This window comes from Camellia sinensis, chromosome 3 (assembly GCF_055761805.1).
Source record: "Camellia sinensis isolate YWXY chromosome 3, ASM5576180v1, whole genome shotgun sequence".
In the NCBI taxonomy this organism is placed as follows: domain Eukaryota; kingdom Viridiplantae; phylum Streptophyta; class Magnoliopsida; order Ericales; family Theaceae; genus Camellia; species Camellia sinensis.
The window spans coordinates 8255844-8327932 of NC_138963.1; the positions used below are offsets into that span (position 1 = coordinate 8255844).

Below are 72089 nucleotides of genomic sequence, written 5' to 3' on the forward strand. Positions count from 1 at the left end.
GAGGCATACATCGACGACATGGTGGTCAAAAGCAAGGATGAGAATGACCATCTGAAAGACTTAGGCGAGATGTTCCAGATCCTGAAGAAACACAAGCTACGCCTCAATGCGTCCAAATGCGCATTCGGAGTTGGATCTGGCAAATTCTTGGGCTTCCTGGTGACCAACCGAGGTATAGAAGCCGACCCCTCTCAGATCAAAGCGATCCAGGAGTTGGAGAGACCAAACTCAGTCAAAGAAGTGCAGCATCTTACTGGTATGGCGGCTGCACTCAACCGGTTCATAAGCAGATCGTCGGACAGACTACGACCGTTCTTCCAAGCTTTAAAGGCCAAGTTTGAGTGGGATGAAGAATGCGACCGAGCTCTGGAAAGCTTAAAGGAATACATGTCTTCCCCACCACTTCTTGTTACTCCAGTACCTGGTGAAGAACTCTTTTTGTACCTAGCAGTCTCTCAACACGCAGTCAGCGCAGTGTTGGTTCGTGCAGAAGGAATACAACACTTGCCCATCTTTTATGTCAGCAAGACATTATTGGGAGCCGAAACAAGGTACTTACCATTGGAGAAACTAGCATTAGCATTAATGATGGCATCCAGGAAATTGGCGCACTACTTTCATGCCCACACCATAGTCGTCCTCACGGCCTTTCCATTAAAAGCTCTGTTTGAAAGGGCGAACTTCAGTGGGCGAATTTTGAAATGGGCAGTAGAGTTGGGACAATTCGATATCAAGTTCCAACCGAAGACCGCAATAAAAGCTCAATCTTTGGCAGACTTCGTCGCAGAGTTTACTCCTGGAAGTCATCATATCTGCCCAGTCGACCTGACTGACTCAACCGAACTAGGGACGGAAGTTGACGCCGGAATAGCACAACCCCTAGTGAAAGATAGCCCATCAACCGAACTAAGGACGGAAGTTGACGCCGGAATAGCGCAACCCCTAGTGGAAAGTAGTCCATCAAGCACAAAGGCAGACCACATTAAGGACGACAAGGAGGAGCCAAACGAAGGCTCACCAGCAGTCCAAACAGAGGACGAAGGGCAGACAGCCAATATGGACTTTGAAGAAAACACCATCCTTGACCCCACGGCATCGTCTGACCCTTCCACATGCTGGAAACTATTTGTTGGAGAGATGTGGAAGCTCTTTGTGGATGGAGCATCCAACCGACATGGTGCAGGGCTTGGCATAGTCCTCATCTCTCCAGACGGCCTGGTTATAGAGCAAGCAATCAACCTTGGCTTCCCAGCATCCAACAATGAAGCAGAGTATGAGGCGCTTATCGCAGGACTCAAGTCAGCACACTTCATGAAAGCAGCCGAACTAATGGTATACAGTGACTCTCTGCTGGTGGTAAACCAAATTTCGGGCGAATACGAAGCAAAGGACGACAGAATGGCCAAGTACCAAGAGTTAGTCAGAACAGAGATCAAGAAGTTTGATGTGGTAAGGATAGAACAAATTGGCAGGGAGGAAAACAGCCGAGCGGACGAGCTAGCAGGCCTGGCCTCAATGGCAGATACATCGATCCCTCATCCATTACTCATCGACTTCTTACCAAGACCAAGTATAGAAGACCCCGAAGCAGAAGAAGTATATTGCACTGAATTAGGCCCTTCATGGATGGATCCCATCATCCTGTTCCTAAAAGACGGCATCCTACCAGCAGAGAAAAAAGAAGCCAACAAAATAAGGGCAAAGTCGCAGCGATTTTGGCTATCTCCATCTTTGGCATTATACAAGAAGTCATTCTCTGGGCCTTACCTCAAGTGCGTTCATCCCAGCAAAGTAGAAGCCTTCCTATTCGAAATACATGAAGGGGTATGTGGAAGTCATCAAGGGGGAAGGTCGCTCGCCTATAGGGCTATTTCGCAAGGATATTGGTGGCCATATATGCAAGCAGACTCAGAAAAATATGTGAAGAAGTGTGAAAAATGCCAGAAATTCGTGCACCAAATACATCAACCAGCAAGAGAACTCCTACCTTTAACTAGCCCATGGCCTTTCGCAATGTGGGGCTTAGACATAGTAGGACCACTTCCAACAGCACCCGGAGGCAGAAAATTCTTTCTCGCAGCAACAGACTACTTCACAAAGTGGGTGGAAGCAGAAGCATTGGCGTCAATCAAAGAGAAGGATGTGAAGAAGTTTGTTTGGCAGAATATTATCACTCGGTTTGGCATACCAAAAGCACTGATCTCAGACAATGGAACTCAGTTCGACGGCAGGATCTTTAGAAGCTTTTGTGAAGAGTACAAGATAGAGTTCTACAATTCCACACCGGCATATCCCCAAGCAAATGGGCAAGCAGAAGCATCAAATAAAGTCGTCTTGGATGGACTAAAGAAAAGGCTAGAGAAGGCAAAAGGCAAATGGGCAGATGAACTTCCTCATGTTTTATGGGCCTACCGCACCACACCTCGGCGATCAACAGGAGAAACACCATTCTCCTTAGCATATGGAATGGAAGCAGTGATCCCACTAGAAGTTGGCCTCCCCACAATTCGAAGCGAAAATTTTGATCCAGACTTAAATGGAGAAGCCATAGCCTTAGAACTCAACCTTGCAGAAGAAAGAAGAGAAAAAGCTTTGGTCCACATCGCCTCATACCAACGAGAGTTAATCAAAAAATACAGCAAAAAGGTTCATCCAAGACAATTCAAAATTGGCGATTGGGTACTGCGCAAAGTAATGGGAAACACCTTGGTCCCAGGAGACGGCAAGTTAGGCCCAAATTGGGAAGGTCCTTATAAGGTGATTGGGTTAGCAGGCAAAGGGGCATACCACCTAGAAGACAAGGATGGCAAGGCAATCCCTAGGCCATGGAATACGGCCAATCTCAAGATATTTTACTTTTAGCTTTTATCCTTCAAACATTATGTAATTTTCTCTTCCTTCAATAAAATGAGATTCGTTTTAGCACAGATTACTCTTTGTAAAAGTTAGCTAGACTTGAGTATATTGCAAGCATTCCATTCTAAGTTAGCCAGAAAAACAAACTTAGAGGTTGGCTGGATTAAACCAACACCCTTCCTAAGCCCAGGATAAGGATCCAGGCTGCAGGACATTCGGTCGGAATAACCAAACACTCGAAGTTAGCTGGAAAAACTAACTTCAATTGTTGGCTGGAATAAACCAACACTTGTTACTCTTCAGCCGAAGTAAGTGTAAGGCTGAAGAGTGGTTGGCTGGAATAAACCAACACCTGTTACTCTTCAGCCGAAGTAAGTGTAAGGCGGAAGAGTGGTTGGCTGGAATAAACCAACACTTTTACTCTTCAGCCGAAGTAAGTGTGAGGCTGAAGAGTGGTTGGCTGGAATAAACCAACACTTGTTACTCTTCAGCCGAAGTAAGTGCAAGGCTGAAGAGTGGTTGGCTGAAATAAACCAACTCTTATTACTCTTCAGCCGAAGTAAGTGTATGGCTGAAGAGTGGTTGGCTGAAATAAACCAACTCTTATTACTCTTCAGCCGAAGTAAGTGTATGGCTGAAGAGTGGTTGGCTGGAATAAACCAACACTTGTTACTCTTCAGCCGACGTGTAAGACTGAAGGGTGGTTGGCTGGAATAAACCAACTCTTGTTTCTCTTCAGCCGAAGTAAGTATAAGGCTGAAGAGTGATTGGCTGGATTAAACCAACACTTAATACTCCTTAGCCGAAGTAATTATGTCGGCTAAAAGAGTGGTTGGCTGGTAAGTATAGTTTAACCAACCAAAAACCGAAATAACACTTGGCGTAATAGAAGACATTACAAACACAAGCATACACACAATAACCGGAATAAGAGACGTAAAATTTTTCATTCAAAAAGAAGTCATTACAAGGGAGCTTAATTCGGTTACAAAGGAGAAAAAGTAAAAAATCAAGAGAAAAGTTCATCAATTTCAGCGTCGAGAACCGCATCAGTGTCAGCTGGAAGACCGGTCTCTGGCGGCAGGACTCCTTCAGTCACAACAGTAGTATCGACCGGAGCCGCAGTTTCACTTGGCTGTGCAATAGTCAGATCTTCCACTCTGGACTCGGGCCGATCTATCTGATCCACATTCACAACCGAAGTATCTCCATGGGCAGAGTCTTCATCAGAATCTTCATCATCTGAGCCCTCAAGGAACTGCTGTTGCATGGCCGTGGCATATTCCATCAAGGAGTTCGGTATGAAGTAGGCTGGAGGGTTGAAAACCTCGGTCTGAGGATCATGACCGAGCTTCTCAACAGCTCCCCTCCAGCCGCACTTAAAGAAGAGATCCTTGGCAGCATTGCATTGTAGGGCGTAAGCATCCTCTGCCCTCTTGAAACCCTGCTTGTCAGCCTCTTTTACCTTCTCCTTTATTTCGGCATCCTTCTTTCGTTCAAGTTTTAGCAACTCGCGCAAGTACTTGTCCTTCAGAATTATGGCAGTCTTTTGTTTTTCAGCTTCGGCCGAACTAACCATTCCGGTCAGTCGGCCGACCTCACCCCGGAGTTCGGCCAGTTCCTTGCGAGCTTCTTCTAGTTCGGCCGATTTCGCCTCTGCCTCGGCCGCTGCTTGCCTAGTCACTTTCCTCAGCTCCAATACTTTCCTGTGGGTGATTTGGTTTTTCTGGATGGCCTGACAAAGCAACAACCTCAATTTAGCCGAAGAAAAAGTTGAGTAGAAAAACAGAAATGCGACCGAAGTTACTTACCAGAATCATTGATTTAGTGGCTGACCGGATGGACTTCAGCTCGGTGGTTAACTGTTTCTGGTGGTGTTCCATGTCTTTGGGCAGACACACGCTCTTGGCCAGGTTGATGGCCAACAGGTGGTCTTTCTCAGCAACGACCGAGTCTGTGTCTAGAATGACTCGGTCGTTGAAAGTTAGTTTCGGTGCCCAACAGCCGATAGTTCGGTCGGAAGACTCCGGTTGGGGACTCGGTGGCAAGCTCGGCTGAGTAGGAGTTTCTTCATCAATCAGAACTCGTTCGGGTTCGGAAGTTCGGGCGCGTTTGGTTCGGCGGGAAGAGGATGGCTGTTGGGAAGGAAGGGCGACAACAGCAGGTTGCGGTTGGCTGGGAGGCGCCACTTCGGGCCTAGCTGTTTCGGTTAGAAGGGCCCTGACCCTGCTCCTTTTCGCCATCTCTTCTTCTGCGGTTAGAGGGACAAGTCTTATCTCGGGCAAAGTTGGGTCCGGTTCCGGTGCCTCTTCAAGAAGGAAGTCAGTCACCTTTGCTTTCCGTCGACCGCTGTAACGGTAGGTCGGTTCGAAATTTAGAAGCTTGGCCCAATCCCTTTCTTTAACCCGAAAAGCGGCTCGCAAGACTCCGAGGTTAGGATAGCTGTACAGGGAATGGAGATGGGCAAAATCTGCAAAAAAGAGAGAAGTGTTAGTTCGGCTAACAGACTAAACAACCGAGATAACTTACAAAGTAGAAGACCGAAGTAAAATTACCAGGCTCTCCCATTTTCCAATTTATGGGTCGGCCAGGAATTTGAGCTCGAAAATCCTCAAAGTTCCCAGAGACCCAAAAGAAATCGTCATCGTTAAGATCTTTGTCCGGAGTGTGCTTGATTATCTTCTCTCGGCGGCGGCGAATTCTAAGGTAGTAGACCCACCCAGCATTCTTTGAGCCGATAGAGTATTGATGAAAGATCTCGGCTAGACCAAGATTCAGTCCGGTTTGGTGGTTTAATGCGGCTATCCCCATTATAATACGGTATGTATTGGTGGATAGTTGGGTGGGACATAACCTAGTCTGTCTAAGAAATTCGCAGATTAGCGGTTGGACAGGAAACCGTAGTCCGGTCTCTATTATGGATTGAAGGGTAAAAGGCACAAAGCCTTCATTGTTCCAGGGGGTAGCATATTTTTTGGCCAATACCAGTTGGACATCATCAGGAATCTGGTAGTCCTGCCTAAATTCGGCCATACCACCAGGGGTTTCGACTAAATATCTATACTTACCCATTTGTTGTATAAATTACGAATAAATTATTTCGGTACAAAAATTTGGCTCAGTAGCTCGGTTGAGCACACGCAGGAGTGTCTGGGCAACCTAAGTCTGCAAGGTAGAAAACAAAGGGGTTAAGCACAGATCGATTGGACCGCGCTACAAATTATAAGCAAGATATACAAATCCTACTTCGGCTTAGTGGGCTGGTTCTACCTCGGCTCTTCAGAATGTTTGTTAGCACGGTTTTGAGCACATTAGACCGGTTTAACGTCTAGGGGCAGCTTTCTAAGTTCGGTCTAAAAAACTAAGAAAGCTGGACTAGTCCCAAGGCCTAAAACGGTTACAGTATGAGGAAAATTACTTCGGTTGAGCTCTTAGGGGCGGCTTTCTGAGTTCGGTTTAAGAACTGAGAAAGCCGGCTTGGCCCCAAAATCCAAGCTCGGTTATAGACCGAAGTACCTAGTTCGGTATGAGCAAGCTTGTTCGGTGATCCTATCTTGGCTAGAGTGGGTCAAAAGAAACTACTGATATTCCTACAAGTTCTAGTCCGGTTATGTTCTGAATCTATTCACATACATGACACAAACAGTATCCAAGTTCGGTCGGGACGTGATTCTGGATCAAAATCGAAATTTTTTCTCTAGGGTATATGACATACACATACAAGTTCTACTGGTTTCTTCATAGAAAGTACTAAAGCAAATCAGAGATAGAAGAAAAATGTTTTGCAAAAGCAAGCAGAGCATGGAAAACGAAATATGAAAGCAAAACAAAGGAAAGGAAAAAGGATTGCTTACCAGGAAAAGATGAAGCAGAGGACAGGAGCAACGGAACCAACGAAAGAACACAGATTCAGGAGGCTCAGAGGCTGGAGAAGTAGAGGCACAGAGAGAGAAGAAGATGAAAACAACAGAGTAAATGATTCCAGAATCGAAAGGGCTGTTTTGTGTAAAGGGGAGAGAGAAAAAGGCGGCAAAAAGGAGCGGGAACAGTACAAAAATTCTGAAGGACGGCGTGACAGTTGGCCACAGCTTATCAGAGCTAGCCACGTGTCACTGGAATTGGAAGCGTTACAGTCGCTGTGATTGAAGAGACGTTTTGACCGGACATAGTAATACCCGAGGTAAACTTAGCTCGGCTGGAAAGGCTGAAGGGTTTTTAGCTCGGCTGGAAAGGCTAAAGGGTTTTTTTTTAGCTCGACTGAAAAAGCATGACAAACTCTAGTTCGGCCAGAAGGCTGGTAATCCCAATCATGTTGCACAGATGGAATTAAGGGGCAATTGAGAGGGTAATTTTTGGGAAAATTGGGCCGAACTTCGAGTTTGGTTTTGAGGCCCAAAACGCAGTGGACTAGGTAAAAAGGCCATACAGAATACTCCGGCCCAGAAGGGCAAAATTACTCCGGCCTTGGGAAGACAAAGCTACTTCGGCCCAAGGAGACGAAATTACTCCGGTTCAAGAAGAGATCGTTACTTCAGCCCGAGGAAGAGTAAAATTACTCCGGTCTGGAGGCAATTCACAGTTAGGCCGGTCTCAGAGTTAGTCCGGTCGCAGTATGTTCTAAGAAGGCCGGTGTCGGAATTAGTCCGGTCGTGACTTATATTGGTTAGGTCGGTCCGAACTTGTTACTTGGAAGTTTGATCTAAGCGCATCAAGGTCGAACAGGGCAGCCGAAGCAAAGAGTTGGAGGAGAAGACCGAGCTAAGGATAGTTCGGCCTTCTGTGGCTCGGTATAGCCAAGTTTACTTCGGTCAAAAGGAAGTTCGGCCGTAAAGAAAACCATCCCACTTGGTTTGAGCAGTGGGGGAGGGTGTAAAAGGATAAGCATTATCCTTAGGAGAATGAATCCTAGGAGGACTCTGCATGGAGAAGTGCAAGTCCTACTAGGATTGTGCCACGGGAAACTTATAAAAGCTCACAAGCATCACCTTGGAGGAGGTAATTGAACACAATCTTTTTGAGAACTTAGAGCTTTGTCTATTTGTCAAGTTTTCTGACTTAGGCATCGGAGAGGTTTCTGGCACACACCCGCCGGCTAGCTCACGTTTGTGTTTTCAGGTGACAAAGCGACGTCGTACGGAGGAGCGTGGACTTGGTCAACAGGATTATACGAGGAGAATTATTTCCTCCCCGTACAATTGGCGCCGTCTGTGGGAAGAACAGACAAGAACAAAAACCTCTTGACTAAGCTTCTCCTTTTCTCATTCAATGGCGCACATTGAAGAACCACCACAGTCCGCCGTCGACGGGTTAACACCAGACGGGGGCGCAAGGCGAGAAGGATTACCCCCTGTTAGTTTGGAAGAGAATCACGTGTAAAAAAATTTGCACTCTTGCAAATTTGAATATCTTTAGGTTTTAGCCAAAAGTGTACAAAAAAGAAAAAGAAAAATTAATTTGAATTATATCTTGTATGACTTTCCACATGCTAATAATTAATGTTTTCATATGCTAATATTCAATGTTTCTACACACTAATATATATGATACAATCAATGTTGTGTAAAAAAATATAATTGCTCCGTGATGTATACTATTTGTATTATATGCATTATATATATAAAGTTATATATATAATGTTCTAATCAAATATTTGCATACATAGAAAAATTTCTTTAAATAATATTTATGATGGATCTGAAAATATATGTCATCTTTAAAATATTGTATATGTTGTAGAGATTTTAAACTAAATATATCCTACTATTCCATATTAATTTTGTCAAAACAAGACAACCCATCAATATCAAATTTGCCAAAATAGTACAACCAATTAATCATTTTTATCAAAATAATATAATTAATCAATTTTTAATTTGGTCAAAAAGTGAATAGTGATCAGCCTAAATTTTCAAAAAGTGAATTGTAAAGTTTTCAAAAATATTTTTATTTAACTAATATTTAACAAATATATATATTTTAAAAAGATAATATTTTGTGTCAAATAAATATGTACATAAAAAAAATCCAAATTGTTATAAATAATATTTTAGACATCATCAAAATTAAATAATATGATTAACAATCTCCCCCTTTTTTATGATGGCAATATTTGTATGGATTTGACACAAAATAAAATTGACAAAATATTTGATAACCCTGCAACATATAATTTTCAAAAGCAAAAATCATATTTTTTCTCCCCCTTTGGCATCATCAAAATAAAGATGAAGATAAAAAATAAACACATTTGATAAAATAATCTGAGCTGCCAAAAATAAAATAATAAGCCTTCTGTCTTGTCGGAATCATTGTGGAGATTTTAGAGCATCTCTAGCGCAGAAAATATTGACAAACAAAAGATTTGAGCAGATATGCATCGAGTAATGGATCGATGGAGTGTATAAAAAGTGACACAGATCATAGGCAAAGATACAAAATCATCAAGTGTTGGAGAGAAAAATTTGTTTTAGCTTCGTTTGTCATCATGTCATTCATTACCTTATCTATCATTGAGTCGGACCTGCATGAGGTGCCTGTAATGCAGGCAAATGAGAGAGTACCAGTGGTGCAGGCACATGCTATGCCTGTAAATGAGGGTTCTAGTGTTATTGGTAATCGAAATGATATCGATGCTATTAATAATACTATGGCTCTTAGTACATAGACCATGACTGCAGTTTCTAATATGGCGTGACGATTACAAGCAAGAGTACAAGAAAATCAGCAATGGAGAGATGAAGTGTTCTTGTTAAAACAACTGGTTAACATGTGTAAGGAGAATAAAGAGTTAAAAAGGAAAAATACACAGTTGGAGAATGCAGTGCATATTATGCAACGGTGACAATGCCAAGACTCACAGAATCGAAAACAGAGAGAAGCATGTAAAAGAGGCTCATGAAAAATTGTTGAGAGAAGTGAAAAAGAAAAAAAATCTGTGAAGCCTTCTGAAAATTTACATGTAATCGAGTAATATTTTCTTTTTCTGAAATAAAATTTCGAGCAGTTCTTCCTTTATTTATTTATTTTATTTTTATTATTATTATTAATTTTTTTATTTTTTTATTTTTATTTTTATTTTTTTTAAATTATGTTTTTGCACCAAAAAAAATTGTTTGTTGGCGCAGATAAGGAAAAAAAAAATGTATTTATACTCCCCCTAAAATTATACACAGAATATACACATGCCTTTATATATATATATATATATATTTATAATGATTGTTAATCTCAAAAATATGAGTCTCCCCCTGAATTAATGCACTAAAAATTACATAAATTTGAAGAAACAAATTACCAATCTATAATACCACGGGCCATTAAGATTCGGCCATAATCAACTACACCAAGTGCACTAGCATAAAAGGAGAAAATAAAAATAAAAACAATTTCTTCAAACAAAGTAGAAGCAACCATTATTAAATCCAAGAGAATTTGGAGCATATACAACAAGTAAAAAAATATAACACAGTGCAACAAGAATTTTAACATGTTGATCGATGATGACCTTGATGATCGGAAGAAATGGAGAAGATTGGGTAGATCGGTGACGAATTTGGGTAGATCAGCAATGGATCTTGATGGATCAGTCACGGATCTTGATGGATCGATTATGGAACTTGATGAATTGGTAAAGATGATGATGTAGATTTTGGGTAGAGAAGTGATGGAGTTTGGAAGATTGGTGAGGGATTTGGGTGGATGGTGATAGTGATGAAAGTGATGGATGATTTTGTGGATGATGGATGGTGGAGTTGGTTGTAGGCTACGGTGAGGGTGAAGATGGAGTCAGCTGAGGGTATAAAGAAGAATGGGAGAGCGAGATAGCAAGAGAAAGAGAAAAAGAGAGAGTAAAGGAAAGAGCGGGTGAGAGATAGAGACGGATCGGTGAGAGAGAGAAAATATATGTATATAATTTTATTATTTTTATTTTTATTTATAATTATTATTAAAAATATTTTATTTAATTATTTATTATTATTAAATTATTATTATTATTATTATTAATTTTTTTAATATAAACACTATATTGGAGTATTCATCATACAAAGTTCAGTTCTAATATAACAAAATTGTTCTTCATTTAAAGACTTGGTAAAAATGTCAGCTAATTGACGATTTGTAGGCACAAACTCGAATTCAATGTCACCTTTGAGTACATGATCTGTCAGAAAATGATGCCTTATTTCAATGTGTTTAGTGCGTAAGTGCTTAATAGGATTTTTTGAAAGGTTAATGGCACTTATGTTGTCACATTTTATAGGAATATGATCATAGTGAAGTCCAAAATCTTAAAGTTGTTGTTTCATCCAAAGCAATTGTGCACAACACCCAGCGGTGGCAATGTATTCTGCTTCAGCAGTTGACAGAACCACTGAGTTTTGTTTTTTGCAAAACCAAGAAGTGAGTGAGTGTCCAAGAAAATGACAAGTACCACTAGTGCTTTTTTGATCAAATCTACATCCCGCAAAGTCGGCATCTGAGTAACCAAAAAGTTCAAAGGTGATTCCCTTAGGATACCATAATCCCAAATTTGGAGTGCCGACAAGATATCTGAAAATGCGTTTGACTGCGGTGATGTGTGACTCTTTCGGTGCGGATTGAAAATGTGCACACATACAAACACTAAACATTATGTCGGGCCTATTTGCAGTAAGATAGAGTAAATAACCAATCATATCTCGATATTTCTTTTCATCTACAGGTTTACCTTGCTCATCTTTGTCGATTTTTATTGATGTGGTCATTGGAGTTGCTGCAGGCTTTGATGATTCCATTTCAAACATTTTGAGTAGATCTTTGATATATTTCGTTTGATTTAAATGGATTCCATCATTAGTTTGTTTAATTTGTAGACCAAGGAAGTAATTTAATTCCCCCATTATACTCATTTCAAACTCACTCTGCATGTCTTTAGCAGACTCTTTGCACAAATTTTTATTAGTAGCACCAAAAATGATATCATCAACATAAATTTGAACAATTAGCATATCTTCTTTTTTGATTTTTATAAAAAGTGTTGTATCAATTTTTCCTCTACAAAAGACTTTGTCAAGTAGAACATTACTCAATCTTTCATACCATGCTCTAGGAGCTTGTTTTAAGCCATATAAAGCTTTTGAAAGTTGAAAACATGATCTGGATATTTATGATTTTCAAAACCGAGAGGTTGTTCAACATAGACTTCCTCCGAAATATACCCATTTAAAAAAGCGCTTTTAACATCCATTTGATATAATTTAAAATCTTTAAAACACGCAAAAGCAAGTAACATTCTAATAGCTTTAAGTGTAGCAACTGGTGCAAAAGTTTCATCAAAATCAATTCCCTCTTATTGATTATAGCCTTGAGCTACTAATCTAACTTTATTTCTAGTACCAACTCCAAATTCGTCCATTTTATTTCGAAAAACCCATTTTGTACCAATAACTGGATGATCCTTAGGTCGAGGGGTCAAAAACTAAACTTTATTTCTTTCAAATTGATTTAATTCTTCTTGCATTGCTAAAATCCAGTTTTCATCATTTTCAGCTTCTAAAAATGATTTTGGTTCAATTTGTGAAACAAACGCTAAGTTACCACAAATATTTCTAACAAAGGAACGAGTTTTTATACCTTCCGCCGCATCACCTATGATGAGGTCTTTGGGGTGGCCATAAGCATACTTCCATTCTTTTGGTAGATTTGAGTCACTTTTTGGAAGAGCATATATTTCTTAAAGTTTCTCCATTGTCATTTCTTCTTCATGTTCGCGTAATGGATTTTCTTCATTTTTCTTTTTGTAAATGCTCTCCATGCTTGGTTGATTTTCTACAATATCATTACTTACAAGATTCTTGGAAATAATATCGTTAGATTCATCAAAAACAACATGCACAGATTCTTCAACAAGTAGATTTCTTTTATTGAATACTCTATAAGCTTTACTGGACATAGAATAACCAAGAAATATAGCTTTATCCAATTTAGTATCAAATTTTCCTAAGTTATCTTTATTGTTATTTAATACAAAGCATTTACAACCAAAAGTATGCAAGTGACTAATATTAGGTTTTCTACTTTTTCAAAGTTCATAAGGGGTTTTCTTAAGAATAGGTCTAATCATGGCACGGTTTATAACATTGCATGCAGTGTTAACAGCTTCCGCCCAAAAATATTTAGGCAAACTATTTTCACAAAGCATAGTACGAGCCATTTCTTCAAGAGTTCTATTTTTTCTTTCAACCACATCGTTTTGTTGAGGAGTCCTAGGGGCTGAGAAATTATGATCTATTCTTAAGTCATCATAAAACATAATAACATCATCATTTTCAAATTCTCTACCATGGTCACTTCTAATACTACAAATATTAAGATTTTTCTCATTTTGAATTATTTTACAAAGTTTTGAGAAATTATAAAAAGCTTCATTTTTGTGTGCTAAAAATAATACCCATGTATATCTAGTATAATCATCAACACAAACAAGGGCATAAGATTTTCCTCCTAAACTTAATGTTCTAGATGGTCCAAATAGATCAATATGCAAGAGTTGAAGCGGTCTAGTAGTTGAAATGATATTTTTGGATTTAAAAGAAATTCTAGTTTGTTTTCCAAATTGACATGCATCATAGAGTTTATCTTTTTCAAAAACAATTTTTGGTAAACCTATGACTAACTCATTTTTTGAAAGTTTAGAAATTAAATCAAAATGAGCATGTCCTAATCTTCTATGCCAAAGCCAACCATTATCATTTATAGCAGATAAACATTTAATGTTAAAATGAGAAGATAAATCATGTAAATCAAACACATATACATTCTCATGTCTATAACCTACAAATAAAGTTTTGTTTTCTATGGTGTTTTCAATAGTGCAATGAGTTTTCTCAAAAATAACTCTATAACTTTTATCACATAATTGACTAATGCTAGGCAAGTTATGTTTTAAACCTTCAACAAATAAAATATTTTCAATTACAGGAGAGGGATTTTTACCAATACTTCCTACACCAATGATTTTACTCTTGCTATTGTCGTCAAAAGTCACATATCCACCATCCTTTGGTTGAAGTGTGGCGAACGTAGCTTTATTTCTAGTCATGTGCCTCGAACATGCACTATCGAGATACCATCTATCGTTACTGGATTTTGTTTTGAAACATACCTACAAAAATTTGATTTTTCTATTGGTACCCTGTAGACATTCCCGAACGCCCCGGGAGGAACGAGTTCCCGTTCCGTTCATTTGGGGTCACTACAGTTCAGGACTCTCAATTTGTCACGGTTGTAAGTCTGAACCAAAGAGTCCAAATCCAGCAAATCGTTTTGAGAAAAACAGATTTTTGAAAGAAGTGCCAAACATGGACTGCTTTGCCAGATACAGAGTCGCCACCTAAATATTTTATTTTTGAGAAATTTAGGAAACCCTGACTCGTTTGCCTAAGGCCACGTGTCCGTCATCACCAAAGTTGCCTCGGCTCAGGAACTTAGGTACGATTGGGGAAGGTCACTTCATGAGCACCCCCGCTCGCCCGATCAAAGATCGGCCTCTACTAACCATAACATCTAGTTTTGAAAACTTTGTGTGTTCTTATTCCGGCTATTAGCCTAGTTTTACTATGTGATGCGCACAGCATACAAGTATAGGCCGGGTCGCCTGAATTGGAACAAAACATTTCATATTTATTTTTTTGAAAGATGGTTTGCTACTCGCAAGTAGGCTTAAGATGCAGATTTTGCCACCCTCAGGTGGGCTTAGAAAACATGATTTTGCCACTATCCAGTGGGCTCAAAACTCACAGTCAATGATTTGTTCCAGTCCAGATAACCCAACCTTCACCCACAAGCATTCAGGCAGTTATATCACATAAGCAATTAGCCTCATGGTAAGCATGCTATTCATGGCAGTCACTCACACGTATGCAAGGATGCTAAAGCATAAAGCTCACCGAGTACTCCAAGCCAAAACAGAAACTCATTAGAAATCCATGCATGATCCTAATTATGCAGAAGTGCCTAATGCAACACATGCAAAATGCAACTATAGCAGGCTCGGCTATTCTAAACATGGCATATGAAATGCTACAACTAACATGTATTCAATTTGGAATTGAAAATACAATGCAGTTAGTATGATGCGCCGAGCCCGGTGCATGCAAAACAGATGAATGATGCAAACATGCTGTCATACTGTATGCTAATTGAAATATACCCTAATCTAACCATCATAAGCAGGTAAATAAAAGGGAAGAAAGACGTGGGGTTGGAAGACATACATCACACTTACACACACTTATTACAACATTGCCCTCGCGCAGAGGGTCCGAATAAATAATACAGTCCCAAATGAAAGAATAGTACAGTCCAAATATTACAGTCCAAATAATGTACAAATTCCTAATTAATTAACAAATTAACTAAGAAAATAAATTAAAATGGCATGCAAGCCAGGGACTGCCTTGATTCCATTCCGGATGATGAATGATGCATGCTCGGGTTGCCTTAGCGCGGAAATCCATGACGATGCCCCAATTAGCCTCTGTTCTTGAAATGCGTGCCAAGCCTCGGAAGACCGCTGATTCTTGATTTGCTGCAACAGAGAGCAGGAAAGGGGCATAGCAATGTATTTTCACAAATGTATGCATGCCTCGATCCTCGTGTCACCAATCACGCATCTCGATGCATGATGGCCGAGGGGTCGAATTGCACATTTCAATATAGGATGAATGCACGTGAAAACACAACTAAAACCTAACTCCATCATGGACAATCCGGAGTGTCGGTGACTAGGGAATTGAGACACGTTCCGTCACTCGGAGTACGGAATGCACCTCGTTTCCCGTGCCCAGGCTAACCCCTATCCCGAACACGATGCAATATGCATGACATGCATGAAATGCAACTAAGATACAATCCTAACATACACAATGTTATGGAATGGCATTCACGCTGCACGAGGTAATACACAACCGAGCATGCACAATGCTATAGATGAAATGGCATACGCAATGCAATAATGGGTTTACACCAACATGAGAGAGCCTCAGCCACACTCACATAGGAGGCCATCAGATGAAAACAAGACAACTCGAAATGCGTGCACGCGTGCACGCAAACCGAGGACCGACCCTCGGGAACCGAAATGCCACTCTAATGAGGCATGGCAAAGACATGGAATATGGCACACTATAATGCAAAAATCAGAGGTAAAATGAGATGAAAAATATCCCCGAAACCCGGTAAAATGAAACCCGATGCATGGAACGAGCCCCGAAACATGGATTTTGGTGCATGAAATGGCTTATAACTATACAATACAAACATAATTTGAACATGAGATGAAAAGAAAGAAGCAAGGCAGCCCCTAGACAAGCATTTTTACAGTTTAAAGCATGGCCAAACAGTGAGCACAAGTTGGGCTAAATTAGCATACAAAAGTGGCTCCGCAAGGGAGGCAATGAAGCAAGTGGTAGATGCAAAGCCCAAACAGAAAAAGACCCTTCTACAATACTGAAGAGGGACCAAAAATGTGACTACTTGAAGTTTATGGAAACCCCCAAAACAATATACAAGTATGCTCAAAATGCCATGCAAGGTAGGGCCCAAAAGAGGTCAAGACACAAAGTATGCAAAACATTCATCAAACAGCCAAAGACCCTTAATGAAACATGACAAGGGGGTCAAAATATGGCCACTTTCAGTTTGGACCAAGGTCCAAAAACAGAGACACAACAGGCTAATAAATCATGCAAAAATGGGGACCAAAGAGGGGTATAATGACAAGTGGCACATGGAGGTCCCAAACAGTAATGAGCCCTTCTTCAATGTTGAAGAAGGGCTCAAAATAAGCTCACTTACAGTTTATAACATGCCCCAAAACAGATTACATATAGGCCAAAAATAGCATGCAAGATTAGGGCCTAAAGAAGAGATAAAGAAGGGAGTGCAAGATGGGGACCTCAAATGCCAAAATTCCCTTAATGAAACATGAAATAGAGCTCAAATAAAGGGTACTTTCAGTTTTGGTCGGAGCTCAAAACAGTAAGCAAAATAACTAAAAAAAAGATACAAAAAAAAGGCCAAAAGAGGGGAAATGATGCTTACCCTTGTAGACTATTCTTTAACAACTTCTTGGACCAAATTTGCTGCCTCCTAGCCTCTGAGAAGACCTCCAAGCTGCTGTAAATGGAAGTGGTGGAGTGGTGCTAGGTGATGGTGTGAAAATGGGGTAGGATTTGGGTGTTTTTTGAAGGAAATGAGAGAGATTGAGGGATATAATGCAAGAGGCTCTTAGGGAAATTTTTGTAACCTCCAAACCAGCAGCTGGAGCTGCTGTTATAAAGGCAAAAAGGGGGGGAAAAGGGGGGAAAAATGGAGGGAAAACCAACCAAGTTTCCCTCCAAAAAGGCAACCCCCTCTCGGATACCAAATCCGGGGAAAATGAATACATATTTGTAATGTACCAACGCTGAGGATCATGGCCGCCCAATTATCCAAGCAGTAGGTGGCCGGCCGGCCACCTCTTATGGCCGGCCGGCCAAGGGTCAAAAAGGTCAATGAGAATTAGTAGCCGACCATATGATATTGGTGGCCTCCCATGTGTGTACAACACAACCATGTGGTCAAACACGGGAAAAAGTGACCCAGGAGAGAGAATAACCCACTTTTAGGAGGGGTTCAAAAGGTTCAAGCAACATTAGTGGCCGGCCATATGATATTGGTGGCCTCCCAGGTGTGTACATCACAAATATGTGGTTTTGGGTGCAAGAAAGTGGCCCTAGGGTGGTCAACATTGGCTTGGAAGTGAGAAAAACGGGCGTCGGAGGGCGCCGGAGGAATATAACTGGTTGCTGAAACAATTGCTGGCCTCCCACCCTTCTACGGCCTTTCTGGTAATGAAACAGAGGTACCTGCCAAAAATGAATGAAAACCGATGCAAAACGAATGTTCGGGGGCCAGAACATGCAATTCGGGGCCCTAAAAACTGCCTGTTAAGCACCGAAAGTGGCATTCGACCACGAAGTGGGTCTCTCAGACCTCAGTGTCCCTCAAAAGGGAGCAAATAAGAAGTATGCCAAAAACCGAAGCAAATGGAGGTGGTTAAGCGGTCCCGAACCGAGGCACACGGCCAACGGCTCCGAAAAACCGGAAACCGGACTCCAAACGGGCAAAATGGCCTACGACCACAAAACGTAGCCTACGGCCACTGAGAGATGATCTACAAGACCTCTCCCTCCCTTCGCGAAGAGAAAACAGAGAAAACCGAGCCTGGTTCGCAAATCGAGGCAAAGCACAGAAGAGGGTTTGGAAATCCGGAGGCAGGGCTCACGGCCGCGACTCTGAGACTTCTGAACGAGCACAATATGCAGTATCACCGAGTGCTCAACTGGTGACGTCTGAGTCTCAAGGTCGGTCAAAAATGGGGTGTCTACATACCCATTTTTTCTTGGGTCCATAAAAGTTAGAATTTGATACTCTTAAACTGTCCTTAGGGACCCACATCTTTTTTATTTTAGTAAAAGGATTTCTTTTAACAGGACATGAAGGTGAAATATGACCTTTTGTACCACAAAAATGACATGTGAGATGAGAGTGATTAGAAGATGCATACACAAAGCCATTTTTTACAGTTTTTACTTTTGAAAAAGATTTATATCCAATTCCAGCCTTACCAAAAGTGCGATTTTGATTTTTAAGAATTTTATCTAAAGTTTCTCTGCCTTGAGTGAATTTTGAAAGAGTATTTTTCAAGTCTTCAATATTTTCTTTCAAAATAATTTGCTTCTCTTTTAAAGACTCATTTTCTTTTTGCAATACAACTAAATATTTTTCAGAAATTGAAGACACTTTTCGAGTTAAAATCTCATTTTCCTTTTTCATTTTCATGACTTCATTTTCTAGAACATTTATCTTGGAAGTCAATGATTCATTTTCTTTTGATAAACTTGAAATTACTTTCTTTTGACAATTACTTTTCAAACTAAGTTTCTTAAATTCAGCATGTAATTCATCAAAAGCTAATTGTAATTTATCAAATGTAAAGGATTCGTCATTTACCTCATTTTCATTTTCAAGTGCCATTAAGCATAGGTTAGCAACCTTATTTTTGCAAACTTCGGTTTCTGTGTCGCTTTCATCACCATCTTCTCCCCATGCTGCAATCATAGCTTTCTTCTTATCCTTCTTGAATTTTTTCTTAAGTTCTGGACATTCTGATTTGTAATGTCCAGGTTTGTTGCATTCGTAGCAGGTTACTTCAGATTTTTTGTGATTTTCTCATCTTTGAAAATCCCTGTTGTTGAAGTCTTTTTTGAAAAAATTTCGTACGCTTTGTTTCTTTCTCACAAACCTTTGGAACTTTCTAGTGATGAATGTTATTTTCTCATCCTCATCTGAATCATCTTCCTTATTCTCTTGATATTTCAACGTGGATTTGAAGGCTATTCCTTTCTTCTTGTTGTTGTCCTCCTCTTCCTTTCCTTCTTGCATTATGAGCTCATGAGTTAAGAAAGATCCCATTAACTCATCTAGACTTAGCTTTGATAAATCCTTGGCCTCGGTAATGGCAATGACTTTTGCCTCCTAACTTTTTGGCAATGACCACTTTTCTTACAATTTCAGCATTAGTATATATTTTTCCAAGAGAAGTTAAACCATTAATAATATTAGTAAAGCGAGTAAACATTTGAGGAATATTCTCAACAGGCTTCATTTTAAAGAGTTTATAATTATGGACTAGCAAACTAACTCTATATTCTTTGACTTGTTCGGTTCCCTCATAAGTCACTATAAGCTTGTCCCAAATTTCTTTTGCAGTTTTACATGTGAAAATTCTGTTGAACTCGTTGACATCTAAGGCGCAGTACAATATGTTTGTGGCTTTGACATTAATTTGGGCCATTCTAGTATCTGATTTATCCTACTCATCTTCAAGTTTTGGTACCCTAAGTCCATCTACGGTTTTGATAGGAATTTTTGGACCATTGCAAATAATTTTTCAGCATTCATAATCATTAGATTGAACATGTATGTATGGTCATCCTAGTTTTCTAATAACTAAAATTTGTACCGCTAAATAGTGGTGGCCTATTGGATGCTTATCCCTCGGGTAAAGAATAACTAGGGGTTACCATGATCTACTCTAAGACGGTTAGGTCACACAAACTAGAGTTTAGGCTCTGATACCAATTGTTATCCCAGATAGGCAACCCAAGAGGGGGGTGAATTGGATTATTAAATATTTACAATATTAAAATTAACACAATATTCAGAATTCTAATAAATAAAAAAAATAAAATAATAATTATCAATATGAAAGTAAGAGAGATAGGGAGAGAAAATCAAATACTGCGTCCACTCCCCAAGGAACCTCCTTGAGAATTTCTTTACTATTAATTGAATAAATACATCACCAAGCTTGTGGATTTGGCACAAGACTTACTCTTATCTATTGAGCCTCACTCAACAATAAATGCCTACCCTTACAAAATCTCTCACAAAAATAAGGAATAAGAATAAGTGGTACTTAAACCCTCTTTTTCAATAATTCTCTCACAAAGAATAGATATGAAAGTGTAAGAATAAATGCTAGACGTAGATTTGAAAGTGAAAGAGCATAATACAATATACTCAGAATTTTGGAGCTCACAGAAAATTTTCTCTTCAAGTTCTTAATTTTTCTCCACACACAACACTTCTATTTATACACAAAAATATACCCGTTAGACGCTCCTTGCTGATGTCATGGCTTACCTAAGCACGCTCCTTGCTGACATCGTGGATGACATTAGTTTGGAAGAGAATCACGTGTAAGAAAATTTGCACTCTTGCAAATTTGAACATCTTTAGGTTTTAGTCAAAAGTATACAAAAAAGAAAAAGAAAAATTAATTTGAATTATATCTTGTATGACTTCCCACATGCTAATAATTAATGTTTTCATATGCTAATATTCAATGTTTCTACACACTAATATATATGATACAATCAATGTTGTGTAAAAAAATATAATTGCACCGTGATGTATACTATTTGTATTATATGCATTATATATATAAAGTTATATATATAATGTTCTAATCAAATATTTGCATATATAGAAAAATTTCTTTAAATAATATTTATGATGGATTTGAAAATATATGTTCTGTTTAAAATATTGTACATGTTGTAGAGATTTTAAACTAAATATATCCTACTACTCCATATTAATTTTGTCAAAACAAGACAACCCATCAATATCAAATTTGTCAAATAGTACAACCAACCAATCAATCATTTTTGTCAAAATAATATAATTAATCAATTTTTAATTTGGTCAAAAAGTGAATAGTGATCAGCCTAAATTTTCAAAAAGTGAATAGTAAAATTTTCAAAAATATTTTTATTTAACTAATATTTAACAAATATATATATTTTAAAAAGATAATATTTTGTGTCAAATAAATATGTACATAAAAAAAAATTCAAATTGTTACAAATAATATTTTAGACATCATCAAAATTAAATAATATGATTAACAAAGCTTGAAGAGTGGATGTAGACCGAGTTGAAGCTGAACCACTATAAATTTGTTTGTCTCTCTCTCCCTTATCTCTTTATTTTATTTTAAATTGCTATAGCTATATTTCACATTTTTACTGTGCTAAAATCATTAACTGACATAGTTGTTAAGACACTTGTTTTAAATATTTTTATTTCATTAATTATATTTGTTTATTGTGCTAGTCATAATTTTTATTAGGGTTTTATTAGTTTGAATTGTAAAAACCTAATTCACCCCCCCTCTTAGGTTGTCTTTGGGTAACAATTGGTATCAGAGTCTAGACTCTTATTTTAGATTTAACCATTTAGGAGTTTCGATCCATGACAACCTTAACTGACGGACAAGCCACAAATAGGCCACTATTATTTGACGGTAACAAATATAGTTATTGGAATGATAAGATGATCATATACCTACAAGCCACTGATTATGCCATGTGGATTTTTTCACCAAAGGTTCAAAAATTCCTACCAAATTAATAGTCAATATTAGTGTACCTAAAACTGAAGATGAATGTAATGAGCATGATTATAAACTCCTTCAAGCTAATGCTAAAGCCAAGTTTATTCTTGTGTGTGGACTAGATGCAAATGAGTACAATAGAATTTCTGGATGTATTACTGCTAAAGAGATTTGGGATAAACTTGAAATCACTTATGAAGGAACTAGCCAAATAAAAGAGTCTCGGATTGACATTCTTATTCATGATTATGAATTCTTTACTATGAAATCATTTGAATCTATTTCTGAGATGTTTTATCAATTTACTAATATTATTAATGCTCTAAAATCTCTTGGTAAATCTTATACTAATGGTGAGCTTGTAAAAAAAATACTTAGGTCTTTGCCAAATGAATAGGAAGCTAAGGTTACAGTTATCCAATAAGCAAAAGACCTAACAAAATTAGGCATTGAAGAGCTCATAGGCTCACTCATGGCTCATGAACTTTCAATGATGGATGACAGTAAAAAGAAAGCCATTTTGAGAGAAAATGATGGAGTAGCCAACCTGTGTCTCATGAATCTTGAAGATGAAGACTCTACTCAAGATGAGGTAACTACTATTTATGAAGAACTTGAAAGTGCATTCCATGAACTATCAAATGAATTTAGAAAAGTTTGTGCCAAAAATAATGTGTTGAAGAAATCTATTGCATCTTTATCTATTAATGTAGAAGAATTAAAGAAAGAAAAAATTATTTTAAAAAATGATTTTGATACTATCTCTAATGAGAAAACTACTTTAAAAAATAATGTTGATAATTTAACAAAAATACTTGAAAATTTTGTAAAAGGTATAGATAATCTTAACATGCTTCTTGGAAATCAAACATGTGTTTTTGATAAAGCGAGTGTTGGATATGACCCTATTAAGAAACAAAAGAATCTCAATACAATTTTTGAAAAAGCACCTCTCATGACACACCCTCATATTACTTGTCATTATTGTAGAAAGAAAGGCCATTATATATCTTATTGTCCGTTCAAAAAGAATATGAACATAGGAATTAAAAAGATTTGGATTATTAAGGGATCTAACAAAACTAACCAAGAAGGATTCAAGAAACTATGGATACCAAAAACCAACACTTGATTATCATTTTGTGGGTTTGCCTTAAGTCCAAAGCTAAAGAAGGGAAGTGGTACCTTGATAGTAGATGTTCCAAACATATGGCCGGAGATAAATCCTTCTTTACTACACTGTCATCCAAAGATGGAGGCCTTATTATTTTTGGAGACAACAAGAAAGGAAAAATCATCGGTATTGGTAGCATCGGTATTTCTCCTAACCCTTCTATTGAAAATGTTTTATTTGCTGATGGACTTAAGTATAACCTACTTAGTACTAGTCAATTATGTGATAAAGGTAATCGAGTTATGTCACGCCCCACTTTTTATTACACGGAGTCATTACCAAATTCTTTAACTTAATTCAATTTCAGAGATAACATGCGGAAATAAACTCATACATTCAATCTGTAGAAGTGATTAACAATACTCTCATTCGTATGCAAAGTAAATATTACATGAACTAACTTAATAAATTGCCCTTGGGCTTACATCATTAAAAGTACGAGAAGAAGGGTGTAACCCTTTACAACAATGGCATTCCGCCAACATAACTGAGGCCCCGTGGCCAACAAATAAGAAGATCCAAATCTTGTAGCACACCCTGCTAAATACCTGAAAAAGATTCAACAACGTGGGATGAACATATAGTCCAGTAGGGAACTCAACATGCTCCTTAACAATAACAACATTACAGATAGCTATGATCATGAACTCCCACTCTCATACTAGAATAATAATGTGACAGTTTATACAAAATATATATACGAATATATATATATGAACTTTTCTTGAAAACAATCATTTAATTTACCGCTATAAGCGATTTATTCTTCCTTTTTCCTTTCATTAACCCCCGTTCCCAATCTTTTATAACATTAACCACTACTTAGAAAAAAAAAGATTCACTAAGCCCATTACTCTTCCATTTGCCACACATACAACAGATGTGCCTTTTCAAAACATATTTGGCATTTCAATGCAATTCCAATTATATCATAATTATCCATGCACACCTTTATAAAAAGATAATAACTCAACTACATACATAAAATCAATCAATGAGTCAACTCGTCTCTCCAACACTGTAACAAATACAATCCACAATGTTTCCAGATACACTGAAACAATAACAAAACAACACTGTACTACTCACCACAATAACAAAGATACACTTCTCACCACAATCTACCAGTTTACCAGGCGCTAGCTGGAAGGGTATGGTACCTTAGATTATCAGCGCGTCAGTTCTCCAGGCGCTAGCTGGAAGGGTATGATACCTCTGATTATAAGCGCTGAACACATAAGTGTGTGGAGTTCATCACCTATCTTCTCACACACACTGGAGTATAACCCCTCTCTTCTCCTCAACCAGTATACAAATATAATGTAGTTCAGCATTTCATTACATATGATGTTCAATCAACAATGGTGTAATACATACACAACAATTCAACACAACCTTATCATCCTCCACCGATGACCAAAATATCCAGATGCATGCATATTATACATCTATTAACAGACCCAACTAACATGAGAGTACAAAACTCAGCAACAACATGAACATGGTAGTTAAAGCTATACCCCACACAAGTGTGTTCAACACTCAAGATACAACATTCCGATTTTCTTATACTTGTTTCAAAATACCTTTCCCATTTCACAAAATGAATTCCACTTCCTTTGTTTTCACAAAAATCATTCCTATGGACAAAAGCCATACTTCATTTAAATTCACTACATTCTTTTCAAAGCCATTTCAAACTAATTATGCACATTAAGTCATAAACAATAAATTAGGGTCTTTCCTTCATCTTTCTCAATATTGACCAAAAAGGCCTAATTAACATCAACAAACAACAATAACCACAATTAAGACTCAAAATACCTAAGTATTTGCCCAAAGATCTAAACCCCTCAATTAATCTATTAAATCGAATAAGAAAATTTAGGGTTTCCTCTCCTTTCAACAACCACATGCTAATTAACACCCCAATTAGCCCAAATCATAACTAATGATAATAAACCCAAATTCAATAACCAACCCAAGGTTCAGTCCCATGATTTTCACAAATCCAACATGATACAATTTTTATGCAATACAAAAACTACCACATGTCTATCTATAGACGAAGTATTGAAAAGAAACAAGGAGAATCCCTACCTCGAACAAAGAACACAAATGGAGAAGATGACCCAAAATCCAAGTGCTCCAAATCCACTACTTTTCAGATTAGAATGAAGCACAAGCTGCCCTCTATCTTATTAACAAAGGACCTAGGATGGATTCACACTAGAAGTAGATGAAAACCTAGAAAGAAGATGAGTTTAGAGAGAGAGAAGTCGTACCTAGGGTTTGGAAACTAGAAGAGGATGAAAAGACTGATCAAAACCCGCTGCTGCCTATTTAAACTGGACAGGCTCGCTCGAGCGAAGACTTGGTCGCTCGAGCGACCAGACACAGGAAAGACTCGCTCGATCGAAGAACATCTCGCTCGAGCGAAGAAACACTACTCTTAGGTCTAAACGAAACGCAAACGCTTGCTCGAGCGAAGGAACCCTGGCTCGAGCCACCAGACACAAAACTCAACCCTCGCTCGAGCGACCAAACTCTCGCTCGAGCGACCAATCCAAATTCTGGACAGTAACCCCTGGTTTCAAAACCCAACCAAAACAAAACAAACCTGCCCAACACATCCGATAACTCAAAAGAGAAAATAAAGGATGAAAACCACAATTATACATTGAGAGAACCCAAGGAACCTAAGCCCGGATACAACAACCAAAAGGAAAAAAAAAAAAAAAACCGGGGTCGCTATAAGTTATTTTTGATAAATTACATTGCACAATTGAAAGCACAAATGATCATAACGCTTTATTCGTTGGTAATCGCCATGATAATGTTTATGTTTTTCATCTTAATGATTTCTATGCTAGTGATGTTTATTTATATGTTAATAATGAAAATAGTTGGTTATGGCATAGAAGACTTGGTTATGCTCATATAAATTTAATTGCTAAACTTTTGAGAAAGTATTTGGTCATTGGACTTCCAAAAATTAAATTTGAAAAAGATCATCTTTGTAGTGCTTGTCAACAAGGAAAACAAACTAAAACATTATTTAGATCAAAATCTCATATTTCCACAACTAGACCTTTACAACTACTACATATGGATTTATTTGGTCCCATAAGGACATCTAGTCTACGTGGTAAACGTTATTGTCTTATTATTGTTGATGATTATTCAAGATTTACATGGGTTATGTTTTTAGTACACAAAGATGAAACTTTTTCTTCTTTTACAAAACTCTGTCGTAGAATTCCAAATGAAAAAGGCTTTCTTATTACTAATATGTTAATTCCTTTTTGAGTCATATCTTTGTAGAATTAATTTTGATGTCATAGCATGTTTTTGAGATGTATACTATCTTTATTTTGAATTGTGCATTTATGATTTCAAGAATATGCTCAATATGAAAATTTCATACTTATATGCTTTACATTGGAATATTTGAATGAGTTATGAAATTCGTTGATTATGATCCATCAATAATGTCTAAATGAAAAGAAGTATCATACGTTTGTAGAGACATTGCATCTATCCTATTGAATATCTTTTGAATATGGATTATATTGGCATACATCTTATGAAATGCTTTTGATTGATAACTTGTTGAATTAATTGTTTATAACATTCATGTTGTGTTCCATATTAAGTAAAATGATTTATCACAGTTGAGTATGTGGATTGAATTGATGAAAATGCCTCTTGATAATGTTATGTGATTAAATGAGATTGTTGTATTATTTTTTTAATAAAACAAAGAGCATAACACTATTTTCTTATGCATATTACTTGAAAATTTTGAAAAATAGCATTCCAAACTCTTGCTTGATCGTTGAATTATTTTTCACCTTTTGAGTTTGTGATAAGAAGTGATTTGTGCTGCATTTTTATTGAGTAACAGTAATTGTTCTATGAATGCTATATTTACACAAATCACATTAGAAAAAGGGTAAACCAACTTAGGGAGAGAAATCATTTTGCTAACATACTTGTTAAACCCTTTTGAGATGAAATCCTCATGAAAGAAAATTGAAGATTGAAAAGCTTCCATCTCTTGAACCTAACGTATGCCTCATATACTCTCTTAAGCTTTTGAGGTAAAAATTTTATCTTATATCGCTTGAGCTAAGACTGTTATTACTTTGATATGAAAAAGATTGATTATGCTTCATATGATTTGCAATGTATACTCTTTGATGATACTCTTACCTAAAAATCATGTCTATGCTTAAATGTGTGGTACATATTGAAATTCATGATTTTTCTTAGCATATGGATTGCTATACCTTGAACATGCTTCATTTTTTTTTTTGAATTACATTAGCTCCGTGAGATTATATTGAGTTTAACCTATTATGAACAATGTTTGGTATTCTACATAATGCTTGAGCTATGATTGTTAAATCTTCTAGATTGCATATTGGTATCCTTGGTAGATTACATGTTGGTTTCATTTTGGCATCCTATTTGATATTATTGACGAAAACGTTTCAGTTATGAGCTTTCATTTATCACATCTCCTATTGATTTTATCAAATAAAACAAGGGAAATAATTTAAACTTGATTATTTTTTAAAATTCCCTCAGTTTCTATTATGTTTTTTATATCAAATTTATGAGCTTGCACCTTCACATGTTACTATTTTTTTTGCCCATTATTGTCAAATGGTATGAGCTTCAATTGTATGATCATTATGTGTTATCATTTTTTTGGTATCATAGAGCTACGTTGATATGGATGATTATTTGTGCTATGATGAGACTTACATTCTTCCATCCTATATGTTGTACCATACTCCTTCTTTATGCTTGATTTTGTTGAAAATGTCATCGGGGGAGAAAAAGAGACTTGATTGTTTTAGTATCTCTATGCTTTTGGTATCTTAATTTTTACAACATGACCTTTGAGCTGATTAGTTGTTGATAATGGAAGAGGAAGATCATTTTTCTCAAGGAAGAGTGACTTGAACTTTAGCTCCATATTTATACTCTTGCTTGGCAACCTTGTTTGAGCTATGCACTGTTATGTCTATTATAGTCTTGAGATTGGTATGCTCTTGCTAAGAAATTGAGAATTAGATCATGCTCAAATGTTTCTCATATACTCACTAACAATTTGGTCTCTCATTATTATTATTTTTGTTTGGACTTAATTTTCTTATTTTTTTCTCTGCTTTTTAATTTCATTTTGCAATACTTAAACATAAACACAACAACAAATCAAAATACAAATATTTACATAAAAAAAAAACCAAAAAAAAAAAAACACCATTCATTTTTTTTTACGGGCCACATGCCGATCAAAATAAACATAAAAAAAAAAACATGCATTTTTTTTCCAGCCATACGCCGATCTTACTTACTCGCATCTTCCATCATTTTCTTCTTCTTTTTATCATCTTGGGCAACCCTTGACGCCCCTGCTTCCGTGCTTTCGTCGAGAGTGACGACTCCCCGCTGATTATCAAAAGCCAAGAACGACGTTGCTCCAAATCGGGCCATAGAGGTGGTCTTCCGTTTAAGCTCTTTATTTTCAGCCTTCAGTACGCCTATTTCTACTCGCGCATCCTTATACATGCGCTGGAGCAGTGAGAGTTGGGCGTTGACCTGATGGAGCTCACTTGTCCTGTTTTGCAATCGGTGAGCCAATTTTGTGACTGTCGTCACCGTCTCCATATAGGACGTCAGTGTGAAATGATTGGCTTCAATGTCTGATTGAGCTGTCATTATTTGCTCAATCGACATCATAGGAAGGTTGGGAAGAGTGGGAGCTGGGGCACTCGGCCTAGCAGTGCTTCCAGGATCATTCAGGTCCAGAAAGAGAGTAAGGGGACAAGACGAGGCCATGTAGTAGGAGAGAGAGTGTAATCGAAAGGAGAGTAGTTTTTGGCAACTTTTCTGCTCTGCTCAGTCTCTCTGTTCTATCTCTCTCACGAAGCGAATGAGGAAGAAGAAGGCGAAGAGAGTGATTAAGAAGAAGACGGAGGATAAGACGACAAAAGGGAGAGAGAGCCGAGGCAGTTGATCGATTGATTGACCCGTCTCGCTTTTGTCGGTCGGGTGACGCAAAAGCGAGGACACGTGTCCGACGCGATTTTCGACAAATAAAAAAGAGACGCGGGCGAATCCTATATATATATATATGTATATATATGTTTTTATTATCTAATTTTTGATGCCATTTATCACTATCATTTTCTTCCTCCTCCTCTAGATTCTGAGCCATAATTTCCTTTTGATAATGTCACAGAGGGAGAAATTATATGATGTTATGCATTATGGTATTATTTTCAAATTATGGTATTATTTGAAAACTAATCTAATGATTATGTATTTATAATTTGATATCTTAGTCTTATATCATGTCTCTAATTAAAGCTTATTTATTACACATGTGCTAACCTATGCATTTAGAAATGAATTCAGGGAGCATGACTTGAGGGGGAGCTTTTCTTACTCCCAAATCAAATCAAAGCATCATTGTGTGCCATCATAAAAAATGGAGAGATTGTTAGACTCATTTATTTTGATGATTTATTTAATTATGTTTTAATTTATTTGGAAGAGAAAAATAGAATCAAAATTTATTTTGATGATTTATTTGAAAGAGACAAAATAGAATCAAAATTTATTTTGATGATTTTATGTTTTAATAAAATCAAAATTTATTTTGTCCCATTATTTCTCACCTAAACCTTTATCCTAAATGCTGTTAGAATATTTGATTTGATTATATATATATATATATGTATATCTGTTTTGATTATCTAATTTTTGATGCCATTTATCACTATTATTTTCATCTTCCTCCTCTAGATTCTGAGCCATAATTTCCTTTTGATAATGTCACAGGGGGAGAAATTATATGATGTTATGTATCATGGTATTATTTTCAAATTATGATATTATTTAAAAACTAATATGATGATTATGTATTTATAGTTCGATATCTTAGTCTCATATCATGTCTCTAATTAAAGCTTATTTATTACACATGTGCTAACCTATGTATTTAGAAATGAACTCAGGGAGCATGACTTGAAGGGGAGCTTTTCTTACTCCCAAATCAAATCAAAACATCATTGTGTGCCATCATAAAAAATGGGGAGATTGTTAGACTTATTTATTTTGATGATTTATTTAATTATGTTTTAATTTATTTGGAAGAAAAAAAACAAAATCAAAATTTATTTTGATGATTTATTTGAAAGAGACAAAATATAATCAAAATTTATTTTGATGATTTATTTGAAAGAGAAAAATAGAATCAAAATTTATTTTGATGATTTATTTGAAAAAGAAAAATAGAATTAACATTTATTTTGATGATTTTATGTTTTAATAAAATTAAAATTTATTTTGTCCCATTATTTCTCACCTAAGTCTTTATCTTAAATGTTATTAGAATATTTGATTAAATCAAGAGTTCAAACAGCCCAAAACAAAGGTTCAAACAGCCTAGCACAGCAGCAGGCCAAAAGGTTCAAAAGGTTCAAGTGAAAGATATTCAAATTTGTAATGATGGAGTGGAAGAAATTCAAATTAGTAAGGATAGAAGTACAACGGCTATAAAGGTTCAAAAGGCCAAAAGGTTCAAAAGGTTCAAGTGAAAGATATTCAAATTTGTAATGATGGAGTGGAAAATATTCAAATTGGTAATGATGGAAGTACAATGGCTATAAATTAAAATGACTACAACGTCTATAAACGGCTATAATTTTCATTATATATACCAAAGCCTCTAATATAAATAAGTTACAAAAAAACCTAAAAATATTCTTTGATCTATAATCACTCACATCTATTCTCTGAAATTATATACTGAGCCTTATAGCATTAGGCTCATCTTTCCTGTGTGAGATGTACAGAAAAATCAAAATTTCATTTTATATATCTATCTTTGAGAGATATTTATTGTAAGCTTTCTTTGAAAGCAAAAATACCATTTCATCTTGTAAAAGTGTTGCAAACACTGTGTTCTTGAAATCTTGAGAGTGATTGTGAATCACCTAAGATTTACAAGGGTTTGGACATGTGAAGTTTGTGTAAAATCCGTGGAGGATTGCTCCATTTGTAAAGAGGTTGCTAGCACCCCTGTAAAGCTAGAAGATAGTGAAAAATCTCAAGTGAAGCTTGAGGAGTGGACGTAGGCCGAGTTGAAGCCGAACTACTATAAATTTGTTTGCCGCTCTCTTCTTTATCTCTTTATTTTATTTTAAATTGTCATAACTATATTTCACATTTTTACTATGCTAAAATCATTAACTGACATAGTTGTTAAGATACTTGTTTTAATTATTTTATTTCATTAATTATATTTATCTATTGTGCTAGTCATAATTTTTATTAGTGTATTATTAATTTGAATTGTAAAAACCTAATTCACTCTCCCTCTTAGGTTGTCTTTTGGGTAACAGATCATTTTAAGTTTTTGAATAAATATTCTACTTAACAAGTTATAAAAGGTAAATGGTTCAAATAACTAAGATCGGTATCAAAATAGACTCACCAAGCCCAATAACTCTCTCGAATTAGATGACAATTATTTGCGACAATCCAAACCTTTATATCAATAGTATAGAGCTTATTGTATTTTTCTTAAATATACCGAAGGTTAGTGTAATTTAGCCATAATTGCTAGGGTAAATTACACTGACACAACTTGAGATTTTGATTTAATACAGATTTCCTTCATATTTGAAAAATTACATTTACCCCATGTTAGATTAAAATGATATATTTATTCCTTAACCTTTATACATATAAAATAATAAAATAATACAGATATTTTGTTCATGTCATTTCAAGAGAAATAGTGATTATTTTCTTTGGTTTAACTCATACAAAAAATTGAGGTTTTTTTTTTCGTTTTTATTTTTATTTTTACTGAATTTTTTTAATATTTTAAGTGAATTTTTATTTTTTAAGATACACCTAATCTAGATATACTTCAAAAGTATAATATTTCTTGATTTTTTTTTTTAAATTCACCAAATACAAAAAAATATATATATATATATAAACTTAATACATTATCTTATTTTGTTGTACTCAATGAATTTTTTTAAAGTTTTTTGTTCAAATTTTATACCTTTTTAAATATATCTAGATTAAATTGATATAAATAAAAATGAAAAATTATATTCATATATAAAAATTTATACAAAAAATATTATAAAATATTATGATAATGATATTATTGTAAATATAAATAATGTTTATGTGTGTTTTGTTTTAAAATGAAATGTCACCATTAAGTTATATCATTGTATTTAAAAAATTTATATAAAATTTATGTTTGTATATCATCACTTAATAAGAATATATTTAGATGAAATTTAATGATGAAAAGTTATAGAATATAATCATGATGATAAAAAGAAAAAATAATAAGAAAAAAGACAAAATAGTGATTTAAAAAATTTTAACACATGATATCAGTAACACAGGACCATTCATAATGAAATTATAAACTTTAAGAAAAAAGAAATATAATTTTTTACAACACTGTTGTGTAGCTCGAATTTGAATTTGACCCGAATGACTCGAAATTTATTTTGCCAGTCGTTTGGCCGGTCATTTGGCGCTGACAGTCGCAATGGACAAGACGACAATCACGATAAACAAATGTTTCACCCAATCATCCAAATAATTGTCCGATCGATCGTCCAATAAACACTAATTTGAACCATTTAAACTTCTCTATTTTCTAACTAGGTATTTTTTTATTTTTTAAATATGAGAGAAATTGTATTAATCCGCACTTACCAAGGAATGTTTCAAAAAGGGAGATTTTTTTTTAGGGTCCCTGGTATTAAGATTTTATAGTATAAAGGACATTTTATATTTTTATAATGTCTAAGGTCCCTCAATATCAATCCAGAGAAAATTCGATCCAGAGAATTTCTCTAGACCTCCCAGAGAAATTCTCTCCAGACATTTAGAGAAAATTCAGATAGTCTAGAGAAAATTCAGACATCTAAAGAAAATTTAGACATCCAGAGAAAATTCAGATAGTCCGGAGAAAATTCAAACATCTAGAGAAAATTCAAACATCCAGGGAAAATTCAGATAGTCAAAAGAAAATTCACACAGTTCAGGGAGCTGTGTATTATCATGCATTTTATATCTTCTTTTACAAATATCTTTTCATGGAGGGTTGTTATCAAAATTTTGTTTGCTAATAATCCCAGTGCTCCTTGCAGGTCAAGTCCAACAAGAAGAAATGATTGACAGTAAGATCTTGCCATGCTGTAGCATAGACAATAAAGAGAAAAAATCATTGGGTGAGCTTGAACAAGAATTTCTTCAAGCAGTACAAGTAATAAAACCGATTATTTTTAGTTTGTTTTGTTTTTTTAAAATACACAAATTTATTGGGTCTGTTTGGTAACGTTTATATTTTCAGTTTATATTTACAAAAATTTATAAACTGATTTTTGTTTATTTTTTGTTTATTTTTAGAAAAACATAAACTACAAACCCGTTTGGTAATTGACAAAATGTTTAAAAAAATTTAAAAAATATAAAAAAGAGTGAAAAATGACAAAGTGGTAGCAAGTGGCGGTGGAAGACGATGGTGGAAAGTGGTGACGGTGGGTGGTGGGTAACGGGTAGTGGTAGGTGGTGGTGGTGGTGGTGGTGGTGGTGGGTGGGTGGCGGGTGGTGGGTGGGTGGCGGGTGGTGGGTGGTAGCGAGTGGGTGGTGGTGGTGGTGCGGGCGGGTGGTGGGTGGTGGTGCGGGCGGGTGGTGGGTGGTGGCGGCGGGTGGGTGGCGGATGGCTGGTAGTGGTGGGTGGTGGCGGGTGGTGGGGGCAGGTGGGTGGCGGATGGCGAGTAGGTGGCGGCTGGTGATGGTGGGTGGATGGGTGGGTGGGTGGCGGATGGCGGGTGGTGGTGGTAGGTGGGTGGCGAATGACGGGTAGTGGGTGGTGGTGGTGGTGGTAATGGTGGTGGGTGGTGGGTGGTGGGTGATGGTGGTAGTGATGGGTGGTGGTGACGGGTGGGTGGCAGGTGGTTGGTAGTGGTAGGTGGCTGGTGGTGGCGGGTGGTGGATGGTGGTGACGGGTGGGTGGTGAGTGGTGGTGGCGGACGGTGGATGGTAGTGACGGGTGATGGGTGATAGTGGTGGTGGTGGGTGGTGGTGGCAGCTGGTGGTGGGGGGTGGGTGGTAGCGGAAGACTGTAGTGGAAAATGATGGCGGGTGGTTGCTAATGTTGGGTGGTAAAAAAAAAAAAAACTCAAAACTCAAAACAGAAACACATTTTTTGAGTTTACATTTTTTGACCAAATTTATAAACTGAGATCACTGATTTATAAATAAAAAATTTACCAAACAAGTTTTTTTTTGAGTTTTTAAAATTTTTGTAAATATAAACAGAAAATTGAAAACGTAAGTGTTACCAAACGACACCATTGTGTCTTAGAATTCTGCTCAGACTACAATTCTACAGTGATTAAAATATTTCTGATTGTCCTACTGATTGTAGAATTAGAAGTATTATGCAGCGTTCTAGATTTTGGAAAAAAAGAGTAATGATCCAGAGAAAATTCGCACATCCAGAGAAAATTTACACAGTCCAGAGAAAATTCACACAATCCAGGGAAAATTCAATCTAATTTCCTTACATACTCGACGTTGGGGCACTTCTTTCTCAGTCTTTGAACCTTGCGAAGTCATCAACCTTGTAGAACTACATGACTGCAAGCTTGACCTTATTCTTCTTGTGTTTGATCTTCAGTCGTCCTCTAGTTGGTTTTTGACGAAGTAATCAATTTTTGATAATGTGAGATCACTACCAACAGAGATCTGAGAAATAGATGCAAATCAAGTATTTTCGAAACAGAAAGAGAGCAGAGAAAGTGCAAAATATGAAATCATAGATCATACTAACACATAGTGAATTCAAAACGAGAGAAAGAGAGAAACAGAGAGAGAGAGAAGTGACCTTGTCAAAATCCTAAGGAGTGACACCAGGAAAGTAGAAGAAGTAAGTATTGTAAAGAAGAAGAAGAATAATAATAATAATAATAATAATTACTGAGATCAATGAACGAATCACCAAGGATCGATGAGCTCCTATAGAGTTAGAGAAAGAGAGGGGTTTTGGAAGTTGGCATGGAAGAGAATCAAATTTTTCTGTGCTATATGAGATTAGAGTTGAGGAATCTTAAAAATCACAAAATAATATTGTGAACATTATCCTTTACTTAAAAATGAGATAAGAACTCTAAACTAATTTTTTCTTTAAAAAGATAGTTAAACTTTTTGATTTTTTTTTTAATTTTTGTGTGGGATGGAAAAATGGATTAAAAAGTTATCCACCCACCTCCCAAAATAGGCTAATTAGCGCGCGAAAAGGCAGAGACAGAGAGAGCCAACGGACAGCGACGGAGACGCACAATTCGCCAAAAACATCAGCAATCTGCCGTCCGTAGCCGAATTTTATATTCCTAGAAAAGCAGTCAAATGGCCTCCCTCCCACCAACTTTCTTCCTCGCCAAACACCAAGCACAACAATCACACTCTCACACCAAGTCCTGACACCACTTCACTTTCTCTTCCTCCTCCAATGGCTTCTTCTTCGTTCTCTCAAGCCATTCTCGCTTCCAAATCCACTCTCTCTCGCCGAACTGACTCTCCAGCGGCTCTCTTCTTCTGTAGCAACTGTTTTGTTCCGGTGAAGAGGCCTCTGTTGTTGCGGAATCGATGTTGCGGAATTCGAGTCCCACGCGTCGCCGCTGAGGTACTTGGTGATGATCGAGCTGTTGAAGAAGACGAGAGGAGAGAGAAAGGCAAGGTTCTGAGAGTTGGACTTGTTTGCGGAGGTCCATCTGCGGAACGTGGTATCTCTCTCAACTCTGCAAGATCGGTGCTTGATCATATTCAGGTATTCCTAAATATATATACATATCAATTCAGTAATTTGATTCTTTAGACTTTATTTTAGTGTTTATGACAAGTACAAACAAGCAAATTTGTAGCTTTCTCGATCAAAGAAAAGAAAGGAAAAAGAAAAAAAAAAAAAAAGAAGAAGAAGAAGAAGAAGAAGAAGAAGATTTGACGGGAAAATTGAAGGAGAAACTAATCCTCCATGTTTTGGTGTTTGTGTGATTAGAAAACGATTCATGGCTTGGATTGGATTAATAATGATACAATTGTGCAAAACATAAATGAGTTGACTTTTTGTTTGCTTCTGTGTGTGTTCTGTTGGAAAGCATTGCAGGGAGTACATTTGGGCATGTTTGATAATCCATTGGAAGGCTGATTTTTATTTTATTTTTTATTTTTTAATTTTTAATTTTTTGATATCAGGGGGATGATTTGCATGTAAGCTGCTATTACATTGATTGCAATCTCAAAGCCTACGCAATATCCCCTGCTCAGGTTTGTGCATTCTGTAATGTTGGATAACTGGGTTTGGTGGGGGATTAAGGAAGAGATTTGAAAAGGGAAACAGAAAGGGCAAAGTTAGGTGAAATGTGAATAAAATATATGTCTACATTTCACATAGTTCATCTATCTTTTCCTTTTCCTTTTCCCTTTCCAAATCTCTCAACCAAACACAACATTAGGTTCTATGGTATGGTAACCTGTGTATGCTTGTTATCACCTTCTGTTTACATCTTTTTTGTCAAAGGGGTCTAAACCTATCTTTCATCATACTTTTTTTTTTTTTTTTTTTGGGAGGGGGGGTGTTGTTAACTTAAGGTGTTAGGAACTCTCACAAAAGATATGCACTGGCTCAGCTGTTGCTTTGTTTTTGTGACTGGTCAATAATTAATCAATTCTGAAAGGATTTTTTTCTCTAAATGTCATAAATGATGAAGCAGCTTGTATAATATTGTGTTAAGGCTACCCTCTCAAGTTCCAACACAAACAAAGAAAGGAAAATGAAAGAAACTCCTCTTACCTCTACATTCTTTTGAACGATGTCGTCCAACTACTTGATCTTCTTGATGTGGTTTTATCACATTCTGTGTGGCAGTGATCATTTAGCTGTCTTTCTAGTTTCTACTTCTTTTGTAGTTCAAGAAGAGCCTGCTTTATGAGTTTCATGGTCATTGGCTACAGTCCTTTATTGGACTTCATCCATTCTATATAAAATAGATTTCCAGATCATTTTGTGTGTGAATCTGGGTTGAGCTCTAGGAATACAAACGGAGGTCCCTTTTCTTTTTTTGTTTGAGCAAGTTCTTGGTTCATAAAGTTTCTAGCCGTTTCCTATCAAAATCTCCAAATTTCAGTCTTTTAGTTTTAAAGGCTTAGTTATATGTTAAAAGTTTTATTGATATATATGCTCTTTGTTGGTTGCACTCCTATTTCTTAACTGTTTACTATCTTGCTCACAATTATTTACCAGCTGAAAATTATTGTAATGATGAAGAAACTTTAAAACTATACTACTTAAGGTCTTTTGATTTTTCTTCTTAAATTTTACTTGCAAGTATATTCGAACACTCCTGCAGATTTTGATTTCAAACATATACTTTCTTCTTAAATTTTACTTGCAGGTATACTCAAACACTCCTGCAGATTTTGATTTCAAACTTGAAAGGTATATGTGGATAAAATTGAGTATCTATTTTTTTTGTGACTGAAATTTGGAAAATGCCTAATTCGTTATTTTGCAGCCTTGCCCAAGGATTCGAGTCTTTGTCTGACTTTGCAGAGCACCTTACTGGTTCTGTTGACATAGTTTTTCCTGTAATACATGGTCGTTTTGGTGAAGATGGTGGCATTCAGGTGTAGCTCAGTGAAAAACTTCATGTGTGCTGACGAACTTTTTGAGACTAATAATGGTAGTAAATAGAAATGTATTTGTTTTTCCAGGAGATATTGGAAAAATCAAATATTCCATTTGTTGGCACATGGTCAGATGAATGTCGTAAAGCATTTGACAAGGTAATCTCTTTCTCTAAAAAGGGAGGGAGGAGGGGGGGGGGGGGGAGCTAGCTCAAAAATATTTTTTTATTAAAAAAAAAAAATCTTTATTAATAATGTGCACATCACATATTTTTTGTTTAATAAGGTTTATTCTGGTTTGGACAGAGCATAATATTAGTAACCCATAGTTCAATGAATTAGAGAAACTAGAAACTCAAGCAAATTGAAATGTTTTACAAGAATGCATCTTGGACATTAAATTGTCTGATTGTTGGTCTTCTTCTGCCGCTTAAATTCCCAGAAATCTGCTGTTGTGTGTACAATATAACATGAGTCTACCATTTGATCAACATATAGGCTATAGTTTGAAAACATCACAATACAAGCTTGTTGTAATACTTTAACTTGAATTGCACATACTCTTCCAAACCAGTTTTTTTGTTAGAATTTCCCATCTTTACCTTCACCTACTCCACTACACACTCCACTTCACCTACCTCTACTCCACTACACACTCCACTTCACCTAACCCACTATCACCTCCACTACACCTACTACCACATTACCTTCACCTACTCCACTACACACTCCACTTCACCTACCTCTACTCCACTACACACTCCACTTCACCTAACCCACTATCACCTCCACTACACCTACTACCACATTTTCTTCTATATATAGATTGTATAGGAATTGTAATTCATGAATCTTGTAATCTATCAATCAAGACATCAATCAATAATACATAAATTCTTACATGGTATCAGAGCAAGGTTAAGAATTTAATATTTTTTCGCTTCACCGGCGGGCGGCAACCTCGCCTTGGCCGCCCGCCGGACCTCAACCTAGTCCGCTAGAATTGTCTACTACATACCTACCTCCTCATCATATCTTCATAACATCTCATTCTCTCTCGGCATCATAGTAGCCGTGATACTGCTCATACTTCTGGACAGCGGAGAGAACATCGTCTTTCTCGATCTTTCCGCCGACGCCGGTGGCGAGATCCAAGGCTCCGGCTTTCGACATCACTCTCCCCAAATAGTCCATAGCAGCTTCTCCACCGGAAAGATACTCCTAACAGCAGCGGAAAAAAGGTGTTTCCCTCAGCCAAACAAGGCTCAATAGCTGTGGTCCTCATCAAAATACGTGTAATTGCTACTCCTGAACTTGGTTTCCCTATCCTTGCTAACAAGCTTCTCAAATGCTTCCGGGCCATGTTCTTCTATGTACTTCTCAGCAGCAGTTAGAATGTCATCTGGCTTACTGAAGATGTCCTTCTTCCTTGGGACATACTAGACGTTAACAGTCTGCTGTGGGTTAAGAAAGAAAGGCCTCAAATAATGCTCATAAACATATGCAGCACCACTGATACTCTTTATGATGGTGGATATTTCAATGCCATTACAACACAGCACCTTGAAATTTATTTTATTTTATTTTCTTATCTCTCTTTCTGACCATTACAACACAGCACCAGCACACTTGTTCCCACCTTTCATCATGGTCTCCACTTTCTTTTTCTTTTTTTATATTTATTTTAATCCATCTTTTTGAAAACAAAACCAATATCACTTTTTTTAATTCCTTAATTTATTTTAATAACATGAGTGGCCTCTCTTTTCCACCATCTCCCTCTTTTTCTACACAATATTTTTGTACCACCGCCCACTCCATGATTTCCATATTAATATTATTATTATTATTATTATTATTATTTTCACAAAAAAAAAAATAAAAAATAAAAAATAAAAATAAAAAAAAAAAAAAAAAAAAAAAATAACACACCCAACACCCACAGTGGGATTTTTCTTCTCTACTCTGCTGCAGATCTCTTCTTCTTTCCTCCGTCCTGGGCGGCCCTTGACGGTGCTGCCTCCGTGTTTCCTACGCCGCCGAGCACGTTCACTCCTCCATACTCCTCCACTGCATCATACGGCGGACCTCCAAATCGGAACATCACAGTGGCCTTCCGCTTCAGCTCCTTATTTTCTGCTTTCAGCACACTTATCTCTGCTCGCGCATCCTTATACATGCGTTGGAGCAGAGCCAGCTGGGAATTTAAATGCTGCACCTCATTTGTCCTACTCTGCAGCCGGTTCGACAAATTTGTGACCGCCGTCATGGTTTCCACGCATGACTTCAGAGTATACTGATTAGCCTCAATATCAGTTTGCACCGCCATTTTTTGCTCCACCGACCGCATCGGAAAGTTCAATGGAGCAAAACCAGAGGTGTTTGGTTGAGGTTCACTGGCCACCGCACCAGTTATTTCTCTTGTGGGCTCGTTCAGTTCTGGAAAGAGCGTGAGCAGGTTCTGGGTAGCTGGACGGGAAGAAGAGGCCATGTTTTTGGGTTGCTAAGTGTTTCAGCGAAATAGCAATTTCAGACTGGTAATGTTCGGAAGGGTTGGTGACAGAATGGCAACAAAGTGTTCCACAGTTTCTCTCTCCGCAGAGGCAGAGTTTTTTCAGCGAAGGGTTGGTTTCAGAGGTTTCAGAATGGTATGCCTCAGCCTCAGCCTTCGTCTTGGTTAAATAGCCGAGGCAGCCACGCGTATCGCGCGCCTCTTGCCGCCCGACAAACTGGCACGCCTTTTCATGGCACATCTTTTGACAAAGTGGACACGCCTTTTGATGGCACGCCTTTTGATGGCACGCCTTTTTATGGATTGGGCACGCCTTTTGATGGCACGCTTTTTGAAAGATTGGGCACACCTTTTGAGGGTACGACTTTTTAAGGGTCCGACAAGACTCTGTAAACTGTCCCGACATTGATTCCGGTTAGCTTCTTTATGGGTCCGACAAGACTCTGTAAACTGTCCCGACATAGATTCCGGTTAGTTTCTACAAGGGTCCGACAAGACTCTGTAAACTGTCCCGACATAGATTCCGGTTAGTTTCTACAAGGGTCCGACAAGACTCTGTAAACTGTCCCGACATTGATTCCGGTTAGTTTCTACAAGGGTCCGACAAGACTCCGTAAACTGTCTGCTACAACGGTCCGACATGACCCCGTAAACTGTCTTCTACAACGGTCCGACATGACCCCATAAACTGTCTTCTACAACGGTCCGACATGACCCCATAAACTGTCTTCTACAACGGTCCGACATGACCCCATAAACTGTCTTCTACATCGGTCTGACACCACCATACAGTGTCCTCTACAACGTTATGACACCCCATACAGTGTCTTCACCAACGGTCTGACACGACCATACAGTGTCTCCTATCCTTTTTTATTTTTATGTATTTTTCTTGTTTTGTTACTCTCTCCAAACTCAAGTTGGTTAGTTTCTCTCCTCCTTGAGTTTGCGGGGGGCTGTTAGAATTTCCCATCTTTACCTTCACCTACTCCACTACACACTCCACTTCACCTACCTCTACTCCACTACACACTCCACTTCACCTAACCCACTATCACCTCCACTACACCTACTACCACATTACCTTCACCTACTCCACTACACACTCCACTTCACCTACCTCTACTCCACTACACACTCCACTTCACCTAACCCACTATCACCTCCACTACACCTACTACCACATTTTCTTCTATATATAGATTGTATAGGAATTGTAATTCATGAATCTTGTAATCTATCAATCAAGACATCAATCAATAATACATAAATTCTTACATTTTTTTTTTTTTTTCTCATTTCTGTTTTCTTTTTTAGTAAGCTGATGCCAATTATTCTTGATATTGTAATTATTGGCAGTATGATGCGTCCTTGGAGCTCAACAGACAAGGATTTGTAACTGTACCTAATTTCTTAGTGCAGGTATTGTTTCAACAAGTTTAAGCTTTTACTAACTATTGTGCTTGTCTTTGGTTGTCCTTTTTCCATGAATTGGACAAGTAGGAACCCTTATGCAATCTTCTGATATTTATAAGTCCCTAACGGCCGTAATTCAACGGCCATCCTTGGCAGTTTTGGTTTCAACTGCTATTATCATATCTCTCCAATCGATGCATCTTCCCTAACTGCAACACTTCTGCTGAAATCCCTGCCTTGTTTCCACTTGTCCTCTTGTCCAACGTTTGGTTGCTTGATTCTTGAAAAAATCCGCTTGCAAGTGCCCTTTCCCACCATGTGCCCTTTCCCTGCTTTTATCAATTTCACACATGCTCCTATAAGCTTCTTCCAAGTGACAATCCAATCTTCAAGATTTCAAATCCTTTCCAAGACATGTGTCCCTTTGTTGACAGAAAATACAAAATGTTGTGCAAACAGGGATACAGCTTTTCTCATTATTCAATATAAAGTTGAGATGGAGAATAGTCTCTGGTTTTGTGAAGAAATTGATTATGAGGTTCTGATTTCTGTTTTTTCAATTGAAACTTTGCTGTATTTGCATTTTTTTTTTTTTCTTCCTTCTGACACTTGTGAAATTGCTTATAGGGAGGTGAGTTGGATGAATCTGATTTGTCAGAGTGGTTTTTGAGAAATCAACTGGATACTAACCTGGGCAAAGTTATTGTAAGGCCTAATCCCTGACGCTCTATAGAAGTTTGGCAACACTGATACTGGGATGATTGTTAAAGCCTGATTAACATGCTGTGTTTTTATTCAATTGTAGGTAAAACCAACAAAAGCAGGGTCAAGTATTGGAGTTACAGTTGCATATGGTGTTACTGATTCTCTTAGAAAAGCTAATGAAATAATTTCAGAGGTAATTATTCTTTCTCCTTCCTGTATCTTTCTATAATTTTTTTCGACTTTATCAATGAAGCAAAATTCGAAATGGCAAGTTTTCTAAAAATGTTGGACCAAGTTGATTTCATCAGGGTATGCCGAAATAAGTATTTAGTATCTGTGACCCATAAAAAATTTCGTTATGCATATCAGAAAGTAGCTCTCATCTTATTATTCTCTAAATGAATATGATTTTGATTTTTTCAAAATGTGGTAAGAAAACATGTGGTCAAACTGAAGATTTTTTTTCTTCTTCTGAAATTACATATTTGTAAATGGAATATAAGCTCAGCAAAGTAGTCTATCTGGGGGTTCGAGCTAGAGAATTGTTTGACTGGAAAACTATGCTTTGGAGGTTTTAATGCTGTAGTTGCTCCTCATGAATTACACATTCTTTTGATTTTTGACAGGGAATTGATGACAGAGTCCTCGTTGAAATTTTTCTTGAAGGAGGAAGCGAGTTTACCTCCATTGTCCTTGATGTGGGTTCTGGTTTTGATTGTCAGCCTGTTGCATTATTGCCAACAGAGGTATATGCACCTTGATTTCTTGGGAAACATGTAGGTTTGGAATTTAAGTCTATTCTATAGTCACACTCTCTTCACATGGTAAAATTGGATCAGAGAAGTGTTGTCACTCTAACCTAATGGATCCTTTTATTTGACTCTACTAAATTGATGATCAGGTGGAACTTCAATTCCATGGCAGTGCTGATGTAAATGAGAAGGATGCAATATTCAATTATCGAAGGAAATATCTTCCTACACAGCAGGTATGACAAATTGCATGCTATCTGTTCCATTCCAATTCTAATGGTGTTAGTTTAAATGCAAGCATTTTATAGTTTTGAGGGTGCATGAAGTTGCCATTGTTCATGAGTTACTGGCTAGCGGTCATCTGCTTTTATACTTTTATTTAGGGTAGTCTTTAGCACTACTTTTATTGATTTAGTTAGTTATCTGTTGCGTTGGATTATTTAGTACAATATGTTTTGTTTTGGTGTTCTTTACATATATCTTTTCTATCTCTCAAACTCATGCATTCATTGCAGGTTGCATACCACACCCCACCTCGTTTTCCTCTAGATGTGATTAATAGCATTCGTGAAGGAGCATCTCTATTATTTCAACGGCTTGGCCTACGTGATTTTGCTAGAATAGATGGCTGGTTTTTGCCAGCTTCTGCTTGTTTATCATCTTCTTCAGAGAACAAGTTTGGAAAAACTGAATCCGGTACAATAATATTTACTGACATCAACTTGGTAAGATGGGTGTCTGAGTCTTTGCATGTATTTAAATTAATTACTGCTGATGGTTTTCTATACATTCTGGAATATTGATTTCCTTGTGTTTTTCTAGATTAGTGGGATGGAGCAAACCAGCTTCTTATTTCAGCAAGCTTCAAAGGTACTATGATTCTGCTTCTATGTTGTGATGGAAGTTCAAGATCTTGTGATGATTTGCCAAAATAGCCATTTGAATCCTTAAATTTCTTTCGCATGGTGTCTGTGTTTTCCATATTTCAGTCAGTTTTGTATGTACTATGAATGTGTATTTTGCATGTTATAACTGTTAGAATATATTGTGTATATGGCATGGTTATGTATATTAGGAATTAGGCGTATGTATTTCCTTTTTCAGTCATTCCTTGTTCAGCCATAGATTAGGGCTATATGTTAAATTTGATGTATGGAAAAATAGAGAGAAAGAAATATGTATTGATGATTGATATTATTGATTGATATATGTTATATATTACAAATGGTGAGGGGCTCCTTATATAGGAGATGTAGTGGAGTAGGTGGTAGTAGGTGGTAGTGGTAGGTGTGTAGTAGGTGGTGGTAGGTGTAGTAGGTGGAGTAGTTTTTAACAGCCCCCTGCAAACTCAAGGGGGATAGGAACTAACCAACTTGAGTTTGGAGAGAGTAACAAAACAAGAAAATAATCTGAAAAATAAAAAAATGGATAGGAGACACTGTATGGTCGTGTCAGACCGTTGTAGAAGACTGTATGGTTATGGCAGACCGATGTAGAAGACACTGGCTCGTATCGGACCGATGTAGAAGACAGTTTATTGGGTCATGTCGGACCGTTGTAGCAGACAATGTTGTGACAGTTGTTGTGACAGTTTACGGAGTCTTGCTGGACCCTTGTAGAAACTAACCGGAATCAATGTTGGGACAGTTTACAGAGTCTTGTCGGACCCATGAAGGAGCTAACCGGAATCAATGTCGGGACAGTTTACAGAGTCTTGTCGGACCTATGAAGGAGCTAATCGGAATCAATGTCGGGACAGTTTACAGAGTCTTGTCGGACCCTTAAAAAGTCGCACCCTCAAAAGGCGTGCCCAATCTTTCAAAAGGCGTGCCATCAAAAGGCGTGCCCAATCCATAAAAAGGCGTGCCATCAAAAGGCGAGCCCAAGTCATAAAAAGATGTGCCGGACATGATGGCGAGGCGCGTCACCACATTGGCTTGCGCGCCCATTTTGTCGTCTGGCGTCAAGTGGCGCGCGATGCGCGTGTCTGCCTTGGCTATTTAACCAAGACGGATGCTGAAGCAGAGGCAGAGGCTAAGACAAAAAACTGGCTAAAAACCTCTGAGAAACTCTTCGTTGTCTTGAGAGAGATACTCTGTAACACTCTGTAACCAACCCTTCTCTGAAACACTCAGCAACCCATAACATGGCCTCTTCTTCCCATCCAGCCACCCAGAACATGGCCTCCTCTTCCCGTGGTCTGCTCACGCTCTTTCCAGACCTGAACGAGTCCACAAGAGAAATAACTGGTGCGGTGGCCAGTGAACCTCAACCAAACACCTCTGGTTTTGCTCCGTTGAACTTTCCGATGCGGTCTGTGGAGCAAAAAATGGCGGTGCAAACTGATATTGAGGCCAATCAGTACACTTTGAAGTCATGTGTGGAGACCATGACGGCGGTCACAAACTTGTCGCACCGGCTTCAGAGTAGGACAAATGAGGTGCAACAGTTAAACGCCCAACTAGCACTGCTCCAATGCATGTATAAGGATGCGCGAGCAGAGATAAGTGTGCTAAAGGTGGAAAATAAGGAGCTGAAGCGGAAGGCCACCGTTATGTTCCGATTTGGAGGTCCGCCATATGCTGTAGTGGAGGAGCAGGGTGGAGTGATCGTGCCCAGTGGAGTGGGAAACACGGAGGCAACACCGTCAAGGGCCGCCCAGGACGGAGGCAAGAAGAAAAGATCGGCGGAATAGGCGAAGAAGTGAGGTCGGTTGGTGGCTGGCTGCAGAAAAGAAAACAAAGCTTTTGGTGTTGTGTGGTGGTTTTTTGTTGTTTTTTTTTTTTTTTTTTTTTGGTGTAAAATTGTGATCGGGGTTGATCCCCGAGATGAATAAAATATAGTTTGGTGTGCAAAGCTATATGGTATGAATGGAATTGGAAAAAGATTAAAAATAATGTGAAAGAAAAATAAAGAAAGAAATAATAAAAATATATTTGAAATCAAAAATGAAAGATGGGGGAAATAAGGAAAGTGGTTTGGAGAAAATAAATAAAAATAATGGAGTTTGAAATCAAACGGAGGAGAGATGATGATTTTTTTTTTTTATTTTTATTTTTTTTAATATATAATAAAAAGAGATATATATAGATATATATAAAATAAAGAAAGTGGGGAACAAGGAGTGCACCAATTAAGCTTTAGAATAAAAAAAAAAGTTTAGGCGGTGGATGCAAAGTGAGGAGAGAGAGTGGGTGTAAAGTGTTTGGTGGTTGTAAAATGGATGAAAAGAAAAAATAAAGAAATAAAAGAAGAAAAGTAAAATGGGTTTGTGCGAAAGCGTGGAGGAAGTTGCAGATATAGCCCATCTTGTCTGCTGCTGCTCTGCCGAATATGGTAGGTAGCCACAGGTATGGTCCATCTCTTGGATGGATCTCTCTGCAAACAACAATTGATGAAATCACGAAATTCTCTCGACGCCATAGGCGGTGCTTGAGGCGGCTGAGAGATACAGATTGCACAGGCCTCGACGGTGTTGAGCAAGCATTCCAATGGGCCATGCTGGCAAGTGAGGGTGTCGTTGGGTCCAATCCTGGCATTACCGTAAGGGATGAGCTTAAGATCGACATCGGGGATGAGTCCGCTTTCGAAGAGCTCAACCAGATCATTGACTATGAAATTTGAAAAGTAAGGACACAGAGACTCGTAGTAGATTGCTAGCTTCACTTTGCTCTTCTCAGAATTTTTTTTTTTTTTTTTTTTTTTTTGTTTTATAGATTCTCTCGACGAAGTAGCAGAAAGGAGAGTCTCCTCCGACGAGTGATCTGGCGACGAATGGTGTCTTTGTCGCCGTAGGTCCCGTGGATTACCTTCAAGGCGAAAAGCCTCCGACTGGGCCGATGGAGGACTTTGTAGACTGTTCCGCCGCTTCCGCTTCCGCTTCCGATTCGGTTGATTCGCTCCAGTTCCGAGAAATTCAACGGCGGCGGAGCACCACAACTGGTGATTGTGTTGACTGGGTGAGTCAAGGACAGCGACTCGAAGGAGTTGGGCGTGAAGGTGGTAAAGAAGAGTGAAGGTATGTGTAGAAAATTCTAGCGGACTAGGTTGAGGTCCGGCGGACGGCTAAGGTGAGGTTGCCGCCCGCCGGTGAAGCGAAAATACTAGGTTCTAAACCTGCTCTGATACCATGTTAAATTTGATGTATGGAAAAATAGAGAGAAAGAAATATGTATTGATGATTGATATTATTGATTGATATATGTTGTATATTACAAATGGTGAGGGGCTTCTTATATAGGAGATGTAGTGGAGTAGGTGGTAGTAGGTGGTAGTGGTAGGTGTGTAGTAGGTGGTAGTAGGTGGTGGTAGGTGTAGTACGTGGAGTAGTTTTTAACACTATATAAACTGATGAATACTTTGTAAACATTAACATTTTGAATATACAGAAATACTTCAGAATTCTTACATGTTATCAGAGCCTTCTCTGAGCCGAAACCCTAGAAAGTGACTTTGTGTCATCTTCTTCATTAGAATCTCACTGAGTCGTAATCATAGGTGCTCTTCTTCATCGCAATCGTCTCTCGAAAATCAACCCTTTGGTTTTATCCCTCTAAATCGCAGGTCGTAGAGCACCAAAATCGCGATTGGTATTCTCGACATTCTCTCTCTCTGTGGTCGTGTTCACGAAGTTCGATGCTTTCGATCAAAGTTCTCTTGGCTCTTGACCTTCGTTCTGGTTCAGTCACCGGAGTCTCGATTGTACCAGATCTGTTAGCACCAGAATCGCGACTATTCAAGGCTGGAATTGCAACCCATCTGGTTCGCAACTCCTTTTGCTGGTTTTCGTTCGACTTCGGCTTCAGGTTCTTTTGGCTTCAGTCTCTCTCTCTCTCTTTTCTCTGATTTGGTTCTTTATCAGACTGCTGCCTTCGGTTTCAAGAAAATCTGATTATTATATTTTGACCCCAACTTTTTATTATCTGGTTATTACACTGTGATTTTGGATTTATTTTGTTTTGCCCCATCAGATTTTTGTGTATTACCCTTCAACCTCTGGTTTGGTTATTTTGTTCTATATACGGTTTATTACACTTGAACCCTCAACTTTCAGGTTATTATGATGTATTTGGCTTCAGATGAGTGTGCTTTCTGTCATCAGAAGGGCTATTGGAAGTATCACTGTCCCAAGAAGGGACGTCTGTCTGCCATGTCTTCTCAGCAGTCTCAAACCCTATCCCGAGCTCCTTCTCTGAGTACTTTTCATTCCTCCATCAGTACTACTGCATCTGCTCCGACTCCTGATCCTGACTTGGCTTCCTTGAGGGCTCAGATTAGTCAACTTCAATATATGCTGTCTACCTCACAGCCCTTCTCGTCTGCTTCGGTTGTTTCCTCTCTTCATTCAAGTTTGCTTGGATCTTCTTCAGGTATTTCTTCGTCTGTCTGGATTTTTGACTCTGGTGCTTCTCATCATATGACTCTCCATCTCTTCTTACTTCAAAATTGTATTCCCTCTTCCCTTATCTATTACTGTTAATGCTGCTAATGGGTCTAATATGTTTGTTATATCTGTTAGGTCTGTCCTACCGTCTGTTATGTCTGTTATCTCTATTCCATCTGTCCTTTATGTTCCTCAATTATCTATTAGTCAGCTTGATGCCTCGGGTTTTGATGTTATCTTTTCTTCTTCTATCTATTCTGTGCAAGATCGGATATCTAAGTAGTAGATTGCGACCAGCCGTAGAGTTGAAGACCTCTATGTGGTGGAGAGCTTGCATCTGCTTGTAGCAACCTCTTCGATTGCCTTTTCCTCTTTTCAGTTAGATTCTCTGTCTAGTCTTTTCTACTTATGGCACTCTAGATTAGAACATTTGTCTGCTGATCGCTAACGGCCTTTAGTTCAGTCTGGTATATTGGGTAAACTTTCTCCTAGTGAACTTACTGAATGCCGGGAGTGTAAACTTGCCAAAATAACTGCCTTACCTTTTCATAAAAGTATTTTTATATCTGATATACTATTTTCTTTAGTTCATACTAATGTTTGGGGCCCTTCTCCTGTTCTCACCAAAGGAGGTTCTGCATACTATGTGTCATTTGTTGATGACTGCACCCGTTACACTTGGGTTTATCTTATGACTTATAAGTTTGACTTCTACCAAATATATCATACTTTCCAGTCTATGATCACTATACAGTTTGCGTCTACTATTAAATTGTTGCGGTCTGACTTGGGTGAGAAATACTTTAAAACTGAATTCTGTGAATACTTGGCCAAATTGGGTACTATTCACCAAACTTCTTGTACTAATACACCTGCCAAAAATGGTTGAGCTGAGCATAAACACCATCATCTCCTTGAGACAACTAAATCTCTCATTCTCTCTGCCTCCGTTCTGGCTCCATTTTGGGGTGAGGCCGTTCTTACTGTTACTTTTCTTCTCAACTGTATGCCTACCCCACTTCTTTCTGACCGGTCTCCTTATGAGGCTCTGTTTTCTGATTTTCCTAATTACTCCCTGTTAATGTACACCTAAACCTACTCCACTAAACCTAACCCACTACACCACTCCACTTCCACTTCACCTACTCCACTACACACTCCACTTCACCTACTCCACCACTCCACCTCCACTTCACATCTCCATCTCCTATATAATGTACATACAATACATCTAAACATACAACAATTAATAATATAATCATTTCTCTTTATACATTAAATTTCTACACTCCCTTCTTCATGTGTTTGGGTCTGCTTGTTTTGTCCTTTTACCCCGTAAAGATAGGATCAAACTTAGTGGCCGGTCTGTCTTATGTCTTTTTAGGTTATAGTCTCACTCAAAAAGGTTATCGCTGTTATGACTCTGTTTCCCGTCGCCTTTATGTCTTCCGTCATGTTGCCTTTCTCGAACGTCTACCTTACTTTCAGCTTCCTCCTCTCACCGTCCCAATTTCTAAAGAGGATTTGGTTCATATTGATCCATTTTCTTCTGAGGTCCCGTCTGATGAGTAGATCTCCACTGTTCCTCCTCAGCTTGTTTCATCTTCTCTTCCTGTTTCACCTATGGCTGCTTCTTCTCCTTTGGCTTCTCCACCTCCTCCGTTGTTAGTTTATTCTCGTCGCAAGGCTCCTCTTCCACCAGTTGTCTCTGCCCTTGTTGCTGATCCTCCTGCTTCTGACAACTCTAATCCTGCTACACACCGATATCCTACTCGTTAGCGTCGTCCTCCAAACAGGTTAGGTTGGTCTAATACATGTTTTTCTACTTTTTATTGTACTTTTTTGTCTTTTATTCATTTTTTTTCAGAACCTCAATCTTACACGGAGGCCTGTCAGGATCCTAATTAGGTCCAAGCTATGAAGGATGAGTTGTTTTCCTTACAGAAGACTAACACTTGGGAGTTAGGTCCTTTGCCTGCTGGCAAGAGTCTGGTTGGTTGCAAATGGGTCAATAAAGTCAAGACTCATTCTGATGGTTCTCTCGAGTGATATAAAGCTCGCTTGGTTGCAAAGGGTTTCTCGCAGGAGTATGGTATTGATTATGAGAAGGCATTTGTTCCTGTTGCCAAGATGACTACTGTTCGTACCTTGATTTCTATTGCTGTTGTTCGACATTGGCCTCTTTATCAGATGGATGTTAAGAATGCTTTTCTTAATGGTCATCTCACTGAGGAAGTCTACATGCGTCCTTCCCCTGCCCTTCTCAACTCCTCTGGACAGGTTTGTCATCTTCGGCGCGCTTTGTATGGTTTGAAGCAATCTTCTCGTGTTTGGTATGATCGCTTTCAAACTGCTGTTACCGAGCTTGGGTTTCATCCTTTTGCTTTCGACTCTGCTTTGTTTTTGAGACATAGCTTGGCTGGTTTTGTTGCTCTCTTACTCTATGTGGATGATATGATCATTACTGGTTCTGACTCTTCTGCTATCTCTGAGGTCAAGAAACATCTCTTCTGCACCTTCGAAATGAAAGATCTGAGTCCATTGCGGTATTTTCTTGATATTGAGATTGTCTTTTCTCTAAAGGGCTATTTCCTGTCGCAGGCAAAATATGCTAATGAGGTTATTCACCGTGCCGATCTTACTGATACTAAGATTTCTAATACACCTATGGAGCTTAATGTCAAGTTCAACTTTACTAATGGTGCCCTTCTGGATGATCCCACCGTCTATCGCGAGCTTGTGGATTGTTTAGTTTATTTGACTGTTACTTGTCCTGATCTTGCTTATGCTATGCATGTGGTTAGTCAGTTCATTTCTGCTCCTCGCTCTACCTATTGGGCTGCTTTGGTTCGCATTCTTCACTATCTCTGGGGTACCATCTTTCAGGGTTTACTGTTGTCCTCTACTTCCTCTTTAGACTTGGAGGCCTATGCTAATTCTGAGTGAGCTGGTGATGTTAATGATCGCAAGTCCATCTTTGGTTTCTATATATTTCTTGACGATTCCTTGATCTCTTGGAAAAGTCAGAAACAAACTGTTGTTGCTCGCTCTACTGCCGAAGTTGAGTACCGTGCTATGGCTTATGCTGCTGCTGAGCTTGTTTGGCTTCATTGTCTTCTCTTTGATTTGGGTGTCCCCCAGTTTTCTCCAACCTCTCTCTATTGTGACAACCGTAGTGCTATTCAGATTGCCCAAAATATTATCTTCCATGAACGGACAGAACACATTGAGATTGATTGTCACTTTGTTCGATAGCATCTGCAGTCTGGCTCTCCCTCGCTTCCATTCGTCTCCTCAGCTTTGCAACTTGCGGACTTCTTCACCAAGACTCACACTACCGCTCGGTTTCAGTTTCTTCTTAGCAAACTCTCAGTGTTTTCTACTGAAGCACCTTGAGTTTGAGCAGGGGTGTGAGAATATATTGTATATATGGCATGGTTATGTATATTAGGAATTAGGCATTAATTAGGCGTGTGTATTTCCTTTTTCAGTCATTCCTTGTTCAGCCATAGATTAGGGCTATATAAATTGATAAATACTTTGTAAACATTAATATTTTGAAAATACAGAAATACTTCAGAATTCTTACAATAACAGTCACTTCCCAAAACTTTGTTGTCAACACTGTGATCTTTAGTTTTTGTAGTTTCTTCATTATTATTGAAATGTTTACATGTCATGCTTTTCATAGGTTGTTGGTATAAAACATGGGTTTTAGTCATTACCTCATGTTATACCTGACAAAACTTACATCAGCAAAAGTATGGAATGCAGATAGATTTAAAACATTCTATTCTCTTTTCTTCAATTTGATAATTTTGAAATTACCATAATTTTTTTTCACAGATTCCAACATTATGTTGCATTGGTTAAATTCAGTTGCAATTGTGATTCTGGTTTGTAGGTAGACATTCACTGGATTTTTATATTCTAATTTGTCCAAAGAAGAAAGTCTTTTTTTGTTTAATATATTTGTTCATCCTTTAAATTTTTTCCTAGTTACAATGGTGCATAAGGTATATTATACTTGATATTATTGTTCATCCTCTTTCAAGTACTAATCATCTATTAGAATGCCACTTTTGCTTCTTAAGAAGATATCTAATTTCATGACCAGGTTGGATTTTCTCATTCAAACATCCTCAGAACCATTATTCAACATGCGTGTTTGAGGTTTCCCAGTCTTGCTTCATACAATAATGTGTCCAGGCCCTTGCCTGGAACTGGAAGATCAAAATCTTCACAACTCACTGATGTGTTCCCCAAATACCACAATGATGTTCACAAAGTTTTTGTCATTTTTGGTGGAGACACTTCTGAACGACAAGTATCTCTTATGAGTGGAACTAATGTTTGGCTCAATTTGCAGGCTTTTGATGATGTAAGTATTCATGTTTAGGCAGGGGCAGGGTGGGGGGGGGTCTTGTCCCCTCCAACTTTCTGTAAAATCTCCATTTTATATGTATATTTTTGTCAATTTTTTTTTTATATTACGTAATGGCCCCCCCAAACTTCAATCTGACACTCAAAAAAAATTGTAAAGACCCTAATGTAGTAGAGTTACCTTTGAAAGAAACATGTACAATAATATTATAGTGATCCTATTTTTTTATTCTGTATTGTTTATCCTCTTATGTGTCAGTGTTATATTAGTATCAAATGTGAGTAGTTAAGGTAATAAGCAAATTGTGGTAAAAAAGATGATCATTCTAACATTATTATAGTTCAAAAAAAAAAAAAAAAAATTCTAACATAATTGAAAAAATTTAATCCGGTCCATTTTAAAAACAATATAGTTTACTTGTGAGTTTTTATAATTTATTTAATGGAATCACTTGTAAAACTTTATATAACTAAGGTTATTGTATAATAGATTAATTATATTAAGATTTTTTTAACTATTACCAAATATTACCTTAACGTTTATCTATAAATTCTTTCATTTTGACCTCCTTAATCATAAAATTCATACAAATAATATTTAGTTATGACTAATCTCTTATAATTTTATTGGTCTAATTGGCCTCTAATGAGTAATATTTAATAATGATTTAATCAAATAAAACTCCAACGGATCCATCAACAGCTCGGTAGATTTATCTTATGCCTTCTCTTTCGTGAAATGGCCCAACCCACCGGAGAAATCTTGGCTCCGCCCCTGTGTTTAGGGATAGTTTAATTTATATTATGTCCAACTTACATGTAATGTGATGGCAGCGTTACTGGCTACCTACAGTCATAAATGTGAAATTTCTGAAACCTCTTGTTTTTGTTAGAAAGCTAAATGGTTCATAATTAGTTGGTAACCATTTTAGTCTATTGTTCTAAAGTGTTGACCTATTTAATTCTACTGTTCTAATTTCATTAAAAAAATTCAAAACAATTGGTGCGTTTTTGAATTGTCTTGTATGACTTCAGTTTTTTGTTTTATGACTTCAAATTACTGCATTTTGAAATTTAAAGTTTTTATTGGATTCACCTTCCTAATCGAAGTGCTATTGACAATTTTCATGGCTACAGCTTGAAGTAACACCGTGTTTGCTTGCCCCTACAAAAGGTTATTCATCCAAGACAGAACCTGATAACAAGGAAATGGATGTGAGCTCCAGAACAGTTTGGGCATTACCGTAAGTGTAGATTTTGTATTGGTATAGCTTACTTTATCTCAATGCTCTATGTGACTATGTAGGTAACGTAACAGGATGTTCATATATGCTACCTTGCCTGTGGTTTCTTAAGTTTTTTAATGATTGGGATTGAAACTAAAAATGCAGTTACTCTCTGGAAAGACACATCAATCGTTTGTCCATACTAGAAAATTAAGGATGTCAACCAATGGTATTTGCTATAGAAATTTAAAACTACATGTTACAATTATAAAAATAGAGTTATACTTCATAGTAGATAAAGATGAACCTAATGTATCATCACATTGTAGTGATTTTTTGAGCACAGTTCTTTAGATGAGTTCACCCTTCTTCTGTTTTCTATGTTAGTCATTTACATAGAGTTCACTTCCTTTGGTTACAGATACTCTCTTGTACTGAGACATACAACCGAAGAAGTTCTTGATGCATGCATGGAGGCTATCGAACCTACGCAGGCAGCATTGACATCTCAGTTACGGAGCCAAGTGATGGATGATCTCATGGAAGGTCTGAAGCAGCACGATTGGTTCACAGGGTTTGATATATCTGGTGAGCCACCAGTAAAGTTGATGCTTGAGCAGTGGATCAAGCTAGCTAAGGAAGTTCAGGCCACAGTTTTCATTGCAGGTTCTCTTTTGTAATCATGATGTGCTAGCCAATGAATACTTGCATTTAATTTTAATGCTGTCAGACATGCCCTCGATTCTTGATGCTTATGCCTTCTGCCATCTTAACAGATCTAATAGGATAGGTGATAATGTGTTATCTTTATAATCTAACTTTTGCTTTTCATTTATTATAAAGTGAGAGATCTTGATTGTATAGAAGTTGTTTGGGTGGGTTTTATATAAGCATCTTATTCATTCAACCTAAATATAAATTGCTAATCATGTTTTTCTTTTTATTTTTGATGATTGAATGTTCATATGAAAACAACAAAAGAAGGGGACATGACTATTTATACATGCTGTATACAAAATGTTACAATTCCTACACAATCACAAGACATCCATATTATAACTAAAACATGGATTAACATTTCAATGAATGGATAAACCTGCTGTGTTTGAGGTTCAAATGTTTGACATTGACTTTCAACTAAGGTGAAAGAATTAATTGGTAGATAGTCAGAGCATTAATTGGCTGTACTTGGTGGATTCTCGCTTAGCATGGAATGAAACTAGGAATCTAATTGTTAACATATTCTGATGTCTATCACTGTAATAGAAGAATCTGATCAACTTGTTTCCAGCTGAGAATTCTAAGAATTGATAATAGTTTATGGCATTTTCAAATGTTGTTGACAGTGCATGGAGGCATTGGTGAAGATGGTACACTCCAGTCTTTGCTACAGGCCGAAGGTGTTCCTTATACAGGTATTTCTTATTGACATTTGGTATTGATTTCATAACTTGTGTTCATGATATGTAACAACTCATGTTTTGTTTCTTTTAAATTGAAGGTCCTGGCATAATGGCTTCTAAGACATGTATGGACAAAGTTGCTACATCTCTTGCCGTAAACCATGTACGTTAACAAATATGTATGATGTCCTTGAAGACAAGTGGACTTCCTATTGTTGTTTTTTTTACTTCTCATTATGCCCATACATGTCGCTTCTATTGGTTCATAATATTTATTATTGGTTCATAACAAATATTCAAATGCATGAGGACCTGTATAAACATTATATATGCTGAAATGCTGGCCTCAAAAGAAAAGAAAGTTGCAATCTGATCTTGGTGTGCGACTTAGAGAATATATTTTTGCTTTTTTTCCTAAATGCAAATATTACTTAAATCTGCCAGTATTTTTCAAATTGCGTTAGTAATTATTAGACAATCTTGAAATTTATTATATTTCTTCAAATTGCGTTAGTAATTACAGGTCATGGGAGAATTAATTCAATGGTTCTTTTTCTATGGGCCATTGCAACTTTACGTATCTAATGGAGGCCCATCTAGATGTCCCCTTTTTTTAATGTTTATACATTTCTTGTGTTCAGTCGATCCGATTTGATGAGACTTAAACCTTGGCTTGGTTTGGTTTGATTTGGTTTATACATTTCTCGTGTTCAGAACTTGAGTTACCTAACATGTTGATAACTACAAGCATTTATTTGTGTGATGTACAAAAAATAGAGATTCTCTATGGGTGCATTAATTTCATCATAAGCTTCTGTGTTTTTGTTCAAAGAAGAAAAACTAGGATGTCTGCAGTATGTTTGCTGTTTCTGTTTTCATTTGTGCATTGATAATGTTATTTAGTTGCTAATACAGTTGTCTTATACAATACGCTGGCAAGATGGTTCAGATTCTGTTTGTCATAGGCTTATTGCTTTGTTTTGCTTCCATTATGTTTTCATTTGATCTGACATATCTTCGTTCTAAGCATCAAATCTCTGTGAATGTAGCTTGCAGACTTGGGAGTTCTCACCATAACCAAGGATGTGCGGACAAAAGAGGATCTACTGAATTTGCCCATAATTGATACTTGGCAGGAGCTGACCTCAAAGCTTCAGTGTGATACATTATGTGTTAAACCGGCCAGAGATGGATGCTCTACTGGTGTTGCAAGATTATGGTAGGTTTATGTCATTCATTTGTTGTTAGTATGTGTCTTCTAGTAAATGCCCAGAACTTCATTAGCATTGTTCTGTACTACGCCTGTGATGGAAATAGTGGTGTTGTTCTATTGTCAACAAGCTTTTCTGTTTATGCAGCCGTTTGGAGGACCTTGTGGTATATGTAAAAGCATTGAACGATTGCCTTCTTAGGATTCCTCCAAATAGTTTGTCAAAGGTATCGACAAATTTTATCCATGTGCCCATGTTATCTCAAATGTGGTAAAATCTTTTCATTGCTATTAAATTCAGATATATGTGGTGATATTATGTCTTTTTTACTAATATGCAGGCACATGGAATGATTGAGATGCCAAACCCTCCACCAGAGTGCGTAATTTTTGAACCATTTGTTGAGACTGATGAAATTGTTGTCTCTGCCAAATCCTCAAATGAGAATACACGACATCTTTTGTGGAAAGGACAGAGTAGATGGGTAGAGATAACTGTTGGTGTAGTGGGAAAAAGTGGATCAATGCACTCGTTGACTCCTAGTGTTACTGTCAAAGAAACTGGAGATATTTTGTCACTTGAGGAAAAATTCCAAGGTACCCCTTTATTCAACATATTAGTAGAGAGAGGGTGATGTACATCTTGTCCTCTAATCCACTTGTATTTGCTCGACAGGTGGAACTGGCATCAATCTGACTCCACCCCCATTATCAATTGTTAGGTCTGTTAACAACCTTCATCCTGAATGATTATATTCTTGTGGACATGATATGCTGTCACATTACCTATTTCTTATTTCATTGGTAGTTCACAAAGTTGAGTCAGTAATCCTTTGGGTTTTTTGGAGCCTCAGAAAAGATATATGATTTCTGTAATGTCATTTGTTACACAATAGCAATGCCCTTTTATTTTTACCAGATCGTGACAGTAACATATTGAGTTTCACTACCCATGCTATTCTATTTATGGTGATCATGAAACTGAAGAAATTAATTATTTTGCTAACTGTACATTAGCTGTCTATTAAGATAATCTTCATTACTTGCCCAAACAAAAGATAATCTGCATCAGCATATGATTGTGCAAATTCCAGCTTTTGAAAAATACTTACTTTATGTGCTTGAAGTATATTTTTTCAAGTTATCACACTAGACTAGAGATAGGAATTTGTATTTTGTTGATAGTGGTACAGTCTATAGATAGTGGCAACTTGGCAAGGGAGGGTCATCATTGATTCTGTTCAAATCCATGAGAGAGAACACAAATTCTTGTATATTGTGTTTTTATCAATGCATGAGTCGAGGCTTTAACATATACTTATTCACACTGTTTGCCTATTCTTCTTCCTTCCTGGATCAGTAATGAGGCTTTGGGAAGATGTAAACAGCGCATTGAACTCATAGCAAACAGTCTACAGTTAGAAGGATTTTCACGTATTGATGCTTTTCTTAATGTCGACAGTGGTGAGGTATGTTTGATTTTCTTGATATCACTGGACAAATCATCATCACATTTTGCCTTTGCAAAATCTTGGGCAGTACTAGCAATTTATTTATTTACATACAAATAAGGGAATCGTTGAAAACCCGCTCACAACCTTATCAATGATTGTAGTACCTAGTATTACAGAAGATTGTTCCCAACTTTTAACTACATGCAACGATGCATGTATCAGGTTTAAATGGACAAAGTTATTCTATTATCAAAGGAATCCTAAACTTTATTTCTGGTTGTGACTAAATGATTTAAAGACTTGGCTTTGGATTTTTTTGGCCATTGCTTGGTGAACTGGTAATGGATAGGCTGCCCGATGTAAGAATGTTACTTAAAATCTTAGGGCAGCCACATTGTGCATATATTAGATTGGTCTGAAAGCTGAACCATTTCTGCCTTCGTAACATGTGTTAAGTGTGACCGATTCTTGATCATGGACCTTTTTAAACTTCTCTGCACCTGATAAACCTATTTTTTATTTGAAGGTACTGATCATAGAGGTTAATACTGTTCCCGGAATGACACCTTCTACTGTTTTGATTCATCAGGTAAGGATGACATCCCTGAATAATGCAGCTTTTGAGCTTGTGTTGGCAACATAGTATGGAGATATCAACATGATTATATGACTATTTGAACTGTGATCATATACATAAAATCCTATTATTCCTTTATCTTGAACGAGTTTTGACAATTTTTTTATTTTATTTTAATTTTTTTATTTAAATGCTATAGAGAAACCACATTGAAGTTATTTCTAATTAAGCAGTGTACCGATTCAGTTTTTGTTAAGCACTTCCACTGCCCAGAGAAACTACCTATTAGTCACCCCTAACCTGTTAGATCTTTATTCTATGCTTCTCAGGCACTGGCAGAGCAACCTCCAATGTATCCTCATCGGTTCTTTCGCACACTGCTTGATTTGGCAGCAGAGAGGTCTATGTAAATTTTTAACTCATAAGAATATCTCCATTGTTTCCTTGAAGACATATTGTTGTGTTGATTTGGATTCTGTATGAAAAAAATAAATTAACCAATCAATCATCCATTTATGTCTAGACAATGTTGTCATGCTGTCAAAAACTTATGTATATACATGGATACATTTTTAGATGAATGTATCTGCATTTTATCATTCTGCATTCTTCAGAATTATGTGCAATTATTACCACACTCACGTGCAAAACACGAGCACTCAAATTTCCACAAATTATGCTTCTTTTTTCCTTTTTACCTAACAGACCATACATTAAATTTTATTTTTCTTAGATAATTTACATTTGAGGTCCACATTTCATGCAATGATTCAAGCTTCGAGTAATCAGATGGCCAGCACAAGGCCCGGCAATGATCGGTTCACGAGATCCTGAGGCTGGCTTTGCCATAGTGTCGGGCTCTCATGCCCAATCAATTCTGTCACGGTGAGCCATGTGTTGAAGTACTCCCTAAACTGGGTGATTAAACCATCTCTTAGGGTCCAAACATGCACCCAATAGGCTTGTGCTCCTTCCCAGCCCTCCACAATCACCTGGTCATCGATGGCAGAGATGCTCCGAGGCTCGAACTTGAACACAGCTCGAGCAGACTCATTAGTGAGCACCCTCATCATGTGCTGGCAATTTTGAGGCCCATGAAACTACCATTCTAAGTCGGTAGCTAGAAGTCCGGCCACCCTGTCCGTGTCCCCACCGCTTGCCAATGCCTTGTAAAGCATGCTGACGGCCATCTTGTTTTGGTTTTCTGGCAAAACCGACTGCGTCTTGGCATTTTTGGCAGCCATATTTCAAATGGGATGTGAGGTTGGATTTTTGGAAAGAAGTGAGCTGACTAGCTAGAAATTAGAATGTCTAGTGGTTTCTTGCATGGCATATATGGCAAAGTAGGAACCTTTATATAGGGTGGAAAAATATAACATATATTATGGGATAGATAGAGAAAGACAAAAGGGTGGGACCCACCTCGGTTTGATGGTGACGTGGACTATCCAATGGCTTAGATTTGCTGATGATATGCAGACGTGTTCAATGTGCATTTTAGTTTAGATAAATAACAATATGGACCGAGTACACGAAAAACACCAAAACACAACTCAATGCTTATAAGCAACAGGATTGTAGTTCGTACATAGATACCAATCCAATTCAAAAAAAAAAAAAAAAAAAAAAAAAATTACAATGACAACATCACGCTTGGAAAAGATTATTGTTACTTCACTTTTCTTTTTTTTAAATTTTTTTTTGAAAATATTTAATATAATGTTCATGAAAAATGAGTTTTTTAATTCACATGTTTTGATTAGTCTAAAATAATATGCCTTATATCGAGAGAAGTGTATTAATCCCACAAAAAATGTAGACTTTTCAATATTTTCTACCAATTATAAAAGTAAATGTGTGAACAAAATTTAACTCGTATTCATGGTATGGGATTCTCTTTGGTGTGAATGGATTGAACCATTTGGTCAGTTACATGGGTCCATTATTTGACCTATTTTATTATAAGTTCGGTTCAAACTTTGTGAATGGATTGAACCATTTGGTCAGTTACATGGGTCCATTATTTGACCTATTTTATTATAAGTTGGGTTCAAACTTTTAGGTTGATGTGATTAACAAAAAAATCAAATGAATTCAATAATTATAATTATATAATTTCACATACATGTTTTATAATTTTTTTTTAAAATCATACTTGTCGACATTTTAAAAAAAAAAAAAAAAGTATGACAAAACTATATAATTATAGTTGTTGGATAAACCCAATTTTGTTATGAATTATAAACACACGAGTCTAAAATATCAACATAATAGACTCATGTCACTCAATTAAACAATATTTCAATCCATCCATTACACTAGAGAGAAGTTAAGTTCTCATTAAAAAAATGTAGTTTATAATTAGTTATGATTTGATATATTCCTAATTATCATTCGAGGGTTTCATATGGGATGTTGAACTTGTGGCTAATTGAATAGAAAGTTGTAGATTAGATTGTAGTTTAGATTTACTACTTTGGACAAGAAAAAATTATTCATTATTGTATGTGACATGTCACAACTCACAAATTTTTATTACAATCATTCATTTTTGTGGCATGAAGCCCACATCTACACAAATTAATGTTGTTGGTGAAATTTGTGTCATTGCCGCTTGTAATAATAGTGAATAATTTTTTGTTTCAAATATATCCTAAACCTTTGACAATCTACTAAGATAAGAATATTGATGAGTTTCAGAGGTTTTAATTTCAAATCCTATTAAACATCACATGTTTCACTAATTATAGTATTTGGATTAATGAAAAATGACTTGATTAACTATACTTTTAATGGGACCAAAATTTCAGAGATAAGGCCATTGGTGTGGAAGAGGGGGACTGGCAAGGGGGGTCGCCGGTGGAGAGATGGGCTGGGGAAAGGTGGGAAGGTATTGCCAGAAGAAGGTTGCGGGGGTGGGATTTCAAAGGGTAGGGTTGGTATTATGGTGGGTGCTCAAAAAAGAAGGTTAGTAATTTTGGGGTGTATGGGTTCGAAAGAAGAAATTAGGAGGCAAATAGCAGTACTCAAAAATATTTATAAAAATGGTTTATTTTACTTTTTATCTCTAAAATTTTTGTTAAATGGGCCAAGCTTGTCTCCAGTCCGAGATCAGACTGAAACATGCTATTGGGCATGTGGGAGGCCATCACAGATTTTGTTTCGATAATTCGAATATTCAATGTGTAGAACTCAAGTACTTTATTTTTGTAAAAAATCACGTTGATCGGATATCGCTAGCTACTTAATCAGATCAGATCAGATTTTTGTCAATGGTAAATATAATTTTCAAAATAAATTATTGATAAAAATCTGATCCGATCAAGTAGCATTCGATATCCACTCAATGTGATTTTTTATAAAAATAAAATACTCAACGAGATTTAAACATTGAATGATTCGATTTATTGAAATAGGACCCGTAACAAGCTCTACAGATTCAACAGCACAATCCACTCTGCTGAAGACAAGCCCCTTGTTAAATTCTGTACTTAATTTCTGAACTACCAAATGAGAATATGTAGTACACATGCATTTAAGGATACCTCTCATGTACAATGATTTTGGACATTCTCGAAAGTTTGGCAAAGGCTTTTTTTAGATTTTTTGAGTTAAAATTTATAAAAAGATAAAATATGTTAAAATAGTTAATAAGACAAAATATTACATCAAATCTATAATTATTTTATTTTTTCTCTTATAAATATCACATCTAACTATAAAAACATCCAACTATCTTACCAAACATAAAAATTTTAACCTAGTATTGTTTAAGATGATCTAAATAAGTGCACTTTTTGACTTTTTATGAAATATGATTTGAGTTTGAAGTGATATAGTAAAGAAGTGATGTGACTTAAATAAGATAGTGACTTTTTAATTTTTTGACTTTTTAAAAAAATGTCAAACTTAGTCTAAAATAACTTATTAAAATAATAACTTTCCGAACACTCACTATTAGTGTTTGGTTGTAACAATGAACTTATATCCGTTACGGATTGGAACTGGGCACGGACTTTGTCCTCTCTACCCATCATATGTTGGATTCTTCGAATCTTTCCTGTGTCTGAAAGAATATGTACAATACATAAGCATTAAATGATCCTCTAAATTTGAAATTGGTGGGTGTTCACAATTAACAGTTTTTCCCCCCTCCATTTATAATATAAAGCTATTGTCAACTGATACTCTTATGACACTTTACTATCTTTAAAATGATTCTACATTCACTAGATTTTTGAATGAACCATTCATGTCTTTGTTAACCATTGTTATTAGTTTGTTTACTGTGGCCTATGCAGATCACTCATCAAAAAAGTTGTGCTATGCTAGCCATAGCTTGGCCTTTGTTGGTTTCATTTTTTTTTCTGAACTACTAATAGTGAGACCCTCTCAATGAATGAATACGGTTAGTTTGTGTTTGGTTTATGAATTTAGAAAGAAAAAAAAAAAATATTGGTGAAATGTCTGTAAAATATGACTACATTTCACACACATTTTTCATTTTCTTTTCCAAATCTCTTCCCAAATCTTTGAATCAAACATGGCCTTAATCATTTATTGTGATTGAGACATGGCCTTATCGAATCAATTTCATTCTCTACCAAAAAAAAAAAAAAAAGCCTATCACTGGCAATCAGGCTACCTTGCTAGCAATAAATTTAGTTAGGCAATGTTTTTGGTAGGGTTAGCTTCAGAGTTTTTGAGACTAGCACTATCCAAGATTGAAGAAAGGTCTTGACATTTCAATGAATTTGTTACGCTCCACCGTTTGCTATTTAAAAGAATTATTTTGCAACTGTTGATGTAAGTATTTTGTGTCGCGCTAGTAGACTCAGTTTCTTTAAGTTATTTAGACTTACATATTATGGGGTGTTATGATATCAAAGCCAGGGCGTTGTTGTGGTGTGGTACCCTACCTATAAACACGAGCACATGGTGCAATAGTGTGGTGGATCCCCTGACGAGTGAGACTATAAGGAGAGCAGAGTTGTGTCCCACAACCGTTAGGCAAGGGAGATTTTGGGCCACATGAGTCGTAGGGCTCAACGAGCCCGTTGCATATTTGAACATCAATCGAATATGAATTGTATGTATATCATGAACTACGTGGGCTACTACTAGCAACTTGAACTTTAATTCTTGAATCGTATTGTTGAATCCACAACCAAATTGGTAGGCCATTTGAAATAAAATTTATGATGAGTTTAGTAATAGTAGTAGTAGTAGTGTCTCTTTCAACACAAAGTTTCTCAGCAATGAAATGGGTCTGAGAGAGAGAGTTTGGAAGTGCCATTATAGGAAGGCTTTTGGGTCCTTTTTTTTTTTTAGGAAAATCTTTGGTAACTTGAATTTGAGTTTGTACAAATTATTTGAATTTGTGCATACTGGTTGATTGCCTGGATGATCGTTCGGACGACCGGTGCAACATTTGTCTACATCGATTGTCATCTTTGTCACCTGTGACTGTTACCTTGTTGCCGGTCGGTCATCCAAAAGACCGACAAGCTAAAATTCAAGCTATTTGAGCAAACTCAAATTTGAGCTATGTAGCATTAGGGGTGCTTGCAGATTGATTTTTGATGGTTTGGTTTGCGGTTTGGATCTACCCACATATCTACGGCTTGAGAAAAATTGAACCTGCTATCGCCCGCAGTACGGATTGCAATTTGTGTGGATATGCTGGTGATTTTGGGGATTAGGCTTTTCCTTTAAAATTTTATTTTTGGGCATATTTTTTCCTATTTTGTAAATATTCTTTTTGAGCTTTTCTCTCAATTTTTAAAATATTATTTTGGGTCATAAAATCACATATTTCTTATTATAAAATCATTATTTTTTAAACGATTTATCCTACATAAATTACAACCTATTTATCCAATTTACTTCTAGAAGAAAACAGACCATAAGTATAAGTTAGAATCAGTCAATTGACTCATATTCACTTTGCAGAAAATGTATAAGCTAAATAATGTATAAGCTAAATAATGTATACAAGTACGGGCATATGAGTGCGAGTGCGAATAAAATCCGCAACTCCTGTTCGCGACTTGCAAAATAAGAAAATCTTAATCCATATTTGACCATAACAATTATGCGAAACCATCCAAATAAATACCGGCAGTTCAAATTGAACAATTTTTATAAATTAAAGAGCCCTATGCCCAACCTTACGTAGCATTGTTCTTTTTTTTTTTTTTTTGTTAATAGTTTCATCTTCCTCTATTACTCTGAGGTGTGACGTGGCTTTAAACAGATCCAAACATGGGTTTCCTGCAAAGGTCAAATAGTCCCATGCTTTTTTCAGCCCAAAACCTGGAACATATCTCATCAGTCCAACAAAGGCTTCTTTGGGGCTTTTTTTTTTTATTTTTTTATTTTTATGAGTATTACTATTAGCGCTCAATTAAATATTTTGGATCTTTTATTTTTTATCTTTTTTTTTATTACAATAATAATCTCAAATAAAATTATTAAAAATAACATAAAATTTTTTAGAACATCCTATCTCATAATTAAGTCTTCACACCTATTACATCATAAGGTAGGATTTATGAGAACACCCATCTCCATTACTATCCATCTATCTTCCCAAAATCCAACCTTCAAAACCTCCCCATTCTCAAAACTTTGAAAACCCTTTGGCGGCAATATTTCGGCGGCAACCATTTGATTACATACACTTCTTCAGCATTGACAATGAATGGAATTTTTTTCGACAATCAAAACTCTATGAGATGAGAGGAGTACAACAATAAAGGTTCAGAAGAGATTCATAACTTTGATGGTGTTCTTAGTTCAGAAGAGATTAGCCTTATAAGGGTAAGTTTTTGAAAAAAATGGCAAAAATAATAAAAATTGTTCGTCATTTTTTTCAGGACTGAACTCTCAAACATATGACTGAAATTTGAGAACACAAGTCTGAATATTGTTTATTTGTTCAAGAACAAGTAACCAAACATTTCTTATTTGTTTGGAAACAGATAACTGAAACACTAGCAGAAGCAGACAAATAAAGGAGGTCAAACCACCTTTTGCTCACCCCCGGGGTGATCGACCGGGGGTGAAATCCTATCCAGTTTTGCTCACACATAGAGCATACAAGTACAGTGAGGCCATGGATGAATCACAGAAAACCAACCAAAGAAGCATGAAAGTGGATTGGTGTTGTGTGTTTGAAAAGAAGTAATAGAGGAAAAAAAATCAAATAGATTAACAAACCTCGTAATGAAATAGAGAAAAAAACTTTTTGATCATCACAATTTTTTTTCTTTGGTTTTTGGAGATTCCACTGTTGTGGATTTTGTTAGGGTTTTACGAGAGAGGCTTTTTGGGGTTTGGGGGGTGTGCATTTGAATGGGTAAAATATTTTTAGAAGAATAATTTTGGTATTATTTGGAGAGAGAAATTTTTTTTAAAGGGTTTTAGAATTTATAAGTGGGGTCCAAAGAAATGGAGGTCCAAAATAATTGATGGAGTGCTAATAACAATATTCTTTTTTATTTTTTATTTGTTTATTAAAATTATTTTTAATTAATGCTCATTTTTTTTATTATTTACATTTTCAATGAAAAGCTCTTGCCAAACTAAACCCAAATACGTATCTACATCTTCAACCTTAAATTGTTCCTAAATTTACTTTAATGTGCTTATTATAAATATCAATTCTATCATTTTTAGAGTCAAGAACTAGGCTATAATATTCTTAATGATCAGGGTAGCTTAAGAAATATTAATTAGAATAATACAAGAAATTGCACTTGTAAAATGAGTGTGCAAATTTAAAGTGTTGAGAATTTAAATTTATGAGATGAGTATTTAAAATATATGAATTTTAAATTTCAAATTATGAGGAGTGGAAAAGTTAACATATATGTTATTTATAAATAAGGGTAAATTACAAACACCTCTCTCGAGATTTGGTGAAAATATAGATTCTCTCATGAGCATTTTATAAATAAGGGTAAATTACAAACACATCTTATCCCCAAAGGTTTATATTTTCATAATAAATTGTTCCCTAAAATTTTTATTTTCATATAGATTTCTTCCTAATTTCTCCTAATTTATTATAAAAATTTAACTCTCAAAAAATAATTTGTAATTTTTCAAATTTCAAGATAAAATTTATAATTTTATCAAATCTCGATAGACTTGTTTGTAATTTTCCCCATAAATAAATAAATAAAGTCGAGGTTGTCAAATACCTTGTGTCACAAGTGCAGCCGCCCCTAGTGACGAGGTTAGCTACTTTTGCTGGTCATTATTGGACGTGCGCCTTATAGTTTGGACGGTTTCAAAATAAAATTATATATTGAATGACGGATCAACGGATTAATAAATCACAGTTTAAGTACTTTTAGATAAATTAACGAATTGAAGAACTAATTATTAAGTATTTACATAATGTATATCAATAATTTATATAATATTTTTTATATACATAACACAAACTAATTTTATATAATATTTTTCATATATATAACTACTACTTAGTAATGAATTTTACATCTTTAATCTTTCAAATTTATTTTTATTTTGATATTTCATTAGAGGTTAAAAATATATATATATATATATGTATTAATTATAAGGGAGCAGAATGATTTTGAAAGCGAATTACAAATTTAAAAATTTATTTTTTGATTAACGAATAGAACGGTACGGATACAATTTTAACAAATTGGATGATATTTTACATAATCCTATGTGATCAAAGTATTGTGATTTGATGTAGACATAAAAATAAAACTAAGAGGAAAAAAAAGAAAAGAAAGTAAATAGAATTTGTAAATCATTTAAGTTATTCTTAAAAATTAAGATTATTTTTAATTTTTTTGTGATTTCACTATAATCAGAAAGAGTTACAAACATAAGAGAGATTCTTAATTCCCAACTACATATACCATATGTCATAAGTGTAAAAATTTGAAAATATTCACATTAACTTGTGGAGCTTGAATAATTAATATCCAATGCTCATCAAAATTCACATTATTAGCGAAGAACTTTTACATTTCTGACCAGTCCAAAGTTAGGTCACTAAGCAACATAACATTAGCAGTGGTCCAACATCTCATTAAGGCTTACTTTTTAGTTACGAGACTTTAAATTTATTATATTCACTTCTTTTTTTTTTTTTCTTTTTTTTTTTTTGAGAGGTTATGCAGTGCAACCAACAATATTATCACATGATACCCCCACATCTTTAATAATTGATGAAAAAAATGACATTAACAGGGGTCCATCATCTCATTAGAGACTTTAAATTTATTATATTCACTCTCTTTCTTATGAGAGGTTATGTAGTGCAATCAACAGTATTATCATATGATATCTCATATCTTTAATAATTGATGAAAAAAATAAAATTTACGATTTTATATTAAATGGTGAAGAAGAACAAAAGATATAATAATTATAATTAATTTATGATATGTGTCACATAATGCTTTATAAACACCCAATAATTTTTCCTTTACGCATAGCTTGCAAAAAGCTAGTGCCACTTTAACCAATGAGATGCTCACAAGGCTTTTTGTTATAGCATGATTGGTCGTCTTCATGAGGACTAGTCATGGTGGCTTCCACGTTAGGTATAGAAGAAACCATGTATAATAGGTTTACTATGTTAGTCGACCTTGAGACAGTAGATGAGACATGTTCACAACCCATGCGACTAAAGTGGTGGCTTGACCGAGTTGTAGGGGCCTTCTTAGCTATTGAAAATTGAATCCTAAAAAGTAAATAAATAAATAAAATAATTGATATATATTATTGGTTAGATTTTAAAATCCCACTTAAGAAAGGACAGAAGATATGTTTGATACATCTTTTTATAAGTCAAAAGTTAATAATGAACCTAAAAACACTCATTTCATGCTTCTCAATAATCAATTTTTTTAATTTTTTTAAATTATTTTTTTTTCATAAATTAAACAGAAATTTCACCAAACATTTTAGTACAAATTTTCAATAAATAATAATTTTTGGTTTTAAGTTTTCAATAACAGTTTATCCAATTTTGTCACTCTTGACAGGAAAATATAACTCACATTAAATAAATGTACCTAGGATTTATGTAAATGTGATGAGTAATGAAATTATATGTATTATTTTATTTTAAAATAAGTAAATAAATAAACTTACAATTAATGCCGCCGTAAGCTTGAGCTTTGACTAACCTGTAGTTTTCAATACAAAAATGTTTAAGAGCTCTAAATTAAAAGCTCTAGAGGAGTTTTAATTTGTCTTTTTTCTCATGATGATTTGTTTTTTTCTTTTTTTTTTTTTTTTTTTTTAAATTTTTACCCCTGCCAACTGTGCAGAGCACAATTTAGAGCTCTACACTTAGGCCATGTTTGTTTGGGTGGACATGAGCTTGGGATTGGACTAATAGTCCAATAAAATTATTAATCCGATGTTTGGTTAAACAATTAAAGTACGGATTAATTATTTTAAACTTGACTATTAGTTAAGATAGGATACATAATCCAACGGATTGGTAGTCCTAGGACTATTAGTCATGGGAATGCTAATCCAGTCCGTCCAAACAAACATGGCCTTAGTGGTCTCTATCACAGCCATTTTCAATATTGTTGAAAATGATGGCTGACTTGATCTGTCCCTAACTAGACTTTTTTTTTAGAATATTACTTTTTCTTGTTTGAGTTTTTGTTAAAGAATGTCATAAAGATATTGATTAATAATATTTAAAATAATTGTAATTCTTTTTATAACATACTAAATTTTTTGTTTCCTTTTTAAAAAAAATATACAATAATTTTTTATGGGCACGGCCCATATAGCACAACCCACAAATACCATGGACAACCCAAACAGGCATTTAGTTAGTTGCAGCCTAGAAGATACAACCCAACAGCAGACCTACCAAGGAACCCACGTTGATCCAAACCCCATGACGTCTAGACACCCGTTGAGCAAGGAGTCGACCACATGGCAGACAAAGATCTTGCAAAGTTATTGGGCCCAAGCATCAAGTATTAAATGAGACTGTCATGGCATTAAATGCAACAAGACCTCTCGTCCCCGAGTATGGTGAAGCTGCCATGGTCGACGGCTGGTAGACTGTAAACTTTCGGCCAATAAGACAGTTTGAATAGATAAGGAAATGATTAGTAAGAAATATAAGGAAACAGACAACAAGGCTCTATCTCTCAGACTTTCTCTCCGTTTTTCATCTAACATTTTTCATCTAATTTGGTCGTTGGAGTGTCCACGAGGAAAAACCATTCAAATCCTGGTGCCTCCCCATTGGACTTTTTGCAAGCCTGCGACAATAAGACAAAGTCAGCAGAAACGTGAATATCGTGAAAGAGTCCGACCCATCCTCTCCTGATCGTTGTGCATTATCAATTTTAACTTTATTAAAAAGTATTTTTAAAACACTCATTAACAAAATCTTTTTTTGTTTCTAGATTAAAAAAATGACATTAACATTGATGCCAATGCCATGAAGCCTCAAGTCATGTGATATTGACTTAATCCACGCGAAGGAGCAAGTCTCATATGAATTCAAGTAAAGAATTTGTATCATTTATAAGAATTAATATATCATATTAGCTTCTTCTTTTTTTTCCTTTTTTTTCCCCCTTTCTTTGGACTAAGGGGTTGTTTAGAATAATTTAAATACGTGTATTTTTTATTTTTTATATAAAAATAGAAATATGATGTGACTCAAATAAATTTATTTATCTAAATAAGTATATTTATTTAGAGGATATCAAACAGGCTCTTAACATTATACTATATTAACCTTGGACTGCCCAATTCTTTTTTTATTTTTAATTTTATTTTCCAAATTAAGGTAGATACATACAATCATACAATTAAGGGTTATTGTCCTTAATGTACAAGGTCTATGTGCTTACGAATATACTTTCCAAGGCTGTCCAAGAATTAATTGATGGATTGCCTTACAGCTTTCATTTGATGATCAGGACTGACAGCTAGCTCTGATACACCTCTCTCTCTCTCTCTCTCTCTCTCTCTCTCTCTCTCTCTCTCTCTCTCTCTCTCTCTCTCTCTCTCCTGTCACACATACTATACTTTAATCAAGACTATATTCATATTTAAATTAAGAAATCCTTCCCATTTGTAAGGTTGTATTTGACAATTAAATATACTCAATTATTTGACAATTTAAGGACTAAATTAATGTTTGCATCCTGAATAATGGGATATGTAATCCACTCTTCCCCATTGATGAATTATTAAGATTAATACTTCTTAATTATGATTAAAGGACCACGACACGCTTTGCGATTGCACCACTTCTAGGTATTTTGTCTATGAATAAAATGTACAATATATGTAACCATACCTGAAAAGCTTGGACACTCACAAATAATTTATACAGTCTCTTAAATGAACCGCTAATTTTTAACTTTTATATCGAGTGGTATTAGATAGTGATGATTTTAGATATGAAAAGAAATTTATAAAAGAAAAGTAAAAGTGAATGGAAAAGTAACCAAAGAGAAAATTCAAAATATAAGTAACTTTGATTTATCATTTTGTTTTAAAGTGATAAAATAAAAAATCACCACATTTTTTAGTAGTATTTAAGCAATCTCTTACACATATTTTTTGATTTACCTTTCTTTGTTGTTGTCATGTCGACTTTATGAGAAAACGATGGAAAAAAAAGAGAAAAAAAACAGAAGAGAAAAGAAACAAATGATAAGCTCTTTTTGTGCAAATAAGATATACGTTGTATAATACTGTATTTGACTATAATTCACCATGTTTGTTTTTAATTTTTTGAAAACACTTTTTCGAAAATTTTATTTTTCATATTTTTTTAATATTTTAAGTATTTTTTTTTAATTTTTGGACACACTTAATATAAATACATTTAAAAGTATAATTTTCATGAAAAAAATGTTTAAAAAATTCACTAAATACTAAAAATACAAAAATATATAAAAAAAAAAATTAGTATATTTTTTGTATTTTTGTGTATTTAACAATTTTTTTTTATAAAAAAATTTACAAATATTTTACTTTTTAGATACATCTAAGTAAGGTGCATCTAAAAAAATTTAAAAAAATGTTTAAAATTTTAAAAATTTTGATTAAAAACAAAAGAACGGGAAAAATAAAAAGTCAGTTTTCAAAATATTGAATTCAAAAAACTGAAACCAAACACACTGATTAATTTTTAAAGTAAGATTTATCAATTTTAAACTAATACTTTATCTAGAGAAATGTTCTGACGTACAATACACGCCGTATGCAAATTTATCATAAAATTACATAAATTTTATAAATTTATATAAG

General features: G+C 36.2%; 1 protein-coding gene across 1 annotated transcript; it reads left to right on the top strand.

The window, feature by feature from the left end:
- Window positions 1–35302: 35302 nt before the first annotated feature.
- On the top strand, window positions 35303–59386 carry LOC114282050 (D-alanine-D-alanine ligase family). The gene is made up of 24 exons (XM_028224684.2): window positions 35303–35910; window positions 36336–36407; window positions 37535–37578; window positions 37655–37766; window positions 37854–37925; window positions 41638–41700; window positions 42322–42399; window positions 42500–42592; window positions 43026–43145; window positions 43301–43387; window positions 43667–43876; window positions 43974–44021; window positions 52652–52915; window positions 54055–54161; window positions 54565–54809; window positions 55490–55558; window positions 55645–55709; window positions 56596–56765; window positions 56905–56983; window positions 57098–57353; window positions 57433–57478; window positions 58117–58225; window positions 58737–58799; window positions 59117–59386. Exons 1-24 carry the CDS (start codon window positions 35593–35595, stop codon window positions 59195–59197), a joined length of 2871 nt encoding a protein of 956 aa, XP_028080485.2. The 5' UTR covers window positions 35303–35592; the 3' UTR covers window positions 59198–59386.
- Window positions 59387–72089: the final 12703 nt, after the last annotated feature.

What these genes read in the sequence shown, in the direction of transcription:
- LOC114282050 (XM_028224684.2), top strand. Translation starts at nt 35,593, where the DNA reads ATGGCTTCTTCTTCGTTCTCTCAAGCCATTCTCGCTTCCAAATCCACT. An exon ending in TACCTAATTTCTTAGTGCAG is followed by an intron (nt 41,701 to 42,321) that starts GTATTGTTTCAA and finishes AATTGCTTATAG; the next exon opens with GGAGGTGAGTTGGATGAATC. An exon ending in TTAATGTCGACAGTGGTGAG is followed by an intron (nt 58,226 to 58,736) that starts GTATGTTTGATT and finishes TTTTATTTGAAG; the next exon opens with GTACTGATCATAGAGGTTAA.